The following is a 69,365-nucleotide window of genomic DNA, read 5'->3' as shown; positions in this document are numbered from 1 at the left end:
CGGTGCAAGGACCTCTGACTAACATTTCAGGTCAGGACCCTACGGGCCGCGATTCTTTATGTGATCTACAGCCCGTCCTTCGGCCTTTATGTCCTCCAACCGGGCCTTTGATGGTCAGTTCCGGTGGGCCGCCCGCGCTCTTCTTCAGGCTTCATCAAATAATTCTCTTGGTCGGCTCGGGCACCTTGCGAGCACAGGGCCCTCTGTTAGGCGCTATGGGCCCCTGCCAGACACAAGGCTCCCGACCTGTGTAAATCACTGGTCCTGTCTCTATAGATGATTGGGAAGTGGATACCGACTCAGGCCCATACCGACACGGAGCCGACTAAGTGTTACGGTGATACCTGATTGACTTATAGGCCCGCATCGACTCAGGGGGGTTCCGATAGGTCCAAAGGGCCCCCTGACCGCTATTTGAGAGTCCGTCTTCGCAGGTCTGGGCCCCTGAACAAGACTCCGCCCAGCCTTTTATGCCCTCAGACTCTCCAATCAGGCCCCTGATCGTCGGACCGGGTGGGCCCTCTAGGCTCTTCGGGCCTCCTCGAACACTGATTCTGGCCGAGTCGGGGTCCGTTGACAACACAGAGTCCCTGTTAGGCGCCATGGGCCCCGAGCAATGTAAATCGCTGGCTCCGGCTTTGTCCCTGCTTGGGATTTGGGCCCTTAGGCCCATGCCGGTACGGAGCCGACTGTGCATTACTGGTTGCGTCTGACCGAAATATAGGCACTTATCGACTCAGTGGGCCCCTTATCAGCGCACAGGGCCTGTTGTGAGAAGGTCACTTAAACGAGTATTTTCACGGCAAAAGTTGATTTGAAAGACACTGGAGTAGCGAGTGACTGGACCGTCGTTTGCGCCCGCCGCGGCGTGAGTGGCAACAGGTGTAAGCAGAGCTGGCCCGTTGCCCTTGAAGAAATGCATATAAGACATGAAACAATTCGCCAAATGAAAGGTTTTTACAAAGTGGAACTATTTCTGTCGGCGTCAAGAAATAAATTAAACGGCAGGAAATGATTGTATGTACAGCTGGTGCAGTTAACACGACTAATTTTTAATGAAACCTGATACTGCATAAGGCACCGTGACATCTAGCGAAGTGGGCGACAGGCGCATTTTCAGTGACCGCACTCCACCTTATGTTTCCGAGGGGCCCAAGGGCCCTCGGGACATAAGGTGGAGTGCACGTGCCCGCTGTGCCCCCCCCCCCCCCCTGCCTGCGCTACTGGAGAAGAGTAGTATTGTTCTTGCATTCACCTGTTGATTAATCATACCTGCGTTTGTGAACGGCAACCTTGCCTCGTTAGAGGCAAAGCCCGCGTCACTGCACTCAGGGTGGGCGACGCTGTGACGTTGGCATGGGACTAAGCGATATGGCGCCAACGCTACGGCGGCGTTAAAACGCTGTTCTTCGCGGGTTGGTTTAAACATAAGTTGTACCATAAACTAGATTTTTCGGTCTATAACATTGAATGAAGCATTTTCAGCTGGAAATTGGCGTTGGATGCACCAGAGCTACACGAATATTGCTGAAATGCGTTTCCAAGCTGCCCCCGACAGAGAGATGGTGACGACCCACTCACTAGCGCCTTATCTCAAATAACTCGGAAGTGCCGGAGTGCTTAGGAACAGACGGTGTCGAAGACTACAACAAGCAACAACAACAACAGCACAACAACAACAACATAGGATGGGGATGAAAAACGGCGGGCCTGACGGGCTTGCAGCATCCTGGGATGCGCATTCAGAAGTTGCAATGCACATTCTGTAGCCTTAGGGGGGGGGGGGGGAGGTTGCCAGGGCAGATGCGGGGTTAATCTGCCCTTATGTCCGTAGTGAGTGGTTAGCCTCGGGAGGCGTAAATGCAGCACCCGCCATTCCAGTGCAAGATAGCAAATTTCCTGTAACATGAGACGACTTTTTGACACCTCTTGCAATTTCTGCCAGTCAAAGAATCATTAACTACACCTCAGCTCTGAAATAGTCTTGGGGATTTACAAGGGTAGTCGAGGTGTTATTCCCCACGCACCTTTTTCACATAAACCATTCGAAATTATGGATCTACAAGTTAACCAACGCCTGGGAAGATCTCGATGATGATAATTGGCGTTTTAGGGCACGCCGAGTTCTGGGGGCATTTTGTGCCCATAGCAACTAAGTGGCTACCAAGGTGTATAAATGGCTGTAAATCCTACGCTTGTCAGAAATGAAAACAGCTATCTGAAGCCAAGTATGCGAGAATCGTCACCCATAAGGTCTGAAAAGGTGAGACCTGGTGCATCTAGTCCGAAATGAAGCGCCCGCTCTTCGTTGAACTGTGGGCAAGAGTGAGTCATGTGGCAGACCGTAAGTAGCGCACCACAACGAGGACACCGGCGTTCTCTGTCGCACAAAAGGTAGCTATGTGTTGCGTGCGTGTGGCCAATTCGTAATCTGCTGAGGATTACTTCTTCGCGTCTCAACTTACGTGAGCTTGACGGCCATGGACCCAGTTGGGGCTCGGTCACCTGTAACCTATTGCTACAGTGGCGTCCCAGCAGCGTTCAGTGGCGTCCCAGCAGCGTCCCCTTCACAAAGGTCGCGATGGCAGGGTAAAATTCCCTGCCAGCAAAAAAAAGGACGGGTGCGAGGTGCACGCGCTGCCCGTTTTGCGGCCGCGTCAGCACGCTCGTTACCTGTGGTACACACATGACTCGGTATTGAAAATGGAACGGCAGTTTTACCTGCGCGATCTAGCGCTGTCAGGCGAACTTAAATACCTTGGATAATGGAACAAGGTGAGTTACAGGTGATCAGCGGCAATAGATCGTTCACAGAGTCGGATAAGGTCACGTGTAACTTCCTCTCACCAACTTCGATGAAGCATGGGGCTTTACTAATTACAACGAGCTCGGACGTGTACACTGAGACGTGTTTCGGTACAGGAAATGACCGAGTGGCTTGACCATTTGCAAATGCAGCAACCACGCCCACCTCCGTTTTTGACCCATCGGTATATGCGGATTGAAATCATATGTACGATCTGATGTGCTCCAGAGCCTTCGATCTTAAGTTGCCTGGGATTGCTCCCTGTTTGCTGATGCATGAAAGGGATATATCCAGTTTTGGTGAGGTTAGCTCCACTGGAGGTAGCAATAAGGGACGCGACCTTAACACACCACGTTAACTTATGTCGCTTTCTCGGAGCTGCTTCTTCATATGAACACCAAATGGAATAGCGTCCGGTCTTCCGCTACTTTGCAGCAGGCTTTCAGCATTACGTGAAAAATTGCTCGGTGATTCGGATGGTTTGGAAACTGGGCCAGCTTGCAAAAGTACCGCATGCCAAGCATTTCCCTTCTCAGTGCCAACGCCGGTTCATTTACTTCCACCGCAAGGCTAGCCACTGGCGGCGTCCTGAATGCTCCCGTCACAGTGCGTAATACGGTATGATGCATGGTGTCTGATAAACGTTTGCAGGAACCTGGCGTGCCGTCCATAGTCCACAGTCAAGTTTCGAACGTAGTAGTGAGCGGTATAGGAGTAACAGTGTTCTGTTGTCCACTCCATAACATGTTCGAGACACATTCTTCAATACGTTCAATGCTTTAAAACAGTTGCGACGTGGGGTTTTCAGATGTGAAAAACGTGAAAACAAAAATCCGGATCTAGTTCACAGCGCCATGCTTAAGCAACTCCCCACTTCAGTAGTTGACGCCCTCTTAGCAGCTTACAACAAACTCTGGGCGACTGGAGGTTTTACGAAGTCTTGGCTTATGTGAACTAGATTTCGGTGTTCGGGCGCCAGGCTATACGTCAAGCGGTCATCAAACTGCAGACCCAACAAGCTGGTACTGGATTGGTTCGGAATGTTCTGGTCGTATAGCCTTAAAGCCATGGCGGGGCATTAACGACGTGGTCTGCAAAAGTGCATAGGGACAGTTTTTGAAGTTGAGAAACGTAGACCGCTTACAACACTCCATCTTCCCAGGCTGATCACAGCTAACTGCAAGCAACGCTCCAAAGAAGCAAAGTTTGACGAGGCGTACCAGGTCGCAACATCATCCACGAAGAGAGAGTGACTTACCGACTTCGGAAGGGGGTGACCAATATCGTTTATCATCACAGCGAACAAAGCAACGCTCAGAACACTGCCCTGGGCACGCCACTTTCTTTTTGGTACATGAGGTATAGAGGATAGAAATGTCCACTAGCCAGTCTCAGCTCTTGTCTCTCTTTGCCGTAGTAAACATCGTTCGATGTTCAAATGTTTGTAGTCACTGTCTTTGCACACACAATTACGTCTCTTCACACAATCGCTGTCTCTCCACCCACTGTCTTTCCCGTCTCAGCTCGCCAACGCAAGAACGAAAATGTCCCCACCGCCCGACAGTTCGCAGCGCACCGCCCCGCCCCAGCTCTCTCTCGCCACTGTCCCCGGGCGTGGCATGGCGCCGCCGCGCCGGACGTCCCCCCGCCCGTCGCCTCCCCGACGTCAGGTTTCAGTGGGGACGGGCTGGCGCCGGCTCCGCGACGGCCGCTGACCCCGCCCTGGACCGCACCACATGCACTGTGCTATACATACATAACACGCCTCCGTACATCACATCACACTCCCTCCCGATCCTGATCGCAACACAGACCGCAACGGCGCGCGCGCACCACACGCTGCGAGCGATGCCATACTTCTGATTCTCCATGACCCGCCGCCCCCTGTCCACCTCCAGCTTCCTCATCATCCTCCGGCTGCTCTTCTCCACCTCGCTCATCCCCTCCTTGGTCCTCTTCTTCGGCACGTTCATTCGCAGGTAACCGAGTGACGATCGGCTGTTCATCCTCAGAGTCGGGTGGCAGGGGCCCTTGGTCGGACACGGGATTGTCCGAGCGAGGACGCAGCTGGCGAACATGCCTCGGCATGCCGTCCACCTCAACCGTCTGTTGCGGCACGACGCCTGTCACCACGCCTCTGCCGTACCGCTCATCGCAGCGACCACGCGGCGGCTTCACCCAGACCGCGTCCCCCACCCGGTAACGGCTGTCCTCTCGCACAACGTTATCCACAACGTGTCCGGGGTCCACGTCCTTGACCCGCAAGACATACCGGTACAGCATGTTGGCCAGCGTGGCGGCATCACTAGTGTCGTCGCTCGGAGTCATGTTGTATCGGTAGACGGCCTCCGCTACTCCGCACTCCTTCCTGGTGGCGATCACCTTGATGGAGCGGTGATTCCTCTCCACGATGCCGTTCCCCGACGGAACGTGAGCCGATCTGTAGCGTACCGCCGTGCCCCATTCACTGGCAAAGGCCAGGAACGCCCTGCTGTGGAACACGGTGGTGTTGTCTGTCAGCATCTCTGCCGGCGGTCCCCGCTCGCAGAATATTGCCGTCAGTTCTGCGATCGCGTACGTGGCGCTCTCGTAGCGCATCTGACGCCAGATCGCGAACCTGGAAGGACCACAGTCTACTACTGTCAGGTAGAGACGCCCGCGAAAGTGCGTCACGTCGATGGCGACACGGTCCCATGCGGTCTCTACCTCCAGGTGTCCGCCGGCCCACCTCTCCGGAGCAGGATCGATGGACTGACACGTTTGACAGGCCGTCACCACGTCCTGCGCCACACGCCGGCTGGCGCGCGGCTCAGCCCTCCTGGCGAAGTACAACGTCCTCCTGACGTCTGGATGGCCAGCGGGGTGGTGGATCCGCGCCACCTCCTCCTTCACCCTGTCCTGGTTGTCATTCGCACTCGGCAGCACGCAGACCGGGACCTCCTGTGCCCCTGCACGCCCGTCAGCCGGCACCCTAGTCAGTGCATCCGCACGGTTGCCAGCGGACGCCACGCTTTGCACCGTCACCTTCAGATGGTACTCATCGATTAGCATCTTCGGCGTGCTCAGCCTCCTCCTGATGAGCATCTCCGAGGCTGCCTTTGTCTTCAGGCGGGCTTTGCTGCCGAGGAGGTCACTTATCCAGTGGTAGACCGTGCGGGAGTCGGTTATCAGCCTGACAATCGACGCGCCCTACAGGATGGCCATGTTGACACCTTTCAGAGCAGCGTCCAACTCTGGCAGGTTGATATGCACGCCGTCGTTCGGTCGCAACCAGCTGCCGTCTTCCACTACTGCACCGTCTACCTCAACAACCACGCCCAGCGCCAGCGCGCTAGCGTCCGTCCACACCGTTACAGCGTCGGCTTTGACATCCCAGCGTCCTCTGGCAGGGTCCTCTGCTCTCATCTTCTTCACGATCTCCTCGATCAGGTGCCTCACACTCGGGTCATCGATCTCGTTATCCCAGGAGCTGGCTGCTTCGTTGGCGCGCCGTTTCAGAAGTGACGCGGCTGGCCGTAACCATCCGCACACTGGCAGATGCCCTGTCAACTGGCCACAGAGGGAGAAGACTTTGCGCTCGGTCAGCGGTCCTCTGATCTCCGTGACGTCATTGTCCCTCTTCCAAGCGAGCTCTCCTCGCTCCCCCAGACTCTGAGGCCCAGAACGCGAGCGCCGCTTGACGCACGCGCCGGTGCTTTGCACTCGAGGCCGAAAGACTGCAGGTGTTCGACCACGGCCTCAGCAGTCATCACACTCTCGTCGGCGATGATGTCGTCGATGTAGGATGACACCGCCCTGCTCACGTCCGCATCCTGCTCTGTGACGGTCTCCAAGACTGTCTTCATCGCGCGGGGCGCCACGTTGAGGCCAAAACCGAGTCTCGTCAAGCAGTACCTCTTCCCCTTGAGCTCGACAAATTGGTACGTCCACAGCGATTTTTCAACGTGAATGTGTAAATATGCTTTTCGCAAGTCCAGAAGGGCCGCCTCTTTACGTTTTTTACGCCACTCCCGGACCTTTTCAGCACAGACGTCTACGTCTGCCGTGTAGGCCTCAACGTGTGAATTCCGTTCCCGAAAATCTAGTACAGGTCTCACCGTGCTTTCCTTGTTCTTTTGCGTCACCGCCACCAGAGGTCTGAGACCTCTGGCTGGGCCGTGTTCCTCCTCGTCATACTCCACCAGCCACCCGTGCCCCACCCACGTCACTAGCTCCCGATCATAGTCCTCCCTCGCTTCACTTTTCACCACGTGCTCGCCCACTCCGCTCTTCAGCCGATCTGGCGCCTTCCCTCCCGACCACTTCCATCCCGCAGTCCAGCGTCGCTGCGTCGCATCGAACACGACACGAAAGTCCTCCTTTTCTACCACTAGGTCCACCGGGTCACCCGCTCCGGCACAAACCTCTCTATCGCCCGCTCCCGCACAAACCTCTCTCTCCATCGCGAAACATACATCAGAAGGCGACCGCACCGTCACGCCCCCCAGCGCGCCTACACCGTCCATTCCCAGAATGGCACGAAAACCTAATGGTTTCGTTGCCACGATCAGCGCATCAACTGTCACTGACCTCCCTCCAGGCACACACACTTTGACACCGGCCGTACCCACACAGTCCATTCTCTGCCCACTGGCGGTCACCATATGCACATCGCGCCTCTTCCACTCGGCACAGAGCGATGAGTGAGCGACACTTCTGGTGTGGCCCGTGTCCACCAGCATCTCACACTGCACTCCGTTGACAGTCAGCACTCTCACTGGCAGCGCGCCGCTCCATTTTAGTCCCGAGAGGAGGCCGGCGCACGATCCTCCTCCCGATGCTCGTTTTCCGGGCACCGAGCCGCAATATGGCCGACTTTTGTACACCGGAAACACCCAACCTGGCGCGGGCCGCCGCCTCCACGCCCCGAGCACTCCCGGGCGATGTGACCTAGCCGGCCGCACGTGAAGCACGGCCCGCGCTCCCTCCTGCCGCCGCCGAAGTCCTGGCCAGGGCCCGGCCGCTGGGCTCCCGTCTGGCCACCGCAGCGACCACCCCGGGAACGCCGCTTTCCTCTCGCAGAATAGCCCGGGCTCTGTCCACCACCTCCGACAGCTTCAGCGACTCCATTCGGGCCCCGGCACGCAACATTTGTTTTGCGGCCTCCGGCAGACCCGTCACGAAGGCACACTCCATGCCGTCGTCGATCAGCCCCCCCCCCCCCCCCCGAACAGGCTGGCGAGCCGCTGCAGGTCGGCCAGATAAACATCGACCGATTCTCCAGCGCGTAGTCGCCGTGCGCTGAACTCCTCGTATGCCGCATATTTATCCACGGCAAAAGCTCGCTTCAAAGCCGTCTTGACTTTTGTCGCATCCTTCCTTTCCGCGTCACCCAGCTGGCGATACACGGCCGAGGCACCGCCTTTCAGCCGCAGAGGTATTACCAGCGTCTGGTTCGCCGCCGGATCCTGCAGTCCGCACACTAGCTCGACCTTCTCCAGCCAGTCCACAACGTCATCCGTGCCGTCGAACTCCGGAATTAATTCCACGTCGAAACTAAACCGGCCATGATTATTCGTGCCCTAAATAGCTTGAGGTATAGAGGTTACAAATGTCCACTATCCAGTCTCAGCTCTTGTCTCTGCCGTAGTAAACGCCGTTCGATGTTCAAATGTTCGTATTCACTGTCTTTGCACACACAATTACGTCTCTTCACACAATCGCTGTCTCTCTACCCACTGTCTTTCCCGTCTCAGCTCGCCAACACAAGAACGAAAATGTCCCCACCGCTCGACAGTTCGCAGCGCACCGCCCCGCCCCAGCTCTCTCTCGCCACTGTCCCCGGGAGTGGCATGGCGCCGCCGCGCCGGGCGTCCCCACGCCCGTCGCCTCCCCGGCGTCAGGTTCCAGTGGGGACGGGCTGGCGTCGGCTCCGCGACGGCCGCTGGCTCCGTCCTGGACCGCACCACATGCACTGTGCTATACATACATAACACGCCTCCATACATCACATCACAGCACGCATCCGACAAGTGTGAGCCAACACGAACTCTGAAAAAACGATCAGTCACAAAGTTCGCTAAGAATGTGCCCATGGCGCCCCAAATGCCATAATGAAAGAGCTTGGCAGGATGCCGTAGCGCCATGTCGTATCATTTGCTTTTCGACATAAAAAGCCAGCGCCAACACTTTGTTTTTCCCTTAAACTGGTACAGCTGTTGGTGTCGAGAGCTATAAGATGGTCAACTGTAGTGCGATGTTTCCCGAATCCACATTGAGCAGCCGTAAAAACGTTGCACCGCTCTGAAAACCAGGACGAATGTACATTTACCATACGGTTCCATCAACTCACAAATGCGTGGTGTCAGTGAGATAGGACGATAATGGCAGGGTCAGCCCCACTCTTGCCAGGCTTAATCATATGGACAATGTACAACCCACGCCAAGACTCCGGAAAACCTCCAGTCGCCCAGTTTGTTGTAAGCTGCTGAGAGGGCCTCAACTGCTGAAGTGGGGAGTTGCTTAAGCATGGCGTTGTGAACTAGATCCGGACCCTCTGTCACGTTGCGTAGCGATCCGATCGCGGGAAATTAGTTCTGCCATTGTAAACGGCCGGTTGTACGATGCCTGTTCTGGCGTGCTGAAGTTGACTGGGGGCGCCTCACAGCGGGTCCGGAGACGTATAAACTGTGGGATAGCATTGCTGTTGCCGCACCTTCCGGAGAATGCGCGGGCGATTCCATTTGCTACGTCAGCTGGGTGTCTATAATGTCATGTCCGTTGATGCGGAGCACAGGGTGTGGTACAGACGAGTGCTGTCCAGCGATGCGTTTGATCCGCGCCCATACATTGGGTGCAGGTGTTTGGCAGTCAAGTTGGCCGACGTAAGCTCGCCACGATGCCCGCTTAGCCTCTAGAATGGTGTGTCTGGCAGCCGCTCGTGCTCATTGGAATGTAATTAGACTCTACGTCGTGCCCTAACGGTCAAGCTTCTTAACGGCCCTCTTACGGGCACAGACGGCGTCCCGACACTGCTGTGTCCACCATGGGACGGGAGGTCGGCAAGGACAGCCCGACGTTCGCCATAAACGCCCTTCCGCAGACCGCAAAATCAACGAAGTCAAATCCTCTACTGACGGGGGTTCACTCACTACTTGCTTGGAAAGGAAAATGCTCGATCATCGCTTGAAACTTGTTTTCTGAAATTCCAGCGCTGTGGTCCAGAACAGAGGAGAACGTCAGCCCGGTACTTGATCTAGATGGGAAAGTGGTCACTTCCGATGGGATCGTCTGACACCCACCAGCCAAAATGGTTGATCAGTTGTGGACTCAAAAGACTCAAGTCGATTGTCGATGCCTGTCCCGATGGGAGCGTAAAACGGGTTCGAATGCCCGTGTTTAAGGGGCACAGCGACTTCTTCATGTAAGGGGGCTTCTCAGCGCTTCCGGCGAGCGTTTGCCCGGGACATATCCCCACGCTGAGTGGTGAGCGTCAAAATCACCTAATATAGGGATAGACAGCGGAAGCTTAGCCGCCAGGTGTCTTAGATGAGCGGACGGAAACCCTGTCCAAGGAGGCGAAAAGATTGAGTATCTGGTGATCGTACAGCAGTTTAAAAACACTTTGACCGCGACAGCTTGAAGCTCCGTGTTTATATTCAGCCTTTGAGCAGACACGCTGTGGTGCACAGCCATAAGAACGCCACCATGTGCAGCAGGGTCAGCTGGTAAATCTCGCCGCCAAACAGCTTAACCCGACAGACAAAAAAAAAAAACGCTGTCAGGTGCTAGTTTTGTCTCCTTGAGACATACCACCACCGGACGCCGCTCGTTAATGCATACATGGAGATCCTGGTAGCTTGTTCGTACGCCCCTGCCGTTCCACTGTAAAAATTCGTCATGGAGATAAAGAGTGAGGATGGTCCTTAGCTTCCTATCACTCCGCAGTGTCGACGCCCACAGGGGGAGCGGGTAGGGGCATGTGTTTGGGTTGTAAGTGTAAAACAGACTTGCTTTAAAAGTACTCGGCTGGGCTGGCCGCAGCAGACTCAGACGCTTTAACTATGGGTTTCAAGAACCCACCGGGGTCTGATCCCAACGACGCCAGCTGGGTTCTGGGCCGAATACGTGGGCTGCCGTCTGGGGGCGAAATGGGCCAGGGAGGGCCACACTTTTCCGGGCGCCCCACTGTAGAAGGGGACGGCGCCGGTGAAACCGTGAACCTAGATGGCGGCGCCGAAGGACTCATTCAGCTGCCTTCAAACCCTGGATGTTCCACCAGGGGCCTCCACGCGTCGTCTGGACGGTGGACCGGCTTCCCTCGCGGGAGCGAGCCCCTGGTCCGCTCCCGACAGCCGGTTATCACCTTCGTCTTCTCTTGCTCAACCAGACGCGCCCGCTTGGCCTCGCGGGCGCGTCCTGTCAGCTTCCTGATGCTCCATTGTCTCTGCCACACGCTCACAGGCACTGGCGAGGGGTGTTTGCGATGAGGAGACCGGTGGAGTCTCAGAAGAAGGAATGCCCGGAGGCGCGCGGACACTGCTTCTACACTGAACTGTCATCCAACCGTCATTCGTTGGCTATCCAACCAGTGCCGAGGAGGCCAGCAGCACGGCGGCCACGGACTGCTCGGTTGGTGGGGACGGAGCTTGGGCTGCTGACTGTGAGTCCAGCGCGCGTGCTGGAGGTACAACTGATAGGCCAAATGACCTCGGAAGTTACGAAAATGAACAGCCGTCATTTCCCCGATCATATTAGTGTGGGGTAACAAAGCTTTCATTTTCGATGCATAATATTTTTATCATGGATGTTTTTGGGTGAGTTTCACCATGAAGTTCTCGAGTTCGCGGACAGATGAGTTTTTAGAAGGTTTAATTCATATGATTTCGTTCTCCTTGGCGTAGGTTGGGCATGCACGGTCATACCACGTATGCGGATCCTGGTCCTTGCCGCATTTGACACAGTGGGGCTTGTGAGAAGTGCAGACTTCCTTCATGTGATCGAGGGACGCACATTTGCCACACGCTGCGCGGTTCCGACAGTTGGGTTTGATGTGACCAAATGGCTGGCACTGATAGCACCGTACGGGGTTGCGCACAAACTGACGAACTTTCACACATACGCATCCCACACGTGTCTCGGACGGTAAGTCAGGGCGACTGAACGTGAGTATGAGGTTGTTGGTGGGCGCCAACTCTCCTTCCCTTCTGATAGGGATCCGCCGAGCGGCGGTCACTTCGAACTCCTAAGTTCTTCCACGATCTTCCCGCCTAGGAAGATCTCAGCACAGCGACAGCGAAATTCTTGGCACCTGTGCTCCCCATATTACCTCATTTTCACATTTCACTCTATATAGGTCCTGAAATATGAAGTTAAATGGACAGTCATTACCAATTATAACTCCAACGCGAACATTACACAAAATATTTGTTTATTTACATACCAATATTCATTTTAATAAACGGCATCAAACATAAGCATTCAGGAACGTTGACCACCACGAATATATCGCAGATACTGAAACTACAAAATGTGGTTTAGTAGGATTTATTTCGGAAGCAGATCCTAGAAATGGTATCTTTTAAGAAGGTTCAAAATGCAAAATCTACAATTTCTAGTCGCAATACCTATGTCCTTCGTGAAATCTCAGTTTTCAGTTCTATTACTATTTTGTATCTACCTTTCTGTAGTATCAACTAAGAACCATACTACGGGCTACCAAACCGTAGTCCTATGGTGACGTCACGTCTGCGCAGTCTTTTACTCTAGTAGCCTTGCTTAGAAGTATGGGGATGGAATTGGTGGGGTTGGGCGGAATCGCACCGTGCTGTGTGTGCACGTGTTGGGGCGGGCTATACGCAGGGTCTTCCAAGGTATTTTCGGCGCAAGGTTGGTCCTACACTTGCATGATGATGATGAGGACGGAAGATTTAAGGCATTGCCTTTGGAACTTACCCTTCTCTGCGACTGGGGAGTCGCTGATCGTTACGTTTTCCCCGGGCTTCCGCCTTTTGTTTGTCAGTTGTCCCTTGTTCCCGCGGTGCATGCGTTGTATGTGTGATGTATTCCCCGGTGGCCAGGATATGTCTGCCTTCCAGTGGGATTTTTTGTTGGAACTCCATCCCTGGAGTTAGTTCCCCTCCCCCCGCACCTTATTGTTAGTTTGGGGCCCAGTTTTGTTTGGAATATGGTAAACAAATTTGCAAAACATGTAGGATAACGATGAAAGCTTGACTTCCAGGTCATTATTGCTCAATTTTTAGAGTTAATTATGATCTCCTAAATTGTAGATGTAAAATAAAGCTTGTAATTGATGAATTAGTGGGCTGTCTGCCTACTGCAGCTAATAATAACTGCAGGTTTGGGGTAAAGTTGCTGGGCCCTCTGCATACCCCTCTCTTCTAAACACTTACCTAAGTTGTGATCACTGTTAGGAATAGGAATTAAGTTGCCCATGATGCCCATTTTTTATTGACATACACATAGTAGTAAATTGGGCATACCAGACCCTTGTTGTTTGTGTTACATATGTAATAGACAGCATACCCTCCTGAGTTGTTCATTTTGCTTTAACAAGAAGATTTGTTTTGAAATATCAGTAATTGTGTTAGCTTTAGGGCTAACTGGGCCTAAATTGGAGGTCAGGAAACCATGGTGATACTTTGAATATGATAGCTCATTTTTATAATTGGTTGCTACAAAAATATTAGAATGGACACTGGTGGACTCTTCAGCCAGTTGCTGCAAATAATTTTTTGTTAGGATGTGCAGGGCTCATCTCAGCAAACTGCATCTAGGTTCTAGAAGAAGTTTTGTCCAGGGTCCAGGGGAAGGAAAGTGAGAAAATATTTTGACAGGTCCACTCCCTCTAATCAGTCTAGCATGCTACCCTGCCTGACAAAGCCAGCTGGGAATATAAGGTTACATTGTAAAGGAAGGCATCTTTACTTTGTGTATGCCAATAGAGCCACATCAACTTATGAACATGGGAATGTAGAGCTGTAGAGGTATATTGTGTATTAGAGCAAGGGCTTAGAAATGGTTTGGTTGTGATAGGCCTCATGATGTCATGCCCTTGCTTGGTTCCAGTCCTGGAAAAAACCTAAACCATCTATACTCAGAGGCATGTGTACTCACCTATCAGGTATGCATTGCCATTTGTGATTTATGCAAGTGCATTTGCCAAGGTGTAGTGTATCTTGAACAAGAACAAACTTAGGCTCATCTTAAACATAGGCTTTTTGAGGGGTACGCTTCATGAACATGCAGATTAAGACCTCCCAGTTAAAAGACTAATCCAACTTTCTCATAAAAGGCAAAGCATGAGAAAGGCAACCCAGAAAAGTCATAAAACAAGGTTTCATGTCCTTAAGATGGATAATTGACCCAAGTCCAAGAAAAAGCTGGGTGATACCCTAGGTAGATTGGCCTAGAACAGGGCTCACCCAATTACTCTTGCAAAATGAAAGCCAAGTGTTCTGGTCAAAGGCCTCCTTTAACAAGCAACCGCAAGATTTTTATTTCAAAACATTTGGTTGTGAACAATAACAATTCCCATCTACTGCCCTTTTTGCCTTCAATTTTCGGCAGTAATACCATAAGACTAAAATGCTGTTTAAGTTGTGTTGTTACCATGATTTCACCTCTCATGGGCCCATGCTAAAACCAAACTTTACTTAATTATTGTAGAGCGGGTAAAAACTCCCAGCAAAAAGAACGGCATGACTTGAATCAGGTGTGGTATCCATTATTGACGTACTTCGCTCAAAAATTATATCCTGTCAACTTAACACATCAGGTGTGAATCCTCACTTGCACATTAGTTGCCTGGGATCATGCATGTGCACAAGCATGCCACCATGCATGACTACATTGTGCATTAGGGCCTACACTGTACATGTTGCTGGCCAGTGCTGTGCAGTGTGAGACCATCTGCTGACACTGCTGACCCTTCTGCCCAGATGTCAGACAGCTCCGATCTCAGTGGCGAGGAGTACGGCTCGTCGGCCGAGTTCTCCAATGACGAGGTGGACAGCGTGGACGAGCTGGACGGCTCTGATGTGGACGCCGACTACTCGCCGCCCAACATCAGCTATGTGGCTGACTCACTGCGAGACGAGGACATGGTGCTGGACCCGCACGAGCGGCGCAGGTGAGCATACTGCTTTATATGGCCAGGCTGCCAAGCTGCCTTGCATTGGGCAAGTGCTGGAGTTGTGGTGGTGGTCAGCAGGGGGTCTGTTGCTATAGTTATCCACAGATAGGTCAATGTGGAGGCAATCTTTGTTAATTGTGAATGGCTGCTTGCAGTCTTCTGACATCATTTGTTGCGGCAGTTATGCATTATCTTTAAAAATGCATTTTCCGCGAGATTGCGTCCATCCGCCGGTTGTTGTGACCATCTTCATTACCTGCCTCTTTGGCCAGCTCCTGAACAGAGCCTCAGTACATCTGTCATGATAACTGGATGGATATATGCTGTTTTGTAGTGGTAATTGTTAACACAGAACTGGGATTATGAATAGTTTTTCACGTTTGTGTTCATTAGTATCCATTCCAGCTGGCAACTAACTGGGGTGCCGGTAGTCCGGTTGTTGGGCTGCATGTCTCGGAAACCAAAGATGAGGGGTTCGCTCGCCCGCGGTGCACGGATGAGAAAGGCGACGCCACATAGCCTGATCGCGTCGTAAAGCCCCAGCGCCGCCAGCTAGCCGGGCCTGACCCGCCTGACCGGCGCCCGGCAGGCAGTCCAGCGAGGGTGAGGGCACCATGCAGCTGACGGAGCACATCGACCTGCAGGAGCCGCTCGCCTCGCTGCGCGGGCTGCTCGAGCAGCGCATGAGCATGGAGCTGGCCGGCTACGAGTACTGGCTGCAGGGCGTGCAGCAGGTGAGATGCGGCCGCGGCCGGGTGCGACGCGGGCCGGAGGTGGCTGAGGTGGTCTGCTGGGAATGGCTTGGCTATTAGGTGTCTTGCTGTGGGACAACATCCTGCGGGGAACAGTGCAGGTCTGGCCTGTCCGCCTGTAACTGACATCACCGCCCTGTGTCCCTTTGGCCGGAGGAGGGGGGGGGGGGGGGCATCAGCGGGGTGACAGCCCCTCTGCAGTAGCCCCGTGACGCGTTTTTGACGTCACCCCCGGGCTGCCGCCAGCTCGAGCCGGAGCACACGCCGGCCTGGCAGTGTATATGACGTCACCCAGGGCTGCCGCCAGCTCGAGCCGGAACACACGCCGGCCCTTGCAGTGTATATGACGTCACCGCTGGTTGCCGCCAGCTCGAGCCGAAGCACACGCTGGCCTTGCAGTGTATATGACGTCACCCAGGGCTGCCACCAGCTCGAGCCGGAGCACACGCTGGCCGAGCAGTGTATATGACGTCACCCAGGGCTGCCACCAGCTCGAGCCGAAGCACACGCTGGCCGAGCAGTGTATATGACGTCACCCAGGGCTGCCACTAGCTCGAGCCGGAGCACACGCTGGCCGAGCAGTGTATATGACGTCACCCAGGGCTGCCACTAGCTCGAGCCGGAGCACACGCTGGCCTTGCAGTGTATATGACGTCACCCAGGGCTGCCACCAGCTCGAGCTGGAGCACACGCTGGCCGAGCAGTGTATATGACGTCACCGCCGGTTTCCGCCAGCTCGAGCCGGAGCACACGCTGGCCGAGCAGTGTATCGAGGGCGAGGGCGTGGTCCAGGTCAACGTTGAGCTGTCGATCGGCCACGGCCGCCGCATGATCAACATCATCGACGTGCTGAAGCCGAGCGAGGAGTACATGGCGCGCCAGCGGCGGCCGGTGCGCGGCCTCAAGCGGCCGGTGCCGGCCTCGCCCACGCCAGAGGACGAGCCGGACGAGCTCGGTGACGAGCGAGACCCACTCGAAAGCGTCCTGGATGAGGACGTCGAGGTGCAGGAGGTGCAGGGTGAGTCGCCGTGGACGAGGGTGGGCTGCCACCCCTCGTCGAGGGCTCATTGCAGGGAGCGCTCCGCGGCGGTATGTTATTGTATGCATGCGGTGTCATGTGTATCACGCAGTAGCACGCTACCATGCGTATCAAGTCCACGATTATCAATCGTGTGCAGCCTGTTCTCTGCAGTAGAAGCTGCAAGTCTTTTTAAGAGCCAGTTTTTTATTAGTTTTGCACACTTCACACTTCAAAACACATATGATACGCAGTCACGGAGGTATTAGAAACGATACCACATGACCTTGCGCGCTTTTATCAACATCAGACATCGGGCAGCTGCACGGCCGCCTCCCACCAGAAGCCGCAGGTTACACATGACGTGTGCTGCAGCCGGGTTGCATCTCACTGGCGTGGCTCGTTCTGCCTGCGTGTGCGGTCTGTTGGCCTGCCTGACGCTGCTCTGTCGCCGCCGCGAGCTTGCCCGTCCCGGCTGGCCCCGGCGTCGCTCACCCGGCCCCGGCGTCACTCACCCGGCCCCGGCGCCGCTCACCCGGCCCCGGTGCCGCTTACTTGGCCCCGGCCGCCCGCAGAGCAACTGGCGCCGGCGGCCGAGGGGCGCGCCGGCTTCGCCGCCGCCAGCCAAACAGCGCCGGCCGCCCAGCGCGCCCAAGACGCCGCCCCAGCAGGAGACGCGTCAGGTGACGCGCTGGGCGCTCTCGCCCAAGTTCAAGGAGCTGCAGGCCACCTTCAACATCCCTACAGGTGAGACGCTGGCGGCGCGCGCGGCCAGCGGCTGTGGATGCGCGGTCCATGGCGCGCTCAGGCGGTGGCTGTGGCGAGTATGTGGCTGTCGTGCGGCACTTCGCGGGACTGCCAGCCGCTGAGGTTGTATTATCATGGTTTTATTGTCAAGGCTATATATCACCCAGCAGCTGGCAGATTGTAGCTACAATGTTTTTCAAGCAGGTCGACCGTGATGGAGATGTGTCGGCTCTTATTCGCTGAGGTGTGTTGAAATGGATGGTCCATATTGGGGCTGGGCTTAACTGGCTATACTTATTCATACTATTTGCACAAAGTCTTTTTCACTTTTTCACTCCTTAATGGCTGGACGCTCCCATTGTTTGTGTGTGTCGAGTAATTCATGCGAGTGATGGGTGATCTAAGGTGCACAAAGCTCGGATGCGACCCAGTCAGCATGTGGTGGGTGTTATGCAGTGTTCTGACGCTTAAGAGCGATTCCAACCAGGTCGCAGTTGTTCACTAACCGTGCCGTTGAGTGTGCCAAGGCGCGCCGCTTACTCCACGTGTCCCGCCCGCTTTTGTGCTGTTGCCACGTGCATACGGACGCACCGAGCCTCCGAAGAGTATTTGCGTCCGTGCTGACCGGGGTGGGCGTCCGGCCGCAGACCCCATGTGCTGGGACCAGGAGCACGTGCGCCACTGGCTCGGCTGGGCGCTGGAGCAGTTCCCGCTGGCGGAGATCCACCGTCAGGAGTTCGACACGCTCACCGGTAGGCTGCCCACCTGTAGTATCTGCATTGTCATCTAGTATCTGTGTCATCATCTAGCATTTGTATCGTCATCTAGTATCTGTATCACCATCTATTATCAGTATAGCTATCTAGTATCTGTATCGTGATCGAGTATCTATCGTCATCTAGTATCTGTATCGTCAACGAGTATATGTATCTTCATCTAGTGTCTGTATCGTCGTGGAGTATGTGTATCGTCATCTAGTATCTGCATTGCCATTTGGTATCTGGCTTCGGAGTCTCGTGGCGAACTTGGGTCTGAGGCTCACGGACTCTCCCCCCCCCCCCCCCCCTGGTAGGGCCGAGGGATGGCAATCCGTTGCATGATGTGCTTGCAACTAGCCAATGTAATCCACGTGTATCCTTGTGCACGTGTGGATTGTTTTGGCCTGTCACTGCGCCTGCCGTTTGGGTGCGGTATCCCTGGTGGGTAGTAGTCGTCCAAAGCACTCAACGAAAATAGGCCTTGGTTATCTTTTAATTTTGGGATACTGGCTCAGAAGATATGAACCGTTGAACTGTCGGGAGCGTGGGACAAAAATCTTGTGATTCTTGTGATGAAGTCTTGTGGCCAGCACGTATATTTTTCTCTTGTCGCATACATTCTTGGGCGCCTCTGTCGCTCATCTCAGAGCTTAAAAAGCATTGGGTTAAATGCGTGTGGCCGATCTTGGCATAGCTGCAATTCACGGGCACTGCTGGCAGGGGGCTTGGTCTCCTGTTGTCACTCGCTTGGTGCATATGCAGCACTTGGAACATGTGGCTTGGCTAGTTGGAGCAGCAGACAGTGAACTCTCATGCGTGTTGGCTGTGTAGTGCGGCGCGGTCACAGCGCGCGCCGTCGCTCATGTTGCAGGCGTGGACCTGTGCGCGATAGAGAAGGGCAGGTTCACTGAGCTGGTGCCCACCGACCCGAACGACCTCTTCTGGACACATCTGGAGCTGCTCAGGAAGTGCAAGTTTGTCGGTGAGTGCTGCACGCCGTCCTAGCACGGGGTGGCGCTGCTGGCGCGGCACTCGGGGCCGGCTGTTTGTGTGTGTTTTTGTAAGGCGACGAAGACTCGCCTGCAGATGTGGAGCTCGGCTGTCAGATATTGAGTTGGAACGTGGTGATTTAAAGCTGTGATTTCTGTGTAGATAAACAAGTGGTAAGAATGGCAGTCTGTGTCCATCTATTTCTTTAAGCATGCCGTTTTCAGAGTCCGTTGTGATAATGTTGGCATCTTATTTTTCAACAGCTATTGTTCAGCGAGAAGAGGTTGTCACAACCGTGAAACCAAAAAAGATTAAAGCGAAGTTTAACCTTGACGGACCGGACTTCGCAAACAGTAAGTAGCTAACCCGACTCAACCCCCTTGTCTTATACCAAAAGCATGTCGCCGTGAAATCAACTCAAATGGAAAAGTCAGATGTCGACCTAACATCTCATATAGTTTGGATGACTGCATAGTGACCCAGATGACTGCATAGTGACCCAGATGACTGCATAGTGATCCAATTGCAACGCCTTTCGCCGCCGTTTGCACATGCCCGGGAATACATCTCGGCATTGTTTTGATCACCGAGTGCCGCTGCTGTGTATTGGACCCGCGTGAAGCGCCCATGTGGAGTTTTGCGGCGCTGCGTCCGCGAGCCAGGCGATGTCTCTGTGATGTCTCCAGGTGATGTCGGCAGGCTCTCGTGGCGGACGTCAGCCGTCACACGCGTCCGTCACAGAGCTGATGGTGCTCGCCGGTTCACAGTCAGCTGCCGCCCACTGACAGGGCGTCCGTGGGCTTAGACCATTGATCGAAACCATTGCAATCAGCACAGAATGCCTGGTTCTCGAGAAGATGCCCCCTCGCCTGCGATGTGTGAAGTGCAGCTGCGCTCCTGGCTGGCAGACACGGTGGCGGGCCACATCCAGCTGTGGCAGTTCCTGTTGGAGCTGTTGACAGACAAATCTCGCCGGGAGATCATCCACTGGGTCGGCACCGACGGCGAGTTCAAGTTCAATGACCCCGAGATGGTCGCGTACCTCTGGGGCCAGCGCAAGAACAAGCCCAATATGAACTACGAGAAGCTGAGCCGGGCGCTGCGCTACTACTACGACAGCGACATGCTGCAGAAGGTGGGACCCGCCTGGCCGGACTCTGATGAGCGAACCGGCTTCAGCGGCTTCAATTATCGACGGGCTCCACGGGAATGTAATGGGTCTGGCGTCTAGTTTGCTTTGCGCCCGTGATCTGGGATAGTTTTGGACCCCAGATGTGCCACCGGAATACACCGTAAAGCGAACTGACTCTCACCTTACCTAAGCCGATATTGAGTGGCAGCATTTGCCTTGTTATTTGTCGTTGGTCAGTTCCCCAGCCATGGAGGCTATTTGCCTTTTAGTCGTGCTAACCCTTCAGTCAGAAGCAGCTTTCTAGGAGCGGAATGGAGGGGAGCTTGCTGTAACGTCCACTGCGTCCAGGGCGACGACGCAGTGCCTGTTCTTCCCCTGCAGCGATTGGTTGTGGCGGTTGAGCGGCAGATCTGTGACAAACACGTATTACATTTCTGGATCGCACTTACCGTGGGTGGGTCTTTGTTGGGTCGCCTTATGTGTGCTGGGTGCTTTGCTCTCGTGCGCTACAATAGCCTGATGCTAACATTATTAAGAATTTAAATTCCCCGAAACCTTCGCCTTGCTGCAGTGCCTAAACCTTCGCCTGGTTGGTCTAGTGCGCATCCCTGCCGAACCCATCACGGGCGCTCGCGGACGGAGAGCGTCCCTTGCTCTGCCCGTGACCGTCGCCCTGCGTGGCGTGCGCTGGCCGGCCTTCCCGGTACAGTGACCTCTGCCGTCCCGCCGCCAGGTGTCGGGCAAGCGGTTCGTGTACAAGTTCATCTGCGATCTACGCGCCGTGCTGGGCTACAGCCCGGCCGAGCTGGCGCGGCTCGTCATGGAGGCCGAGCACCGCGAGAACCTGGCCAAGAAGCAGCGGCTGCGCGCCAAGATTGCTGGGGGCCTGCTCTAGGATCGGCCGTGCCGCGGCGACGGCTGCGGGACCCGGCCTCCCTTCAGGGAAGCTCCCGCCGCCGGCGAAGTGCCGTAGTGAGGGAAGGGTCAGCTGATCAGGGCTGCTCGAGGACGGGGTCAGGTCGCTCATCCCCAGAGCTGAGCACGGGGAGCTGCCGGCCGTGTGTGGCCGCGTCGCATGGTGACCGTGGCTTGCCCTCAAGAGGTCGCTCGGAGGGCAAGACTGGCGGACCCGTGTCGCGCGGTGCCCCCGCCAGTCACTGGTCCGCGAAGTACCGGACAGACGGTCCTGTCAGTCACCGTTTGTATCAGGCTGTGAACTTTGTAGACCTACTCGAGCTGTACTCGCGTGGGTGATAGTACAACATTTATACGCTCGTTTAGTGGCTGCTTGTTTGCGGGTGGGGTTTACCAAAAACATCAGCGAACATGTTGGTAAGTAAAATAATTGGGTTCAGTCCAGTCGCGCCGGCGCAACTATTTGTGTCACGAACTAGCTGCAGTCTCGTATTGGCAAATTCGTCCATTGTTGCACAGTGTGAAAAAGCAAATAAACTACGCACAACTGTCGCCTATCTTTTATCATCGGAGACGAAATGGATATTTCGTGGGGAAGAAATCCTGGATGCGCCACTAATCGATGATTTATTGATTGTCGTCACGAAAAGTGAGCAAGTTTGGGGACTATGAGCCCATAGGTAAGATGATGCTCGGTAGTACCATCATTGGCATGTCCGTTCGGTGATTATGTATTCGTGAGGTGGGTCTAAACATTCGTTAAGATTGGTGCAGCGCATTATCAAGAAGCGCACTCGCACCATGAATGCTCTGTGAACAGTAGACCGGAGGTGCGGGGTTGGATTCCCGTGTGCCCACCCTTCGTGCCAGGATGAGAGACGGACGCCGCCGCATAGCCTCAGCGGCTTAGTGTGTCGCAGAGCACCATTGAGGGTGAGGAGAAGCTCTTATACTACTGTGATACTTGGGTACAGAGTACTAGACGCTCACGCTCATCTATGAGAGCAAAGCTGTAGGCCTTAAAATGATTGGCCAGCAACATATTTTCCCTAATTTATTTTGTGCAGAGCAGACAATATCACATTTTATGACAAGTGTATAGTCCCAGACGATGCAGAACGACGGAAATCACGAAGTGCTTTTTACAAGCCACCGTCTCGAGTGATATTGCCGAGAATGCTGTGACGCAAGCATGGCTATTCTTGTCGCCATTTTTAAGACCGCTGCGCACCCACACAGTGCGGCCGTCTTGGTGGGATTGTATGCGCTGGCTGCATGACAATGTGGCGCGTCAATCCCTCCCAAACAATGGCTTCGCATTGCTCTATAAATGCCATGCTAAGATATTGTCACTGTGCTGCATTTTACGTGCCAGGGCGTCGATAAATCCCGTTACGCATGGAGCAAAAATCAGGTTCTGATGGACAGCAATGGAGGGAAGAGAGCTATATCACGCTCAGTCCTCAGGTGAAGTCCCCAAAAAGGGACAGGTGTGAAAAACTTTCGTCCACAATATTTGGCTGCATAAGTGTTGATATATATATATATATATATATATATATATATATATATGTAAGAAGGGATATATATATATTATATATATATGTATATATATGTGTATATGTATATGTATATGTATATGTATATATATATATATATGTATATGCATATGTATATGTATATATATATACACATATACATATATATATATATATATATATATATATATATATATATATATATATATATATATATATATATATATATATATCAACACTCATGACGTATTTTGAGGGTTAAATGTGCTTATCCGCAGCAATCACTTATTGAAGCCGCAGTTTGCATCAGCATCTTAGAAGCATGCCACTTTAGTGTAACAGAAGGGATGCCCTTTTGCGTACCGAAATGTGAAATATGCGTATAATATGTCAGTGGAAGCCTAGGTAGTTCACTCATCATCCATATACGTAGTTACAAAAATGGGCTGTTCAGAATACACGTGTCTATCACAACCATTTTACACGCACATCCTTGACAAATCAAAATGTAATCGACAAAATATACGCAATTCAGTTAAAACAAGACACAAGAGCTCCTCCACACATCTAAGGCAGTGGTCCTCAGCCACTCCGTAACTACGCGTATGCAACTTCTTTTATGTTTGAAATGACTTTTCCCGTTCGCTTCATTGAACACGCATTGCGAGGCTGCTGTACTTTTGGGGTGCACTTCTCCAAGCTATTGTGCCTCCGAACAGAATCTCCCGATCTTGCTTCAGTTCGAACGCGTGGCAAACGAAGCGCCGGTCTTGTCGACGCCATGCCCAATCCAGTTTGATTGTAACAGCAGTACTACTTGAGCTGGTTCTAGTGATGATACTGCATGCGTACTCGGTGCTCAATGAGCTCACCCACGCTCAGCCACCCTAACCACCTCCGGACGGCACTGACGATGATCGTACATTTGGAGGTCCTCTATCACCCTGGCCGAAAAATTTCAGATCTGTGGCGACAACACAGATTCTGTAAAACACATTCGGCAGCAATGGTGATTGCATTGTTTTACGTATGAGCTTCTTTGGCGTTGGTGTGACGTTGTTGTAATAGCACAGCTGGAATCCCTGCGTACTTCCGCACAAGTCTATAAAGTCAGGGCGCCCATGACAGGGTTAAAAAAACACCCGGGTTACCGCATCTCTTTCAGCTAGTCTTGGTAGGGTCGGGGGTAGGTGCGGTTGGGGGCAGGGGCCACAGAGTTAACAAAGACCCCCACGAAAAAATCATTGCACGAGTTGCTCTTCGCTTCTTTAATCTTTTTACTCGCTTCAACCTCATCAGTAGCCAAATAGCAACGGGAAGATCCAGTTCTGTTCGTATTTTTAACCGAAGAAGCTGAAGGCGTCAGGTGCTAAATAACTGCACAGAAGACAACTTTTGCATTATTTTCTGATGTTCCTCTCATACTGTGTCAGTTTTTTGTTTGTTTGTTTGCTTGTTTGTTTTGTTAACTGATGGCATTCAGGGTTTTCGCCGAATTTTTCTTTTCGTTTCTTTGCTCTACGGCGATAGGCATTGAGGACTCCGCGAACGTCGACTGTGGATCGAAACGGGATCAACGTTTGGAGTTGACATCGCCATCCCACGAGTCTGGGAATGCTGAGCTACGTTCAGGACTGATTAGCGAAAAAAGGGATCAGGCAGTGATAAACATGCGCGCTTGCAAGCCCAAGAAACAAAATCCAACTTCCAGCGTTGCAGTCTCCGCCGGCAGCACTGCCTCGGTCTCCCTCTCCGGTTAACACCAGGAGGTGGCCGACGGCCGGACGAGAACGATGACGCATCTGAAAGACGCGTCTTTGAACGCTTTAAAGTTTCAATTCGTCCGTTTAGAAGGAAGCCGAAGAGAACACATCACCTACACGAGTTTTAGATTGCCAATAGGAACTAATTGCATTGGCAGTACTGTAAAATCGTGCTGGAATCTGGTGGGGGAGCTGGAAAAGAAAAGACGCAAAATTTTCATTTCCGTGTTGTAACCTTTAAGCTGTTCAGAGGTCTACCAACCTCAAAATCACACGGCTGAAGTGTACATCCCAGTCTAACCTTTGAACGATACAAATTGATTTTGAAACGCTCGAAGGATTACTTCACAACGGTCGTTCTCGCGCGCCCGGCGTCTGTCGTTACCTGCAGAGGCCAATGGCTCTCGATTTTACAGAAACTGTAGCCCCGGCCCAGCGCTGCTCTGGCTCCTAAGATTGCAAACACAGGCCCAAAACTTTTTGCGTAATTTGTTTCACTTGACGATTCTGGAGGAGGATTGACCTCAGGCACCATGGGTCCGCCTAATTTAATGTCTCACCTCATTTTGATTTACTTTATTAAATACTTATGAAACTCTCATATTCTCCGGGTAAGAAGAAGCTTCCTGTTAGTGTGCTTGTTATTCTTTGTCTCTGTCTCAATGATACACCTTCCGATGTTTTGGCATTTACAGCATTGCATCCATATATTATGGATTTTTTCCTCTCTTAAAAAATGCAGGTTTCAGATTTATGTGCTATAAAGATAACGGTCCTTAAATCCGAGATTGCCGTTCTGTGGATCTCAATGTCCCGGTGCGCTCGGTGCGAGATGTTGTCGCCGGGGAAAAAATATTTTGTTGGGCTTCGATGAACAACACTGGGTTTCGGTAACCGACTTGTAGTCGATGCCATGTGGCTTAAGACGCTGTTGGACGCGTTTGATTCAAGAATTACTTGTGTAAGTTGACGTGCGCGACTATTAAAGGCTGCCACGGAGAACCCCGGCAGGCAGCTGTAAGGCGGACTTCAGGCTGCAATGCTATACTCACGTTGGGCATGTCCGAAGTGTCTAGCGCTGTTTTGCTGGTCATTGTTGGACGATTACCGCTAAAGGTTTAGTTGGGTGCTTCGATCGTCAGGATTTCGTGACTGTTGCATTGAATATTAATGTCGAAGTGGGGGTCGGCACGTTTCAAGGATTCTTCCCAACCTAGATAAGACAGAAGTATTAGCTGCCAGAAAGTGCTAACTGAACCTCTCAAGAACCCAGAAAAAAACTAGCTAAAACTCATCTACGCATTGAATTCTTGTTTGCCTGCCGAAAAAACAAGTTTAGTCCCGCGGTTTATTGAAGGCTCACTGAAGCCTGTGACGCATATTTTCTCCAAGAACACTGAGGTATTAGCTCGTTCTGTCAACTTTGTTAAGGTTTTATTGAACGAGGCAATCATAGAAACTTTCCGATAGAAAGCCTTTGTAGAACGACAGCACTCACGCTTATCTGGATCAATCTCATCTTTCCTGGAGTACAGAAGGTATGCTTACGTATGTGCGACGTGTGAACGGGTTTTTGAAATCACTTTTTAACCCAACTTATATCCATTCTCCTGGTTTTTATCCGAGGAATGAGGCTGATGCTACTGTCTTATCTATGTGAGTAATGCTCCCCGCTAATATAATGGACAGTTTACGTGATTCTTCCGAACGTAGTTGCTAGTAAATCGTTGCGTTTTTGGGTGTTAATGTTGGACCGGGTTTGGTTTAACACGCGCCCGGTTGGCCGTTGAATACCCTTCGCTCGGGTAGGGAGGGGGTCATTTTGGCCAACTGAAATGAAAAACTAAGAAAATTAGAGACACCAAATTTACAGCGTTGGTTTGCCCCGCATGTGGTCCCAGTTGCGTCAAAATATGGCAGTCCTGCATTTTGACTTTTGGGTCAAATAAGGTCAAACAAGGCTAAACTCAAGATCGGTGTCCAAAGAGCCTCAGGCCCCTTGCGCAACCACCGTGAATACAGATATTTGTTCTAAGCAAAAGACCATTGATGTTCATTTAAGCTCAGCGGCCTTGTTTGACATTTATAAGGCCATGGATGCCAAAATAATAAAATCATTGTTTTGATTCTTGCATTTGAATAAACAGCAAGGATTAAGCTAGCGGCGCATTCCTGAAAACAAAATATTTGCCTATGTCGTTTTAAGTTAGTTACCTCCTCTGACTTTGAAAGGTAGAACACCACATTTGTTTTGAGTTTTGAACCGAAATAGCCATCTTGGAGACCATTCGGTGCACTTCGCAGATCTGCCTCTCTTAAGACTTATAGGCTTCTAGTTTCGGAGCTACACGCCCGCGAATATGTGCGGCTTTTTGAGGAAACTATTTATAAGTCATTCAAGCGTCCAAAGCGCCATAATTGTGTCTTTCAAACTCTGTGATTTCATTAGCCCTCAAAACTAATCAAGATGCAATTATCGAATCGTTCACATCTGTCATGCGTGAGCACAATATCCAAATGTAACGGTCGTCAATTGGCTCTCTCAATCACCGTTGTGCAAAATGCGACGACATATTCAAACAATGACATATTGAGGAGCGTATTTTAGAGACAGAGATATTGCGTTGCATAGAAAAGTATTTCTCACTGAGAAGTATACCAATAGTTATATGTCTGATGTTTGCTTCAACGCATTCATATGTGGAATATTCCCTTTAAGAAGTCCATTGCAGATGTCTATTGCGGTTTCTAATGCTAATGCATTTGAAATGAACATTAGAAGCTACCTCATACAGCAAGCTTTCAGGTAAAAAGCAAGTTTGTTTTGACTTCGGTCTGACGTTCATAGCTCACCTGATGCCAAAAGAATAAGTAGGTCTTCTAAATTCCGTTGACTATTGTTAACTGACTATCGCGCCGGCGCGACGGACTGTGTGGGGTGCCTGTGACGAATGTGACATACAGAAGGGGCTTGGAACGCACCGTGTGTACCAGCGAGCCGGAGGCGAGACACCGGAACAACGTAACTTACATATATGTGACAATTATTGGACCACCTGCGACGATTAGGGATGTTGTCGCGTCAATGAGGCTTACTGTGCTGATCCGGGTCCAACGGCGCGGGTCAGAAGACCTCCCGTGTCAGGCGCGGGAGCACTGCGATACGATACATCCTCTAATGACCCCCGGATTGACCAGAAGATCCCGCCCCGTGTGGGACAGAGCGGCCCTTCAACCCTTGACCAGAAACGGTAATGTGCCCCTGGTGCCCCTTCTGCTTGAGAGGCCGTTGCCCACAAGGAAGTAAGAGGTCTCATTATTGTTGGGTAGAGTGCGGGTCTCATAAGTGTTGAATAAAGTGTCAAAATAATTATAAAAAGCAAACAAGACCATCTCATGTCTGCCTGAGAACATTCATTTTCAAATGGATTAGTTTTTTGCTTAATTATCAAGAGGGTGCTCGCCCGCAACCTCGTGAGCAAGCACAGCGATGGCCTGGGTTGCAGCTCCCGTGAAACCGAACGGCGTCGGCCGCTGCAATTGCCACCAGACGGTGGGCGCTGTTTTAATCTGTCTTCTGGACGGATTTAGAATTACGGGAATGCGAAAAATAGAGATTATACCTTTACTCTTCCAGTTCCACCGCCAGATTCCAGCACCACTTCGCGGTGATTTAAGGGCCAATTCTTCCTTATCATCAGTCTAAAAATCACACACGTGAGACATGCACCCAGACTGCCTACTAAATGTAAGTCCTAGAGCGTTCAAAGGTACTTCTATCAGGAGTGTCATCATTTTGGTCCGCCCGTTGGCCGCGACTCAGTATTAGCTGCCGGGCCTACGCTGCGCGGCCTATGGAGACTGCAATACCTGGCGTCGAGTTTTTTGTCACTAAGATTTGTGAGTGCGCGTGCTTTTACGTGCGTGAAGTTACGTCACATAATTTGTACTTCTTATCTACTGAAACGTTTAAAAGCAGTCATTTCAGAAGCGTCATCATTTTCGTTCGACGGTGGGCCACGGCAAAAAATTAACCACTGGGCTAACGCTCCGAGGACAACAGAGACTGCAACGCCTGGCGCGAGGTTTTGTTGCTAAGATTTGCGAGCGACGTTAAAAGGCCGCGTCATAAACTATGTCACTTATCGGTTCTGAACGAGTGTTAAACATTTCCCGACAAACATGGCTTGGCCAAATTAATACAAATTGCTGACCACTTGATCTAAAATTAAATTTTCATCTTCAAATTTCGATCAAACATGTCGATCTGTAACCTACCTTCGCAACGTCTTCAGTGCCTGTATAACCCAGATAAAACATTCCAACAAAGCCTCTGAGTTCTTTCAGTCTATGATAAGTCCGCTAGGACATTGTAAATTAAGGGTGCCGATGATTTATTCCACGTGGTCGTCCAACGCCTGATTTCTGCAGTGTTTTTTTTTTTTACTGCAAAATACAAACATTGATTTCATGGCACCTTCTGGTTTCTGTTCTGGTTACAAGGTAAATATAACAATGAAACGAAGACAACCATATCCATTGTTCACAAGTAAACTACATACCTTATTTTTTTGGGGGGGGAGGTTCACCATTAGAGAGCCTTTTATCAACCCTGTGTTCATTCTTAGCAAGGCTCTGGCTATGCCCCTGCCTACATACAAAAGCAGACCAAGTCGTCTACATTGAATGCTGGGCGATGAAATGCCTGTTGGGCCAATTCATATCTAAGGCAGACAGCTTCTAGGAGGCTTTTGCCGGGGTGATGTGGTGTAAGAGAAGATAATTCGGAAAAAGGTACTGTTGCAGGTGTCCAACGTATGTCTTACACACCAATAAATAGTAATGCTGATCCATAAATACGCAACAAAGCAGCCATGCGATCAGTCTTCAGTCAGCCATGAGAGAGATAGCCAGGCCAGTGCAATGGCCGCCGACGGCGGACGGGAGTAGGGCCCAGATAAGGAATATATGACAGAAGGTCTTTCATTCTATGACTTGGTTGTTTTTAGAATCTCCAGTTTTATGGTGTTTTGTCACATTGTTTTTTAGCAGTTTTAAAGCATCAGAATTTGCTTCAGCCTAAAATGTTGCGACAAACCTTATCTGTTGAAAAGCAGCCAGCGAAAGGAAGGCTCATGAAAAATCTGTCGCACTGTGAACCTTCAATTCACTTTGAAAATTCTCATCAGCCTCCGCCCATGCCGTATTTCGGCATTTACCCTGTGAAGGCAGATGCCTCCTCAATGACCCAACATCCTACCGGCTTGTGCAATTTCGCCTCCCCAGGAAAGACAATGTTGAAATGGACGAATAATCTTGGGAAGCTGGATAGCCTAATTTGCCGAATGACATAGATGAGTTGGATAGGCAAGATTGCGCCCCAGTGAGAAACAGCCCTAGATGGACATCTACCACAGCAGCCGTGACATCTGAATAAAGGTCGATAACAACCTCCTCCATCTCACCCCCTCCCCCCGACGGTCATCAGGCTTACTTTCTAGAAAAAAGTTCCTGAAGTACGCCCTGGGCTTGGCCTCCCACTTTTCGAAACGTTTCTACGCTTATGCTTCACTTGCAATGCTCTGTTTGTGCCTAGGATCCAGAACGTTGGGGAGGGGGCAAACTCACCGTTGGGGGCCAAATTGGAACGGGGGTGGGGGGGGGAGCAGTGGTGTACTCAACAGAACACAAATATATTCCCGTGTCGTCTCGTTTTTTGCAACTGTTTGATCGAATATTGACGTAGGAGTGATGGTCGCCACATTGCAAGACTTCCTCCGAATATAGACGGGCTAATAACTAAGCAACCTTTTTATGCCAATATTTCGCCGCTTTGTTTTTGTCTTGTGATGAGACGTAGCAAAACAACGCAGCTTGCTGCAGTCTGTTTGATTGAAATATCGCTGAATGATGCTAAAACACTCCCACAATAGCACAAAACTAGGCCGGAGTCAGCAAGAGATATAAATGGTGTAGTTACAGACATGTACCATGCAGGAAGAACAGAACCAAACTCAAGTAAACACGGTACGCTTGCGGAGCTTTAAAAAGCGTGACTTAATCAGTCCGGTGCACAAAAATGAGCATGATATCGCTTTTTTCTATTCATAGGCCTTTTACCTGTGAAACAATTAGTAAAAGTCTTCTTTAAGTTTGATATAATTCGAGCTCGCATTTGTAATGTCCTACATGTACTTGGGTTTCAGTAGGTTGGGGAGGGGCAAGCTCGCCACTGAGGGCCGGACGATATGTTGGGGGGGGGGGGGGGCAGTGGCCCACCTACAAGAATACAAATCGACACCCGTGCATAGCTGACGTCGAATGGCTGGCGGTCGGTTTTTGGGCATGGTGGAGATTTCTCCCTAACTGAGCAGCCACGTTATATGCCAGCATTTGGCTGCGCAGTGTAGCAGTTACTAGAAGACGAAGATGTCGGTGGTGTAGCGGTGGGGGTGGGTGGAACGTGGAGTTCCTTTTGGTGTAATCACGCAAGGAACGTACCGTAATCTACTGGTGAGTAGAAGAGTAGAGTAATGCTGCGAGACCGTTCATTTATGGTTGTGAATCCACAGTGCCCGCGGGGCTGGGTGCGTGGTGTGTGGTAGTGTGGGAGAATGGGAGGAATGATTGTCGCCGTTTTGATAGCGGTGCAATATCCTGCGGACGTTAGTATTATTTGGCCATGACTTGATAAGTGTGGTACAAAAATGGAACTGGTCAACGGCTAAATGTTTAAATAAGAGTGTTTTTCATACGGCTGCGTTAAGTTAAGATATCGAAACACAACTGCTAAATAGGTTACTTTTATTGGCAGTTTGATTTATGGCAGTCCTGGCATGCTGGTGTTGCTTGAACGTCTTATTTCCTAGTAATCAGAGGTTCCTGCATTGCTCTTGGTAGTGATATGTGTTGATGGTTACATGTAAATGGGTGTAGAAGCATTTAAACAAGTTTGAGAGCTTGAAATGAACATCATCGAGGTCCTGACAGCACTCTGAAAAGGTCTTGGTTTTAAAATGGGGAAGAATAATGATGAGCATTTCTAATGTAGGTAACAAGGTATATACTTGTATAATAACTAGGCTCCTAGGTACCCAAAATTTTCAGGAGGTATTGTAGTTGACTTGCCAGCTTCCTGAGTTGAGGTGCCTTGGCCATGCACAGGGGGAATTTGATTCCCAGCTGTACCTGCCCTGCCTACCAGGGTGATAGACAGGCAATGCCATACAACATCAGCAGCTGATTGTGTTGTAAAGTCCCAACAGCAATAGCAGGGAGCATGTCTGTGAATGAATAGTGCAGGAATGCAGATGTATAATTGGAGAGATTTTGTCATGGTTGCAGAGACCACCATGTTGCAAGAGTGTCTGAGTTTTGTGGCTAAGACCCAATTTTGGTAGGAAGGGGTAGTATTAAGACCATGTTGGTGAATTTGTGGAACTGAATAAAAATATATGTAATGTCCAAATTCAGGGCAAGGTTATTTGGGATCATCTTATTAACTATGATATGTATAGAGGCAAATGTAGGTTGATAGCACATAACTTGAGTTAGCGGTGACATGTTTTTGGACAGCAGAACATTATAAAAAGCTTCTGTTAGCTCATGCTCAGGTGTGATTCCCAGGCATACTAAAATGTTTTTTACATGCTAGCATGCTTTGTACATACTAAAATGCTTAAATCTTGTTAAGATATTTAGAGGCTTTGGTGCCAGGGACTATTTGTATCCTTTGAACAGAAAGGGCTACCCTTTCTTTTTTGCTAGGGAGGACTTGATGCTTTGTTGCTTTGGACCAGATGCCACCTTTGTGGGATCTGATGCTGAGTTGAGTTAAGGAGGGTGGGGGCAACACCAAGAATTGCCAGTGTGTAACTAAGTAGAGAGAGGTTGAAAAAGGCAAAGCAATATGAAATGAGTTATAACAGTGCCTCTGGTGTGGGCATTGCCCTGAATACTAACCTTGGACCTCATAATTGTGCACACAAGTTATTACTAGTTTCCCTGAGCTGTTGAAATGTTTTATTCATGATTATTGCTATCATAGCACTGTCCCACCTATACACCTCCATTTGGAGGCTCAACTTATCACAGGGGTGTGGTGTGGGTCATGTGCTGCTGGCTGTACCCAGCATTACATGTAGCAAGATTTCCTCCTTTCATGAGATTCATGTGTTCTCGCCCTGCCAATTACATCCGCACTGCTAGCACGAGGCAGGCAAGGCTGCAATTATTTATTGGAATAGCTAACCATTGTATTGCATAACGTTACTTCCATATTGAGAGTTACCTGATTCGAGTCATTAGTGATGTATCCTCAGACAGATCGCACATTTTGCTATTTTTATATTTCCAAGTCTTTAGGATTAGGTTGGAAAGGTACCTTTTGGGCTCAGTGCCTTGCTTATCCAAGAAACATGATGCTTTAAATATATGGGAAGGCCTGATTCAGGTACTTTTTAGGTCCAACCCTGAATAGTGCATATGATGATGGCACATATGAGATGTGTTCAGTCAGTTTCCCAAACAAATGCCTGTTACTAAGCTGTCAAAAGATATCTATGATATGAGCCATTGTGAACAGCTTGTTGAAGCTACACAACATTCCAATACTAATCACTGCAGCAAATTATGTCATCAAAGGGCTTTGAGCCAACAATCATCAAAATGTGCACTATGCCCATCTTCCATCAGCTGGGGCAGCTCAGTGCTCAGGGGCCACGTCACCAAACTGTTATCCGGGTACATGAACTAGCAGTCGCGCCACTTCTCGACGAGCCAGCGTGGCGCCAAGCATGAATGACATCGAGACGGTCAAGGTGGTGGTGGTGGGTGACTCGGGCGTGGGCAAGACATCGCTGGTGCACCTGATCTGCCACAATGAGCCGTGTCCCAAGCCGTCCTGGACGATCGGCTGCGAGTTGGACGTGCGCATCCACGACTTCCGCGAGGGTCTGCCGGCGCAGCGCACCTACTGCGTCGAGCTGTGGGACGTGGGCGGCAGCGCGGCGCACCAGAACGCGCGCCACGTCTTCTACGGCGGCGCACACGGCGTCATCCTCGTGCACGACCGCAGCAACCGCAAGACGCAGAACACGCTGGGCGCGTGGCTGGCCGAGGTGCTGCAGCGCGACGGCGGCGGCGGCGAGCCGGACGCCTTCGATCTGGAGACGCTGGCCGGCTCGCCACAGCTGCCCGTGCTGGTGGTGGCCTGCAAGCCGGACCTGGCGGCGCAAGCAGCAGCGCGCCGCGCACCTCTCGCGCCACGCGTCGCGTTTCGCCGAAGAGTGCGGCGCGCAGGAGATGGTGGTTCGACTGCCTGAGCGCCCCGCTCGCTGGCCGCCGGCAGCGGCAACGCCGTGAAACTGAGTCGCTTCTTCGACAAGGTGATCGAGCGGCGTTACTATGGCGACCGGACGGCGCAGCAGTACGAGCGGCGCCGGCCCACCGCGCTCGGCCACACGGCCGTCAGCTGTTCGTTCAAGGAGTACTGACCACCGCCGCGGCTCGAGGACTCGGGTGCTGGGGCGGCCGGACGATGGCCGGCCGGTTTGTGCTGTGAGAAGAAGGTGCGGTGTCTCTTGACTGCGGGTGGTGGGCCAAGGGAGCAGTGTGGGTCTCTGTGACGGGACAGCGCACGATGTGCGAACCTAACGTTGCACGGCCTAGCAGGGGACGTTGATGAATCCAAGGTACCACCGATTCTATTTTCCTGAGACTTTCGGACGGTAACGCCTGACGTCCGTTCGCTGCCGTGGTATGTACGTGTGGGAGACCATGCCCGGCGTGTGCGAGTTGGGCGCGTGCCAGGCGCCGTGCAGTGACGGGGGCGCGCGCAGCGGGCCGCAGGCGAGCCGGCATGGAGGCGGACGCCGGCGTTCGGCGTCTCGGACGCCTGGCTGCCCAAGAAGGACGCTCTCGAGCACCAGTACTGCCTGAAGGAGGGCGAGCTGGAGTCGACGACGGTCGACGAGATGGGCCTGCTGCCGAGCGGTGACGCGCCCACCGCCGACGAGCCGGCCGCCGACGGCGCCGACACCGGCGTCACGCCCTTCAGGGTACGTGCCGCCGCGTGCCGTGGTGGCGATTCGAAGTGCGGTCAGTACGGCGGGGCAGGTGGCACGGCTTTGGAAGTGGATCGGTACTTTAAAGCTGTTGCCGTATGTTACCAATGCATGCGCGGATTCGCGGATTCTGATCGCTGGGCCGGGCTGATTTTATGCCGAACTCAGCCCAGCCGGTACAGATGGCGACCTTCACGCGTAAGGGTGTTGGGGAATCCCGTCGTGCTCTTCCGGCGAGGAAGTGGGCTGGACCGTCTCTCGCGATGCTTATCATCTGCAGGCGCTTCATCTTGTGCCGCCGTGCTGTTTGCGCGCGTGCCGTCGGCGCCTTACCTATTCTGTGATTCAGTGTTGGGCACGCGCTTTCTCCCAGTCAGTATCACCAGTCCATCCATGACAAACATGTCTTGATTAGTCGCACCGGCACAAGAGGCCTCGCGTTGAGCTTACAGCAGCGGGGTGCCGGCGGCTCCGATGGGTCCGATCGGAGCTCACCGATGGCTCCCATCAAAGCTCACCGGTGGCTCCGATCGGAGCTCGCCGATGGCCCCGATCGGAGCTCGCCGATAGCTTCGATCGGAGCTCGCCGACCGCCCCGCCGGCCGAGGGTCACCGCCCCCTCTCCCGCCGGCTCCAGGTGACCATGTACCAGTGCGCCCAGTGCAAGAACACGTTCAGCACACTGGACCAGTGCGTGAACCACCAGTGCCTGGGCGCGGCGGTCGACTCGAGCCAGCCGGCCGCCGTCACCCAGGAGGCCGTACTGGACGCGGACACAGGGCACTCGAGTAAGGCCGACGGCCGCCACAGCGCCAGGCACGCGCCGCACTGGGGGCAACAGGCTTACCGCCGCGAGCTGCGCGCTGTGTTTGCGGCTCGTACAGGAGTGATGAGAATGTGTGTGGAAAGATGGGCTGTTACCTAAACGGGCTCTGCTTTTTGACGTCTCTGCGCGCCGCGCTCGTCCTCAGGAATAAATGTTTGGGTTTTTATTGTAAGATTTGTTATGTGGAGGTCGTGTGGTGATGAAAATCGGTCGTCACATCCAAAACGCCAATTGTGCTTCATTTCCGTTAATGCTCTTGCCATTCACCTGTGCATTACGACCTGCTACGCAGTCCTGAGGTGGTCCTGTGGTTCTCTGAGTCGCCGACGTATGATCAACATGAGCTGTGGCTGTGTGCGCGCCGCATGTCTGGCTTTGTGTTGTGTACTTGTGACCAACGTGAGCTCTGATGGCTGTGCTCAGACTACCGCTGGGCCCAGCATGACACCGAGGCGTTGCTGGAGATCCTGACCGAGAGTGTGGACAAGTTCACCAACCCCAACATCAAGCGGAAGTTCATATGGATGCAAGTATGCGATCAAATGACGGAGAGGGGATTCAATATCAGTCAGGTGAGCTTTTGAACAACCGAAAGTAGTGCTTAGTGTGGCAGCTGTCTCAATCGTCGCGGACAGTTGAGCTTTGCAATCGCTGCATGTCTCCAAATTGCTAGCTGCTCTGGCTGCTCGGGGTCTGTGATCGCCACGCTCCTCCGCCCCGCGGACCCTCGTGGAGTCTATGTATACAGTGCACCCATCCTATCCCGGCCTCTCGCCGTCTTATGTTTTCGTGGCGTCGCGGCTCGGTGGACCTCTTCCGTGGAAGGCGACGACAGCTGTTGCGTTGCGCATCCGGTGCGACCGCCAATCAAACAATAGATGCTACATTCGGACCGCTGGCAATACTTCCCGCGTCCGTCGGACAGATTGCGGCGTATTCTGTGGGGGTTAACTCCTCCGAACGTTTCACAGACCCCGAGTTTGCTTGTGCTCCGAACGCGACCGCGGCCACAGTATCTCTGAACTTGGCTCGGTTCCAGTCCGCCAGCAGCTGAGAGCGGAGAGGTGCTGATAGCGTGGTGGTTAACGCGTCTGCGCTGGCAACCGCACGTCTGGAAAACCATAGGTGCGGGGGCTTGATTTCCCGCCGTGCCCGCCCTCCATGTCGTCCGCCTGCCCGCCCAGGCAGGCGACCCCGCCATATGACCTCAGCAGCTGAGTACGACAACATCTGAGAACGGACGACACCGGCGCCGTTGCAGATCCAGTGTGAAAACCGCTGGAAAACGCTGAAGGCGATGCATCGCAAGAGCCAGGCGACGGGCTCGTCGCCTCCCTTCTACCGGGAGATGTGCACGCTGTCGGCCGATTATCCACAGCTGATGACAGACGGCGTGTGCCTGGGCGGCGACCGCGAGGCCGGCGCCGGCGGCGACAGGGCAGGTCAGCGGGGGACGGGGCAGGTCAGCGGGGGACGGGGCAGGTCAGCGGGGACGGGGCAGATCAGCGGGACACGGGGCAGGTCAGTGGGGGACGGGGCAGGTCAGCGGGAGACGTGGCAGATCAGTGGGGACCGTTTGAGACAGGTCGTTGTCGGTCGTTGGGGGGGGCCGTTGGAGACAGGGCAGGTCAGTGGGGGGTACCGCTAGAGGCGGGGCAGGTCAGTGGGGGAGCCGTTGGAGACGGGGCAGGTCATTGGGGGGCTGTTGGAGACGGGGCAGGTCAGTGGGGGACCGTTGGTGGCGGGGCAGGTCAGTGGGGGACGGGGGCAGGTCAGCGGGAGACGTGGCAGATCAGTGGGGACCGTTGGAGACGGGGCAGGTCATTGGGGACCGTTGGGGACGGGCAGGTCAGTGGGGAACCGTTGGAGACTGGGCATGGCCAAATCCCTTATCTATAGTTCCAACGCATGATAGTTGGACTGCATTCTATTACAGTACCTCCCGTCGCTGACCTGATGATAGGACGGACACCCATACAGGCATTGACACTGGTATACCGTACTCAACTGGCATGCGCCATCGAACTATGCAAATGAAAGTTGGGTATGTTTGTAAATCGTGATGCCGCGAGACTTAGAATGTGTTGCACGTGTGCGGAACAAAATTCGATGTTGCATTTCCAGGGTCCTGTTCCTTACATCAGCATTTCGTATGGTCAAGACAAACAACACAACCACGAGCTCAGCGCCACCGATCTTGCCTGACGACGTCACGACCCCACCCTTCGGCAGGGACGGCCAACCTGAACAAGACGGTGTGGAACCGCGAGGCGTCGTTGACCATGCTGGCGCTGCTAAAGGCGCGCCACAAGGAGTACTCGGACCCGAGCATCAAGCGCCGCTTCCTCTGGGGCGAGATCTCCGAGGCCATGCGCAACATCAGCATGGACTACACGCCCGAGCAGTGCGAAGGTCGCATGAAGACGCTGCTGCAGGCCTACAAGTGAGCGATGGACTGAGAGGCCTTGCCGTCCCGAGATGGCTCGAATGGTGACGTAGATGCGGACTCTGGGTTCGTAACCGACGTGTTCGGTTGTTTGCGCCGTATTGGTGCGGGCACTGGGCCTGCGTAACGTGAGCAGTCGTGGCTCTTGCGCCCGCTTCTTCTTCTACCCACACATCTCCCCAGTTTGTCACCACTGGCCTCCTGACCGGTCACCGCCACACGGTTCTTGCCCTGAATGGCCACCGCTTCATCCCGCGCCCACTGATTGGTCGCTTGTCCACCGCACGCCCCCTGATTGGCCGCGACTCCAGCACTCGCGATCTGATTGGCGATAACCCCTCCGCCCACGACGCCCGAGCGCCTGCGTCGACTGACGGTCGCCGTGCGCCCGCAGGCGGGCCCAAATGCGCTGGGAGCTGTCCGGCGAGGAAGTCGAGTCCGACTGCTACTACCAGGTGGACGAGCTGGTGCGACTGATCCCAGAGCTGGCGGCGGGCGCGGCCGGGCGCGGTGGCGCCGAGCCTGGGCCGCACCGGCACCGAGCCGGCCAGCCGCGCCGCCGCCGCCAGCCGCGCCAGGCGCGCCAGCGCGACCTCATCGCCTGGCTGGACGGCTGGCTGCAGGAGCAGCGCCGCTGGGACGAGGCCATGGTGGCGGCGCTGCGTGCCCAGCACACCGAGCGGCTGCGCGTGATGAGCGAGATCCGCGAGGAGCTGCGCGCCGGCGGCGGCCGCGTGCCGGTCAGCCGCGCGCCGCCGCCCGTGCCCGCGCCGCCCAGCGATGACCCGCTCGTGGCACAGGTGTTTATCGGATAACGCCGGCCGCGAGTGCCGACCGACCAACTGACTGTGATTGACTTCATCATCGCACACTGTACATATCATGGACGGGCTGGTGCACCGCTCGTGTTTTGTTGATTTTTTAGGGTGGATTGACGTGTGGAGTCGCGTCCATTCGGCGAATGCCTGTGGCGTGAATGGACGTTCGGTGCGTTTGTGCTGCCCATGTGTCCAAGTTACAGCTAAGGCGTTTTTATATTCCTGAAATGTATTACACGCATGATCGACGTTGATTCACGTAATTTTCCTTTAGCATAACAAAATGTAAATGAATAAAACCGTCACAGCACACTAAATTTGTAAAGATTGTACATGTGCCCAGCGCACCAGCCGTGCTCTCGACCTGTACAACCGCGCATCGCATTTGAATCTCCCGGCGGTAATCGGGTTAAACACAGAGCAAGCAAACACCGCAAGAGGCAACCGCCACTGATGCTACAGCAGCTGCGGAAGCCGCTGGACTCCCACCCGCAGCATCGGAATCATAGGCCCCAAGAAGGCAGTGGGTGCCATTCTCGCGGAAACCGCCACCCGACACCATGAAAACGTGGCACCCCGCCGTAAATGGCAACCAGATAACTCTACGCGTAACACAAGTATGCCATGCTTGGTCATGGTGTGGGAACTGGCCCACCCGCCGGATTGCGGTCGCACGGCGTCGGAAACCCCTCCACGGCCGCAACGCTAGCTCGCTTGTGGTGTAAGCACAAGAGGGAATCGACGCAGAGCGTGGTCTGCCGGGCATCACCCCACACCCAAAGCCTGGTGCGGCGCCAGCCATCCACATGAAGATCAACGCACTGAGCCTATCACGCGCAGCATCTGCGCAGAAGCCGTTCTCGTGATTCGACCAGTGATGACCGCCGTCCGCAGATAACCGCGCAGGGAATTTCCATTTTGCTGGCGATGCTCGACTACAAGCCGCGGATACTCCAGGGGATTAGATATGCCTGGCAAAAACCATGCATGACAACTGGCAAGACAGTGAGGATCAGTTGATTACTGAGCAGCGATATGGCTTCGTTGATTTCCCTTTTGGTTCAAAATACACCCCACCCTTCTGCAATCTACCTCGAGAATGAACTATGCTGCCATACAGAAAACAAACTGTGACAACCAATTCACAGCAACCGTGCAACAACCATGCGATTTCACATCCGCGGCAAACGCCCGCCATTCGCATGTTCCAAATACTGACAGCAAATGGAAGTCTGAGACCACTTTCTGACTTCAGCACACACACAGCAAGTGGGCAATCCTGATGCGCTGATTTGACGGAGGGCAGTGCGATCAGCACCAGCACAGTATTTTGCATAATCCCATGGCGTCGCGCAGGACGTCACTGTTGACTAGGTACTGGCCAGGGTGGAGCCTTCAGGCTGTTACCGACGCATCACAGCTGACATCTGGACAGCTGGCTGCAGGCCCAGCTCGGAGGCGCGTGCCTCCTGCACGCGCAGCAGCTGGGCGATGGTGACGTGCCGGCCTGACACCTCTTCTTGGAGGTAGTGCCGCTCCTGAAGCAGCTGGCCCAGGCTCTGTGACACCTCTGCCAGTCATAGGTCAGCAACAAGTTATGGCATGTGGTCAATGAAAGGATGATAGCAATAGGTGAAAACTTGACATGCTTCATGGAGCACTGTTATCTGTGGGTTATATTCAGCAACTGCCATTTCATATACATGGTGGTTAAATACAGCTGTGTCTACATGGCTTGAGTAAACAGATACATGGATACAAATGAATGAAATACAACAGCATGCAGGCAGTATGTTTGATGCAAACTCATCTGGAGAAAGAAGCCAATCTCATGTGCTGACATATTGGCAACCAACAATAACACAAACCTTGAATGCTGCATATCAGCTGGTTCTTCAGGGTAAGAATCTCAGGAATGGACACCTGATTAACTGCAAAAAGAAAAAGCTCAAATTAAAACGGCTTAAGCCCCATCACTTGTCCGCCATTTCACTGCATCTAGATATTCACCTAAACCTCTTTGCTTTCACCTAAGGTGGCATTCCCAACACCTAAAAGGCTCAAAGGCTTTGGAGAATAGCAGCAGTTCATATGCTAAAATGAAACAGCTCATGGTAATTGGAGACTCAGAGAAAATGTCCGACACAGTACATTGGTCAATGGGGGATTCCCATTGTCTGTGATTAAAAATATACATGTAAGCATACTTACGCTGGCTTGCAGACACTTGATGTCTGCAAGCTTTGGCACTTTCTTCACATATGTTCACCACAAATTTTCCATCTGTTATACTAGGACTGGCATCTAGAGATGAACTGTGCCCACTTTCAGCAATGTTGCCCTGCTGAATTGTGCTGTCCATGTTTTCCACCAGTAACCACATCTAACTCAAACGCTACATACATGGACAGCCACATGAATACGGGTCGCACTGAAGACAATTGAATCCGGTGCTTGGCCCAAGTAGATATGTACCTACATATGTAACTGGAGGTCCCAATCCGCCATAGTCTTATCAGGAGCAGGATTGGGCCAGGGTCTTGGGTCAACCCATGGGTCCACGGCAAAATCGCTTCTTATCCGAGTCCCCCCGACCCCTATCTTGAGTATCAAAAAGGCTCCAGGGTGTTGGTAAAATGAGCAGCGCTGAGTACAATAACATCCGAAAACGATCAGCTGCTGCCGCGAGATACCGGCCCGCGAGGAGGCCCGAGGATGACCTTGGAACCGGTAGAACTCTACGAATGCCTGTGATAATTTCACTAAATTACCGCACTATGACTGGGTTGTTACTTTTCCGTGTGATGCCGGCAATGGTGAGAGTAAAAGCCTTTAACTTACTCACATATTTCTTTTACTTACTTGGTGACGGGGAATTTTGTTTCCATCTAAATGGCTTAAAACACATTTTGTAGCTTGACATCCAAATGTATGTTTGCGGTTCCCCGTAGCAACCCTCCGCGTATGCACTCCTGAAATTTTGACTAGGAAAAGTGTTTTCTCAAGCAAAAATAAGGCATGATGCAATCTCTCATTGCATATTACTTTTTGTAGGTTTTCATTGGGACGCAGAAGCATGTTTTCTATACCATCCTCTTCCGTTTGAATAATTGAAGCATTTTAGTGTCTCCCGTCCTGAGCAAACGTCGTCGTCGCGTCATCGTCGGCGAAGGGTCACGTCAGCGTTAGTCCTCATCACTGTCGCTGGAGTCATCATTGCTTCGGCGGGTGGACGATGAATAGGTAATTTGGGGTGTCCAGTCCAGTCATAAACACTTCAGGAGCATATTGTACGCTTGGTTTCCATCAAGGCTGAAAAGTGAATGTAACGTGGCGTAGGAATACTCGAAAGCGCTCTACGCGGCAAGTGATAGGCGGAGTGCCGTTATGAGACCTCTACGGCAGCCCTGCCATTTATATTACAAGGTAGTGGGGGCCCTGATTTTCATGGTACCAGGTACCGGGGTATCGAGGTGCCAGGCATGTTGCAGTGTCATTGGTGTATAGTATATTTTCAAGACATTGAGGCGGCCCCTCTGAACTCATCTCTTCCTCTGTTCCTCACTGTGTGTACACACCTAATGTTTTGCTACTCTAGTGTTTAGCAGTGTGGATGCTGATCCTGTTGTCTGGCAGACTCAGTAAGATAGGGAGCTGTAAAAGAAAATCAGGTATTTGATATAAGCTTGCCTGTGTGCCAGGAAAGCACATCAGGGTGCTGATCTGCATTTCACTTTAATTTTTTGCCACTAATTATGTAATTTTTTAAGCTGTTGCAAAATCCCATTAAGTGCATGTGCAATATATCCAGCAATGAAATGGCTGAAATGCCTATCTACCCCCTCAGTGTCAAGCAGCAGGTGGGGGTGGTAAGGGACACATCTTACTTTTACAGAGCATTTTCTCCCCAATTTTTGCCGCAAAATGTAGGTATTTTATAGTTTTCAGTTTAAGTGCACCATTTTAAAGAAAGACTTCTATCAGACTCCAAATTTTTATTTGCCTGTACCTGTTGGTTCTGGTGAGGTTGATGGCCCATCTTACATGATGCTTCTGTTGATGCTTTTATTGATGCCTTTTGTTTTGCTGGATCTAGAATGAGTAACACCCACTTGAACTATGATTTAAAGGCTGACAGAGCATTTTATCAACCAAGTTTTATGTGGGGATTTTCAAAGACAATGGCTCAGCATGAAAAGTGCCTGGCAGCCTGTCTATACTGTTAATGCTACATGCATGACAATATGCTTTATTTTAGATGGATATTATAGTTTAAACTCATTAATGAGTGCACATATTTACTCTGTCTGATATGTTTTACCAACACTAATGTACTCTTTTTTGAACATATACATACCTTAGGGTTTCTTATGCTATTCATATTCCATTCTTTACAGGGGCCCTATCTGAGCCTTATCTACCATCATATGTTCATCTAGTATCAGCTGGACACTGCTGCAGGAGTGCAGAGATGCATCTGCCCTGGCTGCTGCTGGCCGCGCTGCTGGCGCCCTCTGGCGGAGAGGAGCGGCACCAGCCGGAGGTGGCGGCGCCGGAGCAGCCTGCACATGGTGGCGCCATGGTCCTGGTGCGCTCTGAGTTGACAGTGGCAGAGTCGACAGATGGCATCAAGGGCGAGAAGGGCCGCCAGCTGGAGGAGGAGGAGGGGGCGCCGGGAGAGGCGCGCGGCGCCGCCGGCCGCGAGCAGGAGGCTGACGCTGCGGCTGGCCGCGGGCGCGAGCCACTCGGCTCGGCCGGCGCCGAGGAGCGGGAGGCGGGCAGCGTCATTGAGCCTCCGCCGCCGGCCGGCACGGGCCCCGGGGACGCCATCAAGGAGGTGGAGGCCCCCGACCTAAGCGGCCAGGAGCCGCTGCTGAAGAGCATTGGCGACAGCTACTTCAAGCCCAGCAGTCCGCCAAAGCAGGAGAACAAAGACTCGGAATTGATGACGGAGCAGGAGCGGCAAGGTAAGCGTTTTTGTCATCTGTATTTGCAGTAGGTTTGACGGTACACCTGCTTTCATCGGACGCTCGTGTTAACAATGAATGCTGGTGGGTGCGCGTATGGACGTCAACTGGTCATGCTATTGGCATGCCCAAGAATCCCCAGTTGTCATGTGGTCCGTGCTTAGATGAAGAAATCGGCAGGGCACGCTCACCCGACCCCGTGACCATGAGACCTGAGACTGGCATTAGGCACAGCATCTGTCTGCCTGTGTACCTGGTCTGCATCCTGGCTTAAACGTGCTCTTCAACCATCCCTCAGCCACCGACGCTGCTCGAGCCCCACTTTCACGGCATGGCCCCCGGGAGGGCGGGGGATAATCTGCCCAGCAATGAGAGTTTCTCACCCGGCCTGGCAAGCCATTCATATAAACCTAGCGTTTCGCCCAGCCCGCCCGTCGGACTCATCCTGCTGTGACCGAAGAGCCGTTCGACGGCGGCGAGAAGGTGTCGTCTCTAGTCAGGCACGACACAGCTCGCGCACCGTCCCCTGACCTCCCGTGTCACTGCTGTCGCGCAGCGGAGGAGCTTTTCAGCACAGGCGAGAAGCTTCTGTCGCGCTCGCGGCCGGACTGGACGCGCAGCTACCAGCTGTTGGAGGAAGCGGCGCGGCTGGGCCACGAGGCGGCGGCCGTACGGCTTGCCTGGGCGCGCCTGCTCGGCTCACACCTGACCCAGGACGTGCCGGCCGCGCGCGACACCTTCCAGCGGTTGGCCAGCCGTGGCTACCCCGAGGCGCAGATGGTGAGGCGCGGACTGGCGTCGCCGAATGTCGACTGCCGGCGCTCTGTGACGGCGTGTCGAGTGTCCGTGACCTCGCGCGTCATTGAGAATCACGTCCTGAATTGAGTCATAGTGAGCGACAGGGCGTGGGATGACCCGGTGAAATGTACCGTTGTGTGGATGTGTTTTGCTGATCTTGCAAGAGGAAAGCTTGGCATGAATGTTTGGGAGTCGCCGGCCTTGAGACGGAATGCGCGTGTTGAAGGGTGGATTGTGTGTAGAGTTGAGCGGCCGGGCGGCTCCGGCGACGTCAGTGGCCCGGCCATCGGACCCGTCGCGGCGGCCATCGTTACGTCACGGTCATCACCACATCGCCACCACCACAACTCTGACTCAGTGCCGTACGGACAGGCGATGGGCTTCATGTACGCGCTCGGCCTGGGCGTTGACTCGAGCCAGGCCAAGGCGCTGCTTCACTACACGTTCGGCGCGCTGGGCGGCAGCTCCTGGGCCCAGATGGCGCTGGCCTACCGCCAGTTCTACGGCATCAACACGGCCTCCAGCTGCGAGGCGGCGCTCATGCACTACCGCAAGGTGTGCGCGACAGGTGAGAGCTCGTGCTGTCGGCCGGCGCAGCAGCCACTGGCCACTCCCCATGTCTGGGAGCAGGGTGGCGACAGAGCCCGTGTGGAACCGACAGGCTCGCGCTTGCTACGCTGCTGGTGCGATCGGCGCCAGGGGGTGTAATGGTGTGCTCCGTAGCGTGGCGACCCAGAGAGCAGGGAATCGTGGCGGACGTGTTGACGCGCGCAGCTATAGGTCTTGTTGTTCACTGTCGTGGACGATCACTCACGTTGAGCGAACACGAAGCTGGGAGAGGCTCATCCATGCAGTCCGCTTCGCTCCCAGTAGGTCATCGATAGTCCAGGTCCCACGCACATGTCGCGCCTGTCCCGGGTCTGTGTCGCGAGTCTGTGTCGCCGGCCGGCCGCGGCGTCACCGGTCTCACGCGCCGCCCTCCCCGCAGTGGCGGACCAGGTGTCACTGTCGGGCGGCAACACTGTGTCGCGCGTGCGGCTGTACGACGAGGCCGAGAGCACGGGCGGCTCCAGCTCCACCCTGGACGAGGATCTCATCCAGTATTACCAGTTTTTGGCCGACAAGGGCGACGTGCAGGCGCAGGTGGGCGGCGGCGGGCGGCGTGCCGGCTCAAATGACGCGCGATCGGCCGGATGGCAGGGTGGATGGGACGGCGTGGCCGGTGTTGTGTGTGGGCGGTGTGCGTGCTCTACCAGTTGGGAGTGGCTGTTGAAACTCTTAGCATCAATCTGTATGAGCAGTTCTCTCTTTTCCTAGCTTGGTATCGAAATTTCAAAGTGATCGAACAAATAGAAACGGGTTTTAAAAGTGCGGCTTCCACGGCTTGTAGACTTGTTTGGTCATTTAGACGAGCATTTAATGAAGTCTGTATTTCATTGGTGCCTGCCTCCCCCTTCCCCCTCTCGCGGGGTACCTGTCCCGATCCCGCACTGCCCCCGACTGCTGCGTGTGTCCGCCGCCGCGCGCTGCCTGACCTGTGACCGGCGGCACCAGGTGGGTCTGGGGCAGCTGCACTACCAGGGCGGCCGCGGCGTGGAGCGAGACCACCAACGGGCCTACGAGTACTTCGTGCAGGCCGCCGACGCCGGCAACCCCAACGCCATGGCCTTCCTGGGCAAGGTCAGAACCGGCTGATGTGCGTGGAGTACTCACCGTGGTTATCTACTCTGCCTGGGTGGGTGTCGGGTTGTCGTGCCAGTTTTGACGTATTTGCTCGGACACACTCGAATACCTTAGGAGCTTTCGGATAGGTACTGCCGACTTTCGTTTTTTAAGTGGCATGTTTTGGAGCGTCTGCCAAAAAAGTTTGCTGTCGCGCGAGAGGACACTTCTGTAATTCTCAACATGTTGAGAGCCCTGTGGACACTTTTCATATGAAGCCGTGGGATATTTCCTGCGCGATGTACCTGTCGCAGCACGTGGCCACACCGCCTCACGAATATAACCCCGCGACCATAGCCGTCATGGCCTGCGCACGGCGGATCAGGCCGTGCTCCTGACCTGGTGACCGTGACATCCAGACCTTACGTAGCTATGTCCTCCGTCTGTGTACTCCGTCTGTGTCCTTTGTCTGCGTCCTCCGTTTGCGTCCTCCGTCTGTGTCCCCTGTCTGTGTCCTCCGTCTGTGTCGTCCCCTGTCTATGTCCTCCGTCTGTGTCCTCCGTCTGTGTCCTCTGTCTGTGTCCTCGTTGTCCTCCGCCTGTGTCCTTTGTCCGTGCCCTCCGTCTGTGTCCTCCGTCTGTGTCTTCCGCCTGTGTCCTCCGTCTGTGTCCTCGTTGTCCTCCGTCTGTGTCCTTTGTCCGTGCCCTCCGTCTGTGTCCTCCGTCCGTGCCCTCCGTCTGTGTCCTCCGTCTGTGTCCTCTGTCTGTGTCCTCGTTGTCCTCCGCCTGTGTCCTTTGTCCGTGCCCTCCGTCTGTGTCCTCCGTCTGTGTCTTCCGCCTGTGTCCTCCGTCTGTGTCCTCGTTGTCCTCCGCCTGTGTCCTTTGTCCGTGCCCTCCGTCTGTGTCCTCCGTCCGTGCCCTCCGTCTGTGTCCTCCGTCTGTGTCCTCTGTCTGTGTCCTCGTTGTCCTCCGCCTGTGTCCTTTGTCCGTGCCCTCCGTCTGTGTCCTCCGTCTGTGTCTTCCGCCTGTGTCCTCCGTCTCGCTGAGCCAGTCCTATGCTATTGCGGCTATTGGATCATCGAGCCCGACCAGCGCCGCCGCCGCCGCCGCAGATGTACCTGGAGGGCAACGACGTCGTGCAGCAGGACAACACGACGGCCCTCAAGTACTTCGAGAAGGCGGCTGAGTTGGGCAACCCGGTGGGCCAGAGCGGTTTGGGCTTCATGTACCTGTACGGCAAGGGCGTGCCCAAGGACTTCAGCCGTGCCGTCAAGTACTTCGCCCTCTCCGCCGACCAGGGCTGGGTGGACGGCCAGCTGCAGCTCGGCAACATGTTCTTCAGTGAGTGGCTGGACGCGGCCGGCCGTGGCTGCCCGCGGCGGCGGCCGTGGCTGCGGAGGCGGTGCGGTGAGAGATGTGCCGGTTCGCGGTGAATGTGCTGTGCAGGGGCAGCGGTGGGTGGTGGCACCGCGGATCTGTGGAGACCAGCCGCGCGGGGTTCGCGGCGTCCAGGGCGCCCGCCGGTCAGCGGGGTAGCGTCTGGCAGCGGGGGCTCCGTTCCCGCCGCGCGGGCGTGCCGGCGGCCCCCCAGCGCGGCCGGCGCCCACCGTCCGGTGCTGCGGCTGAGCGTCAACGGTCCGTCCGCAGACGGCCAGGGCGTGTCACGTGACTTCAAGATGGCCATCAAGTACTTCAACCTGGCGTCGCAGGGAGGCCACGTGCTGGCCATCTACAACCTGGCGCAGATGCACGCCTCTGGCGCTGGTGTGGTCCGCTCGTGCCAGACGGCCGTGGAGGTGAGACCGGCGCGAGCTCAGGTCCCGTCGGAGGCTCGTGGCCTGGTCGGGGTTAAGATGTGTGCTCTTATCATGATATGATCCTGTCCCCGTATCACATATCAGGATCATCATAAGAGTCAAGGATGAATAAGTCCTGTCCGAGACTCATGGCAGGTCAGGGGTGGGAAGTTAGGTCTCGTCCGACACTCACGGCATGGTTGCAAGATCAGGGGTGCGAGGTAGGATCCCATTCGAGACTCATGGCAAGGTCAGGAGTGCGGTGTCGGGCCCCCTCCGGGACTCATGGCAAGGTCATGACTGCGATGTCGGGTCCCCTCCGGGACCCATGGCAAGGTCAGGAGTGCGGGGTCAGGTCCCGTCCGAGACTCATGGCAAGGTCATGACTGCGATGTCGGGTCCCCTCCGGGACCCATGGTAAGGTCAGGAGTGCGGGGTCAGGTCCCGCCCGAGACTCATGGCAAGGTCAGGAGTGCGATGTCGGGTTCCCTCCGGGACCCATGGCAAGGTCAGGAGTGCGAGGTCAGGTCCCCTCCGGGACTCATGGCAAGGTCATGACTGCGATGTCGGGTCCCCTCCGGGACCCATGGCAAGGTCAGGAGTGCGGGGTCAGGTCCCGTCCGAGATTCATGGCAAGGTCAGGAGTGCGATGTCGGGTCCCCTCCGGGACCCATGGCAAGGTCAGGAGTGCGGGGTCAGGTCCCCTCCGGGACTCATGGCAAGGTCATGACTGCGATGTCGGGTCCCCTCCGGGACCCATGGCAAGGTCAGGAGTGCGGGGTCAGGTCCCGTCCGAGATTCATGGCAAGGTCAGGAGTGCGATGTCGGGTCCCCTCCGGGACCCATGGCAAGGTCAGGAGTGCGAGGTCAGGTCCCCTCCGGGACTCATGGCAAGGTCATGACTGCGATGTCGGGTCCCCTCCGGGACCCATGGCAAGGTCAGGAGTGCGGGGTCAGGTCCCCTCCGGGACTCATGGCAAGGTCATGACTGTGATGTCGGGTCCCCTCCGGGACCCATAGCAAGGTCAGGAGTGCAGGGTCAGGTCCCCTCCGGGACTCATGGCAAGGTCGTGACTGCGATGTCGGGTTCCCTCCGGGACCCATGGCAAGGTCAGGAATGCGAGGTCAGGTCCCCTCCGGGACTCATGGCAAGGTCATGACTGCGATGTCGGGTCCCCTCCGGGACTCATGGCAAGGTCAGGAGTGCGAGGTCAGGTCCCCTCCGGGACTCATGGCAAGGTCATGACTGCGATGTCGGGTCCCCTCCGGGACTCATGGCAAGGTCAGGAGTGCGGGGTCAGGTCCCGTCCGAGACCCCTTGCAAGGGATGCGAGGTCACGTCTTTTCGGAACTCATTGACAAGGTCAGCGGTTTTGTCAGAACTCATTGACAAGGTCAGCGGAGGTAGCCAAGGCAGCTGTCAGCGGTTTTGTTAGACGGCCTTGGAGGCGAGTCCACCGCGAGGTTAGGTCAGGTGCCGTCGGAGACTCTTGGAGTCGAGACCGCGGCTGACACGTTCTCTTCTTGAAACGTGTCCGTGCGCCTGTGTGTGCCTGTGTGCCCGTATGTCGGGTGTGTGATCGCACGTTGACAAAGTGTCTTTACTGACGTGCGTCTGCGTGTGGTTGTTTCGTGTATGTGCATTCACGTGGGCACTTGGCCATGGTCAGTTGAATGTGTCGGTGGGTAGGCTTTCTGTGCTGTTGGACGTGATGGGGACCGAGGGGGGGGGGGGGCTAATGAGGCGCACATGCTGTGCGCCACCGCTCTGACACCGTCGCCGCCGCCTTTGCCAGCTGTACAAGAACGTGGCTGAGCGCGGCCGCTGGTCGGAGCTGTTCATGGAAGCCCACAACGACTACAAGGCGTATCGGTTCTCTGCGGCGCTCACCAAGTACTACCTGTTGTCAGAGCTCGGCTATGAGACGGCGCAGAGTAACGTGGCCTTCCTGCTCGACAAGGGTGAGCCTCGTTGCGAAGGCGGTCCAGGGACGGGGAGGGGTGGCAGGGGGTCAAGGAGGCGATCCAGGAATAAGGGTGAGGTAGACTGGGGCGATTGCAGGATGGGTGACGGCGGCGGACGCTGCCGTCACCAGTGCGTCCCCCCTACTGAGGTATACCGCCGTGCAGCGGCCGGTGGGCTGCGTATCCCGCCACCTGACCTCGCCTCCCACGTGTGTCAGGCGTGGCCAGCCTGTTCCCGGAGGAGGAGAAGTACACCCGCGCGCTGCTCAGCTGGGGCCGCGCCGCCACACAGGGCTACGGCGTGGCGCGCGTGAAGCTGGGCGACTACCACTATTACGGCTACGGTGAGCGGCCGGTCGCCACGGGCGGGGGGCTGCATCGCTCCGGCCATGCCGGCGGTGGCATGCGCTCGGCCGGGGTCCGTCGTCTGTGGTGTGTGGTCGTGCCAATGGCTGTTGTCCGGAAGTTCGTGTCGGTGTCATTGGGCATCAGTTGTCCGCGTGACCAATTAATGGTTGGTGGGAAATATGGTGAGCTAAGTGAAGCAACTCGTGAGAATCCAGGCGTGGTGAACTTGCTGATGGCAGCGTTAGGCAGCAGCGTCAGTTGTGATTGAGTCCTGGGCCTTCACCGCCAGCACCAGAGCTGTGATAGCATCAGCACGAATATACTTTAATATAGCGCTTGAACACACTGGCTGCACCGTGCTTAGCTAGTCCGGTATTTGTTTCACAACGAAGCCACCTTTCGGCAGGGACCCCGGTGGACTACGAGGCGGCGTTCGACCACTACCGGATGGCGTCCGAGCAGCAGCAGAACGCCCAGGCCATGTTCAATCTGGGCTACATGCACGAGCAGGGACTGGGCATACAGCGGGTACGGCGCGGCAGCCCGCCTGGACATTGTTGTGCTGAATGTCGGTTCTCTCGCTCTTTCTACCTTCGCTCGGTAGCGGTAGCTTAGGGGCTTCTTAGGCAAATCTAAGGAACTACGTCTAGTTCTTAACCCATTATTCTTGGACTGCAGCTTAGCATATGCCAGACCTGGACTCATTTTGCTCGGGCTTGATTCCCGTTATGATTGGCCATGGATCGGCCCATGATTGCATCCATCAGAACAATAGTTGTTGAGTTAAATATGTTGGAAACTGCGGGCGTGCTATCGTGATACATTTGGAAGTTTTTTTAGGTAGGCTTTTTCTCCTGACGCTGTAAGAACTTTTCAAAGGGTTAGCCAAAAAAACAGGAGCGCAACGGGAGACGAGTAGCAAGTGATGGTATATGCATCATGGAAATGGTTCATTCCATAGCGTTTTGATTCTAAGTATTCTACCCAAAATTGGTAGCATTCCATTTTTTTTTTGTTATTTAGCAGGTCCGAAAAACTCATTTCTTGTTCGATAATTTTTCTCGTTTTAAGAAAAATGGAATTATAGCATTTTCTTGGAAAGCCTGATCCCAGCATCGTCCAACATTGGGTCGGTATTGCTCGACTCGAGTCCTAGCGCTGCTCCACCTGAGCCCCGGTATTGACCGACTTGATCCCAAGAGTTTGAGGGCCTCAGTCCCAGCATTCATGCTTGACTTTGGCCCAATTTTGCTCGTCTCAAGCCGCGCTGTTGCTGTGAGATCATCACGCCTGGACCTCTGTTCAACTTATCTTCGCTGCGGCTTAGCTTTGCTCCCCGCGGAACACGTCGGCCGGCCGTGTCGCCCCTCACGTGCCCCTGCCGTCCCACATGTTCCCCTGACGCCCCTCATGTGCCCCTGACGCCTCTCACGCACCCCTGCCGCCCCTCACCGTGTCCCTGACGCCCCTCACGTACCCCTGCTGCCCCTTACGTACCCCTGCCGCCCCTCACGTGTCCTCGCCGCCGCAGGACATCCACCTGGCTAAGCGGTTCTACGACATGGCGGCAGAGACCAGCCCGGATGCCCAGGTGCCCGTGGCACTGGCCATGGCCAAACTTGGCGCCCTCTTCCTCTTCCGGATAGCGGATGAGGTCAGTCGAGGGGGAGGCAGGGCACGAGGTCATTCGACGGAGGTGGAGGAGTTTGTGGGGCGGTCACTGGGTGGGGTGCTCTGGCTTTTGGGATGGCAGGACACGAGGTCATTCGGCGGAGGTGAAGGAGTTTGTGGGGCGGTCACTGGATGGGGTGCTCCGGCTTTCGGGATGCCGGGCGAGGTCGGGGGACCCCTTCAGGTGCCTTCTTCCAGCTGTTGGTGTGAACGTTGCATGTAACTCGCTGCGGCGTCACTAGCAGTGTTGTGGTTTGTAACTGTTGGATGCGTGATCAACTCGTGTGCCCTTTGCTTTATGTATGTGCCGCTTGAAGCACAGCTGTTGTAACGTTTGCTTGCTTATTTGTGTGCGATGACACGGAGAAGCTGATATTGTGGAGAATATGACGCAGCCCTAGAGGTACTGAAAGCATCTCAAAATGGTAATGTTGAAAATATTTCCCGTTGCTAACCTAAGTTCGTGATGTGCGCGGTTCGGTCGCCCTTTTCTCGGTGTGTGGTAAGGTCTACCATGTTGCGAAATGGAAGGAGACTTGAGACGGGACGGGAGGGGCCAGTCCGAGTTCAAGTTGAGGCTCCGGTGCTCATTAGCGTCGTCGGCCGGCGCCGCGTCACCCGATTCGTTAATGGTTCGTAGCTGTGCCGCCCACAGCGGGGAACAAGGGCTAGCTCGCTGATTGGCTGCAGTCCACGGATGGTGTCTGTGGGTCTCGCAGGTCTCGTGGCTGTTGATACCACACCCGAGGTCTTCGCAAATAATACCTAGAGTGTGACCACACGATGGAATGGCACTGTCCGTCCGCGCCACTTCCCTTGAAGCGGTAAATAAACTGCCGCTCATAGTGTACAAGCGGGCATTATTGTCCGTACTGCGCTTCAGGTCTGGCCCAATTTCCTTCACACAAGGCAGCTCTGGCCCATTTCCACGGGCCAGACTGGTCGCTCCCAGTGCGCGGGCGCCCCAGACGAGTCCGTCGCGGGGCCGTGTGCGGACCGCTCCCCCCGCGTCTCACCATGTCGCCCCCTGCAGTCGGACTGGAGCGACTACCTGCCGCTGGCCTCGGTCAACCGGCTGCTGGGTCCCGACTGGGACATCTACCTGATGACGCTGCTCTCCGTGCTGCTCGGCTTGGTGGTGTTCTTCCGGCGGCCGCGATGAGACGCGCCGCGCCCGCCACAGACTGGCGCCTCGCGTCGCTCGGCCGGCGCGCGCTGCGGACGGATCGGTGCCGGACGCCGGTGGCGGAGTGACGGGACCGGAGGTGGGCCGCGCGGCGCCGCGTTCCGTGCCGGCCGCTGGCTGGTGGCTGACCGGCGCGTGGTGAGCGCCGGCGCCCTCCTCAACGAAGGTGGTGATTGTAAGTGGGACGTGGCCCGTCGGGTGACGGCCCCCGGGCGATCGCGTGGTGTGGCGTGACGGGATGACATGTTATTATTTTCCCTGTGATAGTAGGGTCGGTTTGATCACCCAGCCAGACGTGTGTGTCACAGGCGGGCACCATCGCTCCACTGCTCAGCTTCGGGCCACGTTCGGGCCAGTCAGAGACGTCACACTATCATTTGAGCGGGCCGTTCGAACGGCGCTGGTCGAGCCCGGTCACGTGCGATGCGCCTCCGTGGTGGCGCCCGCCGTCGGTCGGGTGGATCGGTGACGGTTCGGTGTGGAGTGGGGTGGGCGGCGAAGCGGGAGTGCCGCGGCTGGGCCGTTAGCGCTCTGTCGTGTCCTGTTGTAAGGAGCCACAATAAAGAGCACCTGAAGTGGACCGCCAGCGCGTAGCGGAAGCCGCGACACCATGCAGCACCCCAGCGAGAGCTCGCGTGCTCTTCAGAGAGATCTTCAAATGTATGTGACGGCACGCAGCGGTTCTGCCCCTCCCCTTCATCTGTCGGTCAGACGCCCGGTTCGTGATTACATGATGTATTGTCTTATTTAGCTAGTCACACGCGCGGGCCGTGCAACGCGTCGATGAGATAATTAGCTGCGGAGTGCGGCCGCCCGGCATCGGCGCGCGCGTCGCCCGCCGGCACCACTGGTGCGGCGGTTGGTGCCGGAGGAGCCTGGCGGGCACCACACGCGGGCGGGGCGGACGCGCGCGCCGGCGGCGCTGCCGGCCGCGCCGGTCCGCGCGGCTGGTGTACAAAAACGCGGCGCGGCCGTACGGTATAAAACGGGGTGGCGTTCGGTGAGGCGCGCCGGGACGGCGGCCGACGGGCTAGGGCCGGCTGGGGCGGCCCGCGGCTGCGAGCTGGGGCCGTCCCACCCGCATCATTCGAAGATGAGCGACGCCGAGGCGTAGCTCACCGACGAGTCGTTGATTGAGCGGCACTGGCTGGACTGCGCGTACTTGAGGAACTTCAGCTTCATCCGGTGGCCGTTAGGCGTCTCGTTCAATTTGGCCACGGCCTGCCGGGGAGGATGGGGCGGCGGAGCGTCAGCAGGAGGCGTACTGTGACCTCGAGTTTTCCCCCCATGATAACGAGGGTCGTCCCTCTGTATTGGATTTTTTCGCTGGCGCCAGCTTCACCGATTTTGCTGCGTGATCGCCATCGGCTGCTACCATTTTTACCAGCATCTCATGAAGCACAACGCAGATGCGTGCGTTTGCAGCTACGGAAGTTGAGCCCTGGACATATTTCATAACGGAGATGCAAAGAGCTCCAGAAGATACAACGCTACACGTCGCGTCACGAAGACGACAGTCTGAGTAGCTCCAACGGCTCCATGCAAGCCGCCGCGGGGCTGTAGTACTGCGGGGAGACAAGCAGGACACCAGGACGACTAATGGAGAGAGAAAGAGAGTAAGTCTACGTGTTAGCGCTATAGCGCAGGCCTGCAGAATGCAATGAGAAGCGTCCAGCCAGCTGATGCCGACCGAAGCCCCCTACGCCATGCCAGGGCCGGCCCTGCACGCCTCCAGCGGTCTCCAAAGCGTGGCACGGCGCCCCGGCTACAGCTCACGCACACTGCCAGGCCATGCAGCTGAGGGACTGAACCCATCAGCCTCCACCGCGCCGTCACGTCCAGCGCGTCAGCACACAGCTGACGGCGCCATGCAGCTGAGGGACTGAACCCATCAGCCCCCACCGCGCCGTCACGTCCAGCGCGTCAGCACACAGCTGGCGGCGCGGTAGCGGCGACCGGGCTCCCACTGCACGAGCAGACAACGCGCCAGAACAAAACCGACCGACAGAGACGCCGTCACGCAGCCAGCGAGCGCGGCGGAACAAAGGCGACAGAAGCGAGGCCGCTGCTCATATCGCAAGCGGCGAGAGTCCGCCTAAGCCTGCCGGGTCAGCGGGCCGGCCAGACGCGGCGCCCGCGGCCCATCACACGTACTGCGGCCGCGGGCGGCCGGCTCACGAGAACACCAGCGAGCCGGCCGCATAGCTGACGGACGAGTCGGCCGGCGTGCGGCACCTGTCCGACTGGCGGTAGCAAAGAAACTTGAAGGCCATACGTGGCGGCCGTCGCGAGCTACGTAACGCCGCCGCCGCCTACAACCAGGACAGAAGCCGGTGCCAGTGCGCGGTGCGGCGGGGCGGGCCGGGTCAGGTCGCGGTCACGGCCTCGACTCGCCGCCCAGACGCGACTCGTCCGTGGCGGCGAGGCGAGCTCACAAGACTGGCTGACGTTAAAAATGGCCGTGTGTTCGGGGACTGCGAGACCTGAGGTGCATATCATGGGACAAGATGTGCCGAGCCCCAGACAAGAGTGGAAAGCATGGCCAGAGTCGTGCGCGGCACGGCCGAGGGAGCGCGCTCGCGTTCCCCTAACGCCGCCTCCTCCCACCGCCGCACACGATACCTGGAACCCCACGTGACGCCCCTCGGTGCCCTCTGCCCCGCGGGCAGCCGTCCTCACACGCGATCCTCGGCGTACAGCGCGGCGCCGGTGGCCTACTCACGTTCAGCAGCACGCCGATGGGGTGGCGGCCACAGATGGTGTTGCCGGTGCGCTGCAGGTACTGCGTGAACTTGGCCGGGTCCAGCGACTCGATGATGTCCATGCCCTGCGGCAGGCGGCGCGCGCGTAAACAGAAGCGGTCTCCGAGTCAGCGAGGCCGTGACTGGGGACGCGTGGGGACGCTGCTGCCGGCAGGCGGGGAGGGCAATGCCAGACGCGCACACCGCTGTTCGACGCAACCGCTCCGAAACACACAGGGCGATTTATCCGAGTGGGAGGTGCGCTAGGAAATTGCGTGTCGTGTCCGGCCGCGTACTCTTGGGCCTCTGAATGCGGGGAGGCCAGACCATACTCGATCGACGTGCGTGAGCGCATGAACACAGACAGTGCGCGGTCCGTTGAACCCGCTGCCAGATTCGAAGTCAGCACTGTCAGCTTTGAAGTCAGCGAATGGGGGTCACGATAACGTCCATTCACTGAGACCGGAAACACTACGCTGCAAACTGTCAAGGCAGTACTTCCATCGTGTCTTCCCACGCGCCAGCTGTACCACCTGGTGTCCCCCAATGCGCATCACCATTGTCACACGCTGTGCTGACATGCGACGGCTGCCTTCCATGTGCATAAAGCACATCGTTTGGCCACACCAATCGACAAAGCAAGATGCCATTCGCGGCGACACGCAATGCCACTACCAACCCTGTCCGTCCCGCTGCCACAGAAGACTGAACTAGCACCGGTCCGAGACAGCTCAGACTCTGCCGTTCACATGCTAACTTAGGACACAAATTTAACGAACTTCCGCCCTTCTAAGCATTGCCGCATGACCACGGGCATCGTTGCTGTTTACAAACGACACGAGGCTCCATCCACACGTTCCTCTCACAAACGTCTTACGAATTAACGGGCCGACGGACTGGACGGCAATATAGTGCGTGTGCTTGCACGGGGTGTATTTTGGACTTGCGTACGCTCGTAAGTCCGTTTTATCCAGACCCCCCCCCCCCCCTCCCTCTCCCCCCCCCCCCCACACACGGCGACCATAGCTGCCGCGTCGCGGTGACGACCCCAGTCCGCCGTCCGGACGCTGCCCTCGCCGCGCTGCCGGCCGCGCACTGACCTCGCGGTCCAGCTGCTGGATGAACTCGTGGATGTGGCCGTTGGCGCGGTCGCCGCCGTTGACGTAGCGGAAGCGCTGACCCCAGTGGCAGAAGTCGCTCGACACGACGAACAGGTTGGCCGGGTCGGCCAGGTAGGGCGCCAGCAGTCGGCCGTAGCGCGCCTCCTTCTCGGGCGTGAGCGAGCCCACCAGCACAGGCACGATCGTGAACTGGCCCTTGAAGCTGGCGAGGCACGGGTGCGGATGAGCCGCGCACACGGAGCGCACCGTCAGCTGGCGCGGACGGTGGCCGCGCGGACGCGCCGCCGCGCGGCACGCGGACGGCATACACGTGACGCGCACGGGGTGTCACCAGCCCAGCCTTGGTGGAGCTTTCCGTACCGTCCAAGCTGTAGCGTGAGATTGGGCAAAACACCCAGTTAACTTATTACTGGTTAATGGCCATCACATGTGAAAATTGATGCAGTGGATTTCGATGGCACAATATGATTTTCAAAACTCAGATTCTAAAACTTTACGGAAGTGTGACGTGGATTTACTACTTACTTCTCCATCACTTTGGCAATGTAGGGCAGGTGCATCTCTATGCTATGCTCGTCCTCGTCCGTCGATAAACTCATCCGCTCGAACTGCTCCGTGGCATACAACTGGTCATAGACGCCCTGGAACCCGCACAGACTTCGGTGAGACCAACCCAAACTCGGTCGGGTCATCGGGTCGGGCCTGGCCCATAAAACACCGGGTAGGGCCCATACCATCGCCGGCCACATCACGGAATCGAGAACTGATACTCCCGCTGACGGAGAAGCTCCGTGTCAGCCGACAGCATGAGGCGTCGCCGTTCAAAGGCAGCAGCGCAGGACAGCTAATCAGCTGATCACGGGATGACACGATGTCGGGACTCACGCAAGATCATGATGTTGTATGTCTTCAGATCGGCTCTCCAAATGTGCTACAGCACCATATTGATGTCCATCTGATCCAATGTGATGTATAGCGGCACATTCTCCTTCCAGTAGGACACCATCGCCCTGTCCAGAACCCCAGACTGTCGGATAACTGGAAGGCCCTAGGGTTCCGGCATCGCACAAACGCGAAAACAGAAACCACCCACCTGGTCTAACGTGAGATCATACAGCGGCGTGCTGTACTTGAGCGTCGAGGAGAGCGCGCAGCCGCTCAGCCGCACGTGGTGCGACGGGCCCAGGATGAAGACCCGCTTCACGCAGATGGGCGACACCTGGCGGTACGCGAACGCGCCGCACGCGCCGCAGTACGAGTAGCCGGCGTGCCTGCGCAACAGAAGACGCGCGTCAGCGGCGGACTCCGCATGGCGCCATTAGCAGCGCCATGTCCTCTGCACATGGCTGCCAGGCTGCAGTCGACAGCCGTGCACAGGAATGTGTTGGGGCAGGCACGTGTGAGGGAACGTAAGTGTGATTGACAGAACTGTTTGGCAGCTGTGTACACAAGGCTGACTGTTACATAGACTTCATACACTTGGAGCAGATGGGAAACTTAATAGTTCCTTCCATTGCAGGTCCAGGGAAATTAGACACACAGTGCAACCAAGCATGAAATGACTGACAGTGTGCAGACTGCATCAACAGCATTAAGAGAACAGCATGAAAAACATGCATGCCAGTGTGAGATGTATGCATGCATATATGGGGGCCATCATGTTGCATGTCTGTTTATTCATGACTACACTTACGGCGCAATGATGGCACGAGCTGGTCCATGGCAGAGATCAGCTGCATTAAGCCACTTCTCAAGCTGGTCTCCCAGCTCACGGTCTGAAAAACAGATGCTGCTCATGCTGCGGAGTAGCCTTAACAAATAATGCACCTATATTGTTTGCTAGATATTCCACACGATGCAACATTTTCAAACCAATGTATGGGTGCAAAAGTTGTCAACAACCAACATATGCTTTCACCGTGACATGACAATTATGATCATACAATGTGAATGAGGGATTATGGAGGGGCATGAATCACCCTAAGCATAAGAGACAACTGAGCTTGAGCACTGACCAGAATTTGAGTACCAGCTGCCAGCATGGGTTGCTCTTCTCACAGATGACATTCTGGCTCCTATTTTGAAAGTTGCTGCTAACACCTGCGGAATCAGTCTGTGGGGTTGAAACCATATGGTGAACACATCAGTGGACATTCCCTTAATGGCAGTAGCAGAAATGGGATTGAAGGAAAGCGTGCAACACAGTGGCAGCATTCTATCAGTATAAACTGCCATGAAACATACCATTAAATGATTCTGTCCTTCAGTAATGAGGCATGTACATAAGAGGTGCATCAGCATTAAGAACAATGAGTTACTGAGGCAGACAAGCTCAAAGAAGATGACTGGAGTAAATTGCTTTTCAATGCTTAATTAACATGGATTATTGGCTGTCGAAATGACCAACAGGAAATGCAGGTTGCAAACTTGGCAGGGTAAAAAATAAGGTTTGTATCCCAATTTTCATGGATTGCATTTCTTAAAAAGGTTTGAAAACTTTATATGTTCTACACATCTAGCACATGGTGATGATTATGGATACATTAAAGCATAATTTTAGCTTTTACCAGTCTTTCAGAGTCACAAGCAGGTAGAGTACATTTACCCTATTGAGATTTGGAATCAATTTCACATACAGGAAACAGGCATGAGTGTGACTTTAGCTATTACAATGGTAGGCTGGAATCCAATGAATTCAACTTTATAAATGATTGATAAGGTTGGAAAAAATAATTGTTACAACACCAAATCTGCATTCAATACTGCATTTGGAAAGTAGAGGAAATGCTTTTAAGTAATCTCAACAAACTGGCAACAATCCAGACTGAAGAAAACACATGTTCCACTGAACACTTAATTGGTAGCAATGAGACCACAGCAACCATTTCAGCAAACTTCATAAATCTGAGGACCCAGTTTGTTATACAGTTGATAACCATTTCACCTTAGGCAAACCAAAATTTTACAAACATCTTCATATAAAATGATGGTAGAATTCACCCTGCTGGCCTGGCATGAGCATGAGATGTGATGGGTTTAGAAAACTTTTGTTAAGTAGACATCAAATGGAGAATGTTATTTACTGCAAACTCAGTTGCAAAAGGTTAAATGCATTCACAGCCCTTTTTTGTCCTAAACATTTATTTAAATTGGTGTAAATTATTTTACTTGAAACATTTGAGCATAACTTAGGAATCAAAATGAAATGGCACAGTGTGGAATGCAATGTGGATTTTGGTTTTGAGCATTCCCCTTCTCAAAGTTTTAATGTTAGCTAGTTACCATGACAAGGTATGACAAGAATCAATAAAGAAACAAACACTGCTAATACATCACTGAAACATGAAACAATGCTTGATGTGGTTGCTAGCAATGCTTTATCTGTTAATAACTCATGAATTTTGGAAAAAGCCTTGCCAATACATATAATTTCCTTGCAATGATAATACACTCTGAATGCAGTAGGTTAACCACATAGGCTAAAACACAGAGAAAACTGCATTAATTACATGCGACGCCCTTTTATCAAAACCCTCGCAAGGCACCACCGCATAACCCAAGAGAACTCGCCGTTCTACCTTTCCTTCTGGCAGAAATATTCTGATTCTCAGCCCCGAAGACAAGAAGTAAAACAAAGGATATTCCCCTCGACAAAGGAATGGGGCAAAAACACAAAACTCAAGGACAGGCGACCAATATTATCCTCTCACCAAATCTAGTGCATTTTCCCCAAATAGTGAACATCAAGCCAGCCTGATATTTACCTTCATTTTAAAAGTTAAGAGCGATACCGGCATAATATATATATATATATATATATATATATATATATATATATATAAAGATCCATGTACTGCCGACCTCTGCAGTGCATCAAATGGGTAACTTCCAAACAGAACGTGCTAACCAGGTCTTCGTATATTGATAGCAGTGATCATGGTAATCCTGGGAAAAATTTCTGGAGGCGACCGAGTGCCCAAGTGACGTTCAATGCTCGTTAGGCGGCCAAGCGATGTTGAGACTTTCGGGAGATCATGAAACGTTATAAGCTGCCAGACTGTTTCGAGGGGACGGCCGAAGCTGCAGACCAGAAGTGATCAACATCACCGATGACGATCGAGAGCTCTGGGAAAGGGGTGGTGCTGAGACGTTCGAGAGCTCTGGGAAAGTGATGGGGCCGAGGCGTTCGAGAGATGGTTCGAGTTTGAACTGTCAAGCGGCCAGCGAGTCCGGTGCTCGAGTTGGGACACCTCGGGAAGATTGAGAAATTTTGAGATCACCAAGTGGGACGTACACGCAGGATATCGATAGCTCCGTGTGTGCCACAACCTCCCCCCCCCCCCCTCCCCACCTTCTGTGAACATTGAGCGTTAACCCTATGGTGATGCATGGGTAGAATCAACTCCAAATTTGGCATTGGCATCCCCACTTTCTGAGACGTTCCTCCGCCTGCAGATATGAAGTGAGATATCAATTGTGAGCATGCCGCTGATCTAGGAGACTAAACGGACCAAGGGATCCAGAGATGGCCAGACGGTCCGGTAAAGTCAGCAGTCCGATTAAGTGTGAAGCGCCTGGAAACTGTCGAGAAAACCCGGGATGGTGTAATAGTCCAGGGATGGTCGCCAGGACCTTCAATATGCATATGGGATGAGTGTCCTTGAAACGGTAAACAGGTCGGAGAGAATGGAAAGGTCGCGAATGGTTGTCGGTCTCCAAAATGATCACGAACACTCCTACGGTCCGTGAGTTCTTGGACGAAGTTACTTCGAATTTCGAGGCTCTAGACGAGGTAAATGAGCGTCAAAATGGTTCGAGACCGTCGGAGGCTCAGATTGAGTGTACTAAGGGCCCTTTGACAGGCACTTCGACAGGAACAGGTACACCTGTGGTTTTCCCCTCCCCCCCCCCCGAAAAAGTGAAGGTGTAGCGGCGGTGTATCCATGAAAGGTTAAAATAATCATCAGACATGCTGTCCAACAGGTTTTACTGTGGAGAGATAAGAGCAAAGGTTCGTTTCTTTTCCTGCCTGTGGCCCTCACGAAACTCTGTGAAACTCAAGAGGATTGATAAAATCCCAGGCCAGGTAGAGAGCAAAATTGATGAGGGAGTGTCTTGGCCGAAAGGCTGGCGTCCTGGAGCCTCACGTGGGGGCCCGGGCCCCAGTCCAGATGGCGCCATGGACTCTGATGATATTATGGCCAATGAAGTCGCCGGCATAAAAGAGTCCGTGACGACGCGCATCGCGTTCCCTTTAAAAAGATAATCGAATTGGAGTGTCAGCACGATCTTTTCCCATAGAAACTTGCAAAAACGATGGTGTCATGGAAAATATGACCCAGCCAGGGCCAACGTATGGTACCCACATTGGGCCAACATGGGTAGCCCACTAATATCCACATGGCAACTATATGCGTGATCATTATGGTACCCACATGGATGTGGCCGCGGTCTGCACATGGCGACCATATGGGCTCGTCTACATGGGAACCATATGGGTCATCCTCATTGTACCCACATGGGTGTGGCCGTGGTCTGCTCATGGGAACCATATGGGCTCGTCCACGTGGGAACCACATGCGTCACCTTCATTTTACCCACATGGGTGTGGCCGTGGTTTGCACATGGAAGCCATATGGGCTCGTCCATCTCTAAGCCACGTGATGCCTTTACGGGTACGATATTGGCTGCCCCATATCCAATACGTGCTCATGTAGGGGTCAGTTTGAAACCCCATCCCCTGATCGTTTCCCGGAATAACTTTCAAACTAGGTGGTGTGGTCGCCCCAAACATTGTCTTGCTGTAGGCAATTGAATAGCCGATCGTTTGATTTAAAAAAAAGGTTGCAACTGGCGTGGCAGTGGAGTGTCAGACGAAGCTGCTTGAGGTGAGAGAGTTTTTGGACAATTAGACCGTTGAATCTAGGATTGCAACTAATTTCATTGTCTTTGGGTCAGGTGTAAAGGTAAGATCGAAGTGGAAACAAACTTGCTCTTTCACTGGGTAACTTGATTTATGGGGTGGATTTTAACACTCATTAATTTGTTATCACAAGGACGTCAACGGAACATATTATTTGAAATGGATGAAGGCCAGTGGATATTGTAAAGATCTCGCGTTGCTGGCCAGCGCTTCACGCCAGTCCACACCGTGGATTACCACATTACACTTAGTGGTCACATCCATGCATCGTGGTTCAGTCCAATGCAGACTGCTCCGCCTGCTTCACGGTATGGGTGTGCAGGACCGGAAGAGTTCGTTTAGCGCTCACCGCAGAGCAACCCCGGCACAGCACACTAGGAGGGGAAAATATGCTCACTGCACGTTTGTATGTTATCAATAGTCACATTCAAACTCGAATGCTTCTCAAACTGAATCCGTTACTCTCCAGTTCCAAACACAGTCACTCGCTTCGATAGTAGCCTGAACAATGAATTGAGGTAAGTACGCATTTTATACAAGTCAGATTTCAGCGTGCAGTCATTTAGCAACACATGAAGAACCCCCCCCCCCCCCCTCCACCCACCGCAAAGGGCGCAGAGTCCCGCCCTCTTTGGCCTGTCCCAAGGAACCTACCCCAGAGCGGCTACGATGCGGAGTGCCTCGAGTGGCCGAGATCCACGGCTCACATAGGGTGTGCGTCAGACTGATTCAAGCCTTTCCATTGCGCATGCGCACCACACCGCTATGGCACCTGAACCACCTGAATCGGAGCCCTTTCCATCGCTCTACGGCCGGCCTCGGCTTCCCGAGCCAGCGCAGCCGCCGCCTGCCATCTAGCGACAGTTCTTCGAATCAGCTGAACCTTGGTGCCGTTTACAGCCGAGGCCCGCGCCACGCACAAAGGATGGTGCCCGTCTACGGTACCGAAAGCCCGCACCACGTTGACCGCGGGACGGCTCGCGGGCGCCGCACTGCCGTGGGTGAAAATATTTACAACATCACTATTCTAACACGACCCCAGAAAGCCTTTTGTTTTTAGCAGCAACCACTCCGCATAATCCACCTCGCTAATAAAAATTCAAAACTAAGAATATATCATAGGTTTTTTCGGCATCATGATCTTTTGATGGTCCAATGGGGTCTTGATTTGGGATTAACACCAACTTTTCTTGGAGCGGGAAGTCAGGGTTGGGGGGGGTTTAGTGAGGAGAACTGAGCGTACTTCAGACACCGAAATGGAGTATAACATTGACTGAAGTTAGTTAAAATGAAGATCATAACCTAGGCACGTAACATTTGACATGAGTGAGCTCATATAAAGACCAACCAACCTTGCAAATTTGGTACCTCTAGCTCTCTTAGCTTTTGAGTTGATGGGATAGGAACAATTTGATCCTCTTTCCACCCGAACGCACCTTTAAACCGGCCAACCGTGGCCATGTTTTAAGACCGCTTTCGTCATCGGACAAGTGTCTCGTAATAGCAGCTGATAGTCCCATAACAGCACTATCCAGTGAATACCGCTGCACTCAGGCGCGCGGTGACAGCTATTTTCAGGACCACCGAGTGCTGCTCATCACGCCGCGGACCGGCCAGCCGTGAATAGCCGTCACGGAGTGATTTGAACAAAAAGGCGATGTCGGCCTATGAGCGATTTTCATTGCCAGCCGACAACTCACCCACAATGGCATCGCGTGCGCATGGTTCCGCCCGCCGTGCACTACCAAATGTATTACAGATTGGGTCATGAAAGTCTCAAAGTCGTCGGCTCGTCAGACCGGCAAACGTTGAGTGAGACATTGTGGAGGATGGGCCGAATTAAATGGATGCCCTAAGAGGACAAGCCCTTGCGCCGGCAGCTGACTGGCTTGCAGTAAAGCTGTCGCATGTGCACAGCCTAATTCCTTCGAGAACGGTCGCAAGCGCTTTTCCCATGGCCGCCGTGTGCTGGCCATCCCGCTAAAGCCGGTAGGTTTTAGCTAGGTATGCGAGGTCACACGTGATTTGATTAAAAAAAAAAACACCACATCGCCAGTTGAGCGAATTGCATTTCATAGCAAGCCGATGGTGCTCGCACAATGGCATCGCGTGCGCGTGGGCGCACATGCCGCGCACGTCTCAGTGCGTGAAATTTGACGCCGTAAACTTACAAATCACAGGAGGCGGCTGCCCCAGCAGTATTTGGTGACACGCTGCCGGCGACGACTGGACAAAATAGGCGTGGTATTCGGAAGTGTCTTGTGCTGGCGGGTGACAGCCCTCTGGAAGAGCTATGGCATGCACACAGTCGAACTATTAGCGCGTGAGTATAAACATTTTTTTACCCGGGCTGACGCATGCTTGCCACCACGCTACGGGCCGGTCGGCCGCAGTCAGCAATGCGCCGTTGAGTGGCGATCGCAGTCAGCAATGCGCCGTTGAGTGGCGATCGCAGTCGGCAATGTGCTGTTCAGTGGCGATCGCAATCAGCAATGCGCCGTTGAGTGGCGGTAGCAGTAAGCAATGCGCCGTTGAGTGGCGATCGCGGTCAGCAATGCGCCGTTGAGTGGCGGTCGCAGTCAGCAATGTGCTGTTCAGTGGCGATCGGAGTCGGCAATGCGCCGTTGAGTGGAGATCACAGTAAGCAATGCGACGTTCAGTGGTGATCGCAGTCAGCAATGCGCCGTTGAGTGGTGATCGCAGTCAGCAATGCGCTGTTGAGTGGCGGTCGCAGTCAGCAATGCGCTGCTGAGTGGCGATCGCAGTAAGCAATGCGACGTTCAGTGGTGATCGCAGTCAGCAATGCGCCGTTGAGTGGTGATCGCAGTCAGCAATGCGCTACTGAGTGGCGGTCGCAGTCAGCAATGCGCTGCTGAGTGGCGATCGCAGTAAGCAATGCGCGTTCAAAGGTTCCACATTTGAAGACATTAAGGAATTAAAGGTTCAAAGGTTCCACATTTGAAGACATTAAACGTTATGCTCCATAATTGAGCATATTAAAGGAAATGTTCCACATGTGAAGATATCGAGGCAACCACAAGACATGAACAAATAAGCTCATTTGTAACTCTCGGTATGCTTTTAAGTGGAAAAGACTGCTCTAGAAAACAAAATTTCGCTATTTAGGAAATGTGCTTCTCAGGATGTCATCATTTGATTGCGTCATGGAACATGTGTGTGACGCCGAGAGCCACCATCATTACGTCATTAATGTCATTACGTCTGCGTGTTTTATTCCTTTTTCGTGACGTTCTTTTGCATTTGTCCTCGGTTATATATATATATATATATATATATATATATATATATATATGTATGCATATATATATAATGTATGCATATATATATATTCTTATGTTACTCGACTTCCAGTCTTATTTCCGTCAAAACTTTTACCTCTCCCCCAATAACTGTATTACGTACCACACAACGTACCTCGTGTTCAAAATTTGCACTGACCGCATCAACCTGGTTGAAGGCCAGCTGCTGTCTGTTGATGCCACGAATCATGCTGACGAACGCCAGACACCATGAATTCAATTTTCATGTTTTCTGACCTTGAGCAGTACACGACCATTGGGGTGGCGGTATTCGTGTGACGTTTCTTTTACGTCATGCATGTCTGAGTAAACTTCAAAGAGGTACATGAAATAGTTTAAACAAGTTCGTGGGCGCCAAGCTTTGAAACCAGAGGGTTTTAATTCTTAAAAAGGGCGCGACTGTGAAAAGCATTGCGTAATCTTCCAAATAACTATTACAGCTTGAAACCAACACAAATGTGAATCACTCCCTTTAAGCTAGCGACGCATTCATGATTCGAAATCAGGGCCGCGTTCTCATTCCGCTTCAATTGCATGGCTGTATCAAGCACAACTCGCTGTTTACGAAAATGGAACCAGTTTTGCTTTGTCCCAAACGGTCTTGCCTCCAGAGGTCAGGGAACGAACTTAAGTAGGAACAGTGTCACATGAACGTTTTCGTCAAAATAAAGGCTGATATAAAGCCTAGCATACATTCCATCCTAGGATGAAAAAAGTTTCTAAGGCTTATTTTGAAGGAGATGATCTAGGCCAAGGATCGAGAAATCGTCCCACTGCATTTGTAAAAGGCTAAATCAGGGTAAATCTTCCAGGCCGCAATCAAAGTGAACGCGGTCACTCAGGTGCCGCGTCAGTTTGACTCTTCCCCGATATTTTGCAGTGCTGCAGACATTAGATAGTGGATTTTTTAATACCAAAAATTTAAACGTACCTTGTAAGGGCGTTGACCCACGGCAGGTCAAAGTCAGACCATGGATTCAGCGAAGACGATTTCGAGGGAATAGTTCAGCCTGATGCAACATTGGAGTGGTAGACGAAACCATGAATCTCTGAGATAGTTTTTTTAGGCAGCACAATATTTTGATGGATTGACCCAGGGTCAGATGCGAAGGTCATATCAAGGTTAAAACTAACCTGTTTTGTATTTTAGAGCTTGCTGAATGGAGTAGCTCAGCTGCTCATTTCGAACTTATTGATAGCAGGAACCGCAATATACATCTCCATGGGCTTCTTTAAGGCACCAATAAGTCACCGACCTACAATGACCTAGGTCAACATGTTGTTTTAAAGAACATCATGCTTATAACCATTTTTGACGCGTGTTCAAATGCGAAAATTAGAGCACCCTTTTATGATATTAATCATCATGACATTCGAAATCTGAAACAAGGTCACTGACTTTAAATAAATCTCAGTGACCTTTTGCTTAGAACAGGCATCTAGATGCACGGTGGTTGCATGAGCAGGCCAGGGGGCACTTTGGACACCAATCTGGAGTTTAATTTTGTTTGACTTAATTCGACCCGAAAGTTATTGCCTAGGAGCCTAAAATTTTGATACAAGTGAGTTCACGTACAGGCCAACACACCTTCTGAATTTGGCATCTCTACCTCTCTTAGGTCTGAGATTTCAGTGGGTAAAATGGATCTCCCCACCCACCCGAGCGGAGGGTATTCAACCGGCCACCAGGGCGCGTGTTGAAGGACAGGATAGCGTCATACTGCCGCTGTACGACGTTGATAAATAGACCGTGATCTGAGAGTCAAGCATCCATTCCTGCCTGGGATCAAAACATGTTTGCATCAACACCAGTTTTCAAAATCGCATTCAAGGTCGACGGATGGGGAACACCGCACTGCCGATGTATCGAGGTAAGCTCAGCATGACGTGCTGCCACCAGAGGGGCAGCCTCAGACCAGCGACGTATTACTTCAGCGACACCTAACGCCTGGCTTTACCGGACAGCCCCGGCCAGATCAGGAGGGGGGAATACCCTGGCCAATTCTGCGGACCGTTTATGGATTGACATCAGGTCATACAGCATTCCAGTGGGGGCGCTTGCTGTTTGAAAAATGAAGCACAACTTTTGGATCGCTTCCGACATAATATTTACAGACTTTGTTGATATATCCCACGAAAAACGAGTAGTTTTGCTTTGGTTTATCTTGATTTTCGTACGCTTCAGTTGGGCCAATTTAATTCCCTGTCTACCAATGCAGGTGTGAAAAGTGCTTATTGATCTTTGCCATGCCAACTCCATCACATGCTATTCCAGTCTGCGAATGCTGGCAGGCATTTCATAACATACGCTGTCATGCTTTATTGTTCCAAGTTTAAAGGGAGTGTTCCGCCACATTCATATGGGATTTTCAACTGTAGCAAATTTTTTGAAGGTGGCTTGGTGCAGTTCACAGCACTGTCCTTCTTGCCTTTAATCCCCTAGCTTCTGAGCTACACGCCCGCAAATATGTGCAGACTATTTCAAGGCCATTCAGTCATGCATGACGCCGTTCAATCAGTTAATCAATTTGCCAGTCATGCAAAGCCATTCAATTCCTACCATCCCACAGGCCATGAGGCACCCAATGCCAACAAAAATATAATTGTTGAGCCGTGCATACACGGCGTCTGTGAGCGCGATTTCCAACTATTATGGACGCCAATTGTATAACAATTACTGTTCGGCGATCTGCGTAAGATTCAAGTTATCACGGAAATAAAACTTGTCATCCAATAAGTTAAGAACAGTGCCATAACTGAGCATATGAATAAACGAAAACCTCTTGAACTTACGAAACAATATGCAAGAACATCACGAGAAAGGACCAACACACGAGCACACAACGATATTTGGCTCTGTACTTCTAGCATCGCCACTGCCATCTCTCGGCGAGTTGAAGTACTGCATGTTCGTGCCTGGCTAGCGATTTCGCACAGCCAATTTGACAGCACCTGAACGTCATACAAACGTTCAGTTATGCGATCACACAATTGCGTGTTGAGGAGTATATCTACCAAATGGAGAAAAGTTGCCATCTGGAACGGTCTTTTTCGCTTGAAAGTATGCCATTCGATATAAGCGAACTTCTTTCAACGCGCATGATGCACGCCTAATTATCTTCACATGTGGAGCATTCTGTTCAAAAGTGTACTTATGATTAA

General features: G+C 53.5%; 4 protein-coding genes and 1 long non-coding RNA gene across 9 annotated transcripts; 3 read left to right on the top strand and 2 right to left on the bottom strand.

Annotated features, from left to right (window-relative positions):
- The first annotated feature begins 12,589 nt into the window (after positions 1–12,589).
- Positions 12,590–21,617, top strand: LOC119094098 (DNA-binding protein Ets97D). Its single transcript, XM_037217174.1, has 10 exons — positions 12,590–12,673; positions 14,746–14,936; positions 15,529–15,673; positions 16,427–16,729; positions 17,318–17,456; positions 18,104–18,208; positions 19,086–19,196; positions 19,468–19,557; positions 20,113–20,339; positions 21,070–21,617. Exons 2-10 carry the CDS (start codon positions 14,746–14,748, stop codon positions 21,229–21,231), a joined length of 1,473 nt encoding a protein of 490 aa, XP_037073069.1. The 5' UTR covers positions 12,590–12,673; the 3' UTR covers positions 21,232–21,617.
- A 9,940-nt stretch (positions 21,618–31,557) lies between these two features.
- Positions 31,558–34,414, top strand: LOC119094097 (rab-like protein 3). Its single transcript, XM_037217173.1, has 2 exons — positions 31,558–33,732; positions 33,877–34,414. Exons 1-2 carry the CDS (start codon positions 33,348–33,350, stop codon positions 34,044–34,046), a joined length of 555 nt encoding a protein of 184 aa, XP_037073068.1. The 5' UTR covers positions 31,558–33,347; the 3' UTR covers positions 34,047–34,414.
- A 4,165-nt stretch (positions 34,415–38,579) lies between these two features.
- LOC119093161 (uncharacterized) lies at positions 38,580–41,396 on the bottom strand. Its single transcript, XR_005093607.1, has 3 exons — positions 40,918–41,396; positions 40,575–40,637; positions 38,580–40,276 (listed from the first exon to the last, which is right to left on the bottom strand). It is a non-coding gene; the product is annotated as an uncharacterized LOC119093161 (long non-coding RNA).
- Positions 41,397–41,870: 474 nt separating this feature from the next.
- On the top strand, positions 41,871–53,678 carry LOC119093160 (protein sel-1 homolog 1). The gene is made up of 13 exons (XM_037216068.1): positions 41,871–41,949; positions 43,104–43,673; positions 44,230–44,453; positions 44,844–45,039; positions 45,460–45,614; positions 46,026–46,151; positions 47,245–47,473; positions 47,780–47,928; positions 49,725–49,890; positions 50,112–50,237; positions 50,648–50,769; positions 51,773–51,895; positions 52,946–53,678. Exons 2-13 carry the CDS (start codon positions 43,178–43,180, stop codon positions 53,072–53,074), a joined length of 2,241 nt encoding a protein of 746 aa, XP_037071963.1. The 5' UTR covers positions 41,871–41,949; positions 43,104–43,177; the 3' UTR covers positions 53,075–53,678.
- Positions 53,679–53,817: 139 nt separating this feature from the next.
- LOC119093901 (protein MEMO1) lies at positions 53,818–60,642 on the bottom strand. Of its 5 annotated transcripts, none has more exons than XM_037216911.1 (8): positions 60,539–60,642; positions 58,976–59,073; positions 58,654–58,735; positions 58,054–58,231; positions 57,486–57,601; positions 56,940–57,162; positions 55,821–55,925; positions 53,818–54,319 (listed from the first exon to the last, which is right to left on the bottom strand). In XM_037216911.1, exons 2-8 carry the CDS (start codon positions 59,025–59,027, stop codon positions 54,182–54,184), a joined length of 894 nt encoding a protein of 297 aa, XP_037072806.1. In that variant the 5' UTR covers positions 59,028–59,073; positions 60,539–60,642; the 3' UTR covers positions 53,818–54,181. The 5 variants fall into 5 exon arrangements, with proteins under 5 accessions (XP_037072806.1, XP_037072807.1, XP_037072808.1 ...); XM_037216912.1 differs by having other exon boundaries at positions 58,976–59,060; XM_037216913.1 differs by having other exon boundaries at positions 60,544–60,636.
- Between the last annotated feature and the right edge of the window lie 8,723 nt (positions 60,643–69,365).

The sequence above is a fragment of the Pollicipes pollicipes genome, unplaced genomic scaffold, assembly GCF_011947565.3.
Source record: "Pollicipes pollicipes isolate AB1234 unplaced genomic scaffold, Ppol_2.1 Scaffold_4002;HRSCAF=4701_pilon_pilon_pilon, whole genome shotgun sequence".
Classification (NCBI taxonomy): domain Eukaryota; kingdom Metazoa; phylum Arthropoda; class Thecostraca; order Pollicipedomorpha; family Pollicipedidae; genus Pollicipes; species Pollicipes pollicipes.
Note: the sequence above shows the minus strand (reverse complement) of the source record. Positions and strands in the feature narration are given on the sequence as shown.

Excerpts from the sequence above, each read along its gene's own strand:
- LOC119094098 (XM_037217174.1), top strand. The coding sequence starts at position 14,746 with ATGTCAGACAGCTCCGATCTCAGTGGCGAGGAGTACGGCTCGTCGGCC. Across the intron at positions 14,937-15,528 it reads GACCCGCACGAGCGGCGCAG|GCAGTCCAGCGAGGGTGAGG; the intron begins GTGAGCATACTG and ends GGCGCCCGGCAG. Across the intron at positions 19,558-20,112 it reads CGGACCGGACTTCGCAAACA|ACACGGTGGCGGGCCACATC; the intron begins GTAAGTAGCTAA and ends CCTGGCTGGCAG.
- LOC119093901 (XM_037216911.1), bottom strand. The coding sequence starts at position 59,027 with ATGTCATCTGTGAGAAGAGCAACCCATGCTGGCAGCTGGTACTCAAAT. Across the intron at positions 55,926-56,939 it reads TCCAGCAGCTGGACCGCGAG|GGCATGGACATCATCGAGTC; the intron begins GTCAGTGCGCGG and ends CGCCTGCCGCAG. Across the intron at positions 54,320-55,820 it reads CCATCGGCGTGCTGCTGAAC|GCCGTGGCCAAATTGAACGA; the intron begins GTGAGTAGGCCA and ends CCTCCCCGGCAG.
- LOC119093160 (XM_037216068.1), top strand. The coding sequence starts at position 43,178 with ATGCATCTGCCCTGGCTGCTGCTGGCCGCGCTGCTGGCGCCCTCTGGC. Across the intron at positions 46,152-47,244 it reads CCATGGCCTTCCTGGGCAAG|ATGTACCTGGAGGGCAACGA; the intron begins GTCAGAACCGGC and ends CCGCCGCCGCAG. Across the intron at positions 47,929-49,724 it reads CGTGCCAGACGGCCGTGGAG|CTGTACAAGAACGTGGCTGA; the intron begins GTGAGACCGGCG and ends CGCCTTTGCCAG.
- LOC119094097 (XM_037217173.1), top strand. The coding sequence starts at position 33,348 with ATGAATGACATCGAGACGGTCAAGGTGGTGGTGGTGGGTGACTCGGGC. Across the intron at positions 33,733-33,876 it reads CGATCTGGAGACGCTGGCCG|CGCCCCGCTCGCTGGCCGCC; the intron begins GCTCGCCACAGC and ends CGACTGCCTGAG.